We start from the raw sequence: 72,089 nt of genomic DNA on the forward strand, positions 1-72,089 counted from the left end.
TTATCTCCGTTATGCGCGCCGTGAAGGTTCTCTGTACATTTTCTAGGTCAGCAATTTCACCTGCCTTGAAAGGTGCTGTTAGTGTGCAGCAATATTCCAGCCTAGATAGAACAAGTGACCTGAAGAGTGTCATCATGGGCTTGGCCTCCCTAGTTTTGAAGGTTCTCATTATCCATCCTGTCATTTTTCTAGCAGATGCGATTGATACAGTGTTATGGTCCTTGAAGGTGAGATCCTCCGACATGATCACTCCCAGGTCTTTGACGTTGGTGTTTCGCTCTATTTTGTGGCCAGAATTTGTTTTGTACTCTGATGAAGATTTAATTTCCTCGTGTTTACCATATCTGAGTAATTGAAATTTCTCATCGTTGAACTTCATATTGTTTTCTGCAGCCCGCTGAAAGATTCGGTTGATGTCCGCCTGGAGCCTTGCAGTGTCTGCAATGGAAGACACTGTCATGCAGATTCGGGTGTCATCTGCAAAGGAAGACACGGTGCTGTGGCTGACATCCTTGTCTATGTCGGATATGAGGATGAGGAACAAGATGAGAGCGAGTACTGTGCCTTGTGGAACAGAGCTTTTCACCGTAGCTGCCTCGGACTTTACTCTGTTGACGACTACTCTCTGTGTTCTGTTAGTGAGGAAATTATAGATCCATCGACCGACTTTTCCTGTTATTCCTTTAGCACGCATTTTGTGCGCTATTACGCCATGGTCACACTTGTCGAAGGCTTTTGCAAAGTCTGTATATATTACATCTGCATTCTTTTTGTCTTCTAGTGCATTTAGGACCTTGTCGTAGTGATCCAATAGTTGAGACAGACAGGAGCAACCTGTTCTAAACCCATGTTGCCCTGGGTTGTGTAACTGATGGGTTTCTAGATGGGTGGTGATCTTGCTGCTTAGGACCCTTTCAAAGATTTTTATGATATGGGATGTTAGTGCTATTGGTCTGTAGTTCTTTGCTGTTGCTTTACTGCCCCCTTTGTGGAGTGGGGCTATGTCTGTTGTTTTTAATAACTGTGGGACGACCCCCGTGTCCATGCTCCCTCTCCATAGGATGGAAAAGGCTCGTGATAGGGGCTTCTTGCAGTTCTTGATGAACACGGAGTTCCATGAGTCTGGCCCTGGGGCAGAGTGCATGGGCATGTCATTTATCGTCTGTTCGAAGTCATTTGGCGTCAGGATAACATCGGATAGGCTTGTGTTAACCAAATTTTGTGGCTCTCTCATAAAAAATTCATTTTGATCTTCGACTCTCAGTCTGGTTAGCGGCTTGCTAAAAACTGAGTCATATTGGGACTTGAGTAGGGAGTGAGGGACAGTAGTGTGTCAAGACAGTAGTGAGTGAGGGGCAGTAGTGTGTCAAGACAGTAGTGAGTGAGGGACAGTAGTGTGTCAAGACAGTAGTGAGTGAGGGGCAGTAGTGTGTCAAGGCAGTAGTGAGTGAGGGGCAGTAGTGTGTCAAGGCAGTAGTGAGTGAGGGGCAGTAGTGTGTCAAGGCAGTAGTGAGTGAGGGGCAGTAGTGTGTCAAGGCAGTAGTGAGTGAGGGGCAGTAGTGTGTCAAGACAGTAGTGAGTGAGGGACAGTAGTGTGTCAAGGCAGTAGTGAGCGAGGGACAGTAGTGTGTCAAGGCAGTAGTGAGCGAGGGACAGTAGTGTGTCAAGACAGTAGTGAGTGAGGGACAGTAGTGTGTCAAGGCAGTAGTGAGTGAGGGACAGTAGTGTGTCAAGACAGTAGTGAGTGAGGGACAGTAGTGTGTCAAGACAGTAGTGTGTCAAGACAGTAGTGTGTCAAGGCAGTAGTGAGTGAGGGACAGTAGTGTGTCAAGACAGTAGTGAGTGAGGGACAGTAGTGTGTCAAGACAGTAGTGAGTGAGGGACAGTAGTGTGTCAAGACAGTAGTGTGTCAAGACAGTAGTGTGTCAAGACAGTAGTGAGTGAGGGGCAGTAGTGTGTCAAGGCAGTAGTGAGCGAGGGACAGTAGTGTGTCAAGACAGTAGTGAGTGAGGGACAGTAGTGTGTCAAAGCAGTAGTGAGCGAGGGACAGTAGTGTGTCAAGACAGTAGTGAGTGAGGGACAGTAGTGTGTCAAGGCAGTAGTGAGTGAGGGGCAGTAGTGTGTCAAGACAGTAGTGAGTGAGGGACAGTAGTGTGTCAAGGCAGTAGTGAGCGAGGGACAGTAGTGTGTCAAGACAGTAGTGAGTGAGGGACAGTAGTGTGTCAAGGCAGTAGTGAGTGAGGGGCAGTAGTGTGTCAAGACAGTAGTGAGTGAGGGACAGTAGTGTGTCAAGACAGTAGTGTGTCAAGACAGTAGTGTGTCAAGACAGTAGTGAGTGAGGGGCAGTAGTGTGTCAAGGCAGTAGTGAGCGAGGGACAGTAGTGTGTCAAGACAGTAGTGAGTGAGGGACAGTAGTGTGTCAAGACAGTAGTGAGTGAGGGGCAGTAGTGTGTCAAGACAGTAGTGTGTCAAGACAGTAGTGAGTGAGGGGCAGTAGTGTGTCAAGACAGTAGTGTGTCAAGACAGTAGTGAGTGAGGGGCAGTAGTGTGTCAAGACAGTAGTGAGTGAGGGGCAGTAGTGTGTCAAGACAGTAGTGTGTCAAGACAGTAGTGAGTGAGGGGCAGTAGTGTGTCAAGGCAGTAGTGAGCGAGGGACAGTAGTGTGTCAAGACAGTAGTGAGTGAGGGACAGTAGTGTGTCAAAGCAGTAGTGAGCGAGGGACAGTAGTGTGTCAAGACAGTAGTGAGTGAGGGTCAGTAGTGTGTCAAAGCAGTAGTGAGTGAGGGACAGTAGTGTGTCAAGACAGTAGTGAGTGAGGGTCAGTAGTGTGTCAAGACAGTAGTGAGTGAGGGACAGTAGTGTGTCAAGACAGTAGTGAGTGAGGGGCAGTAGTGTGTCAAAGCAGTAGTGAGTGAGGGACAGTAGTGTGTCAAGACAGTAGTGAGTGAGGGGCAGTAGTGTGTCAAGACAGTAGTGAGTGAGGGACAGTAGTGTGTCAAAGCAGTAGTGAGCGAGGGACAGTAGTGTGTCAAGACAGTAGTGAGTGAGGGACAGTAGTGTGTCAAGACAGTAGTGAGTGAGGGACAGTAGTGTGTCAAGACAGTAGTGAGTGAGGGTCAGTAGTGTGTCAAGACAGTAGTGAGTGAGGGACAGTAGTGTGTCAAGACAGTAGTGAGTGAGGGGCAGTAGTGTGTCAAGACAGTAGTGAGTGAGGGGCAGTAGTGTGTCAAGACAGTAGTGAGTGAGGGGCAGTAGTGTGTCAAGACAGTAGTGAGTGAGGGACAGTAGTGTGTCAAGACAGTAGTGAGTGAGGGACAGTAGTGTGTCAAGACAGTAGTGAGTGAGGGACAGTAGTGTGTCAAGACAGTAGTGAGTGAGGGACAGTAGTGTGTCAAGACAGTAGTGAGTGAGGGGCAGTAGTGTGTCAAGACAGTAGTGAGTGAGGGACAGTAGTGTGTCAAGACAGTAGTGAGGGACAGTAGTGTGTCAAGGCAGTAGTGTGTCAAGACAGTAGTGAGTGAGGGACAGTAGTGTGTCAAGACAGTAGTGAGTGAGGGACATTAGTGTGTCAAAGCAGGAATCAGGGGCAGTAGAGATTGCAAAAAGAAAATCTCCATCACAGTCCGTGTAATAAGCTATGAAGACAGAGTGTGAAAGGTGAACTTTCAGGAAGGAAGTCTGTCAGACTGCATTGTAATGGTGACACATGCAACACCAATGGACGGGAGTTGGGAGCTTCAGCCCCTATAAAATTCTTTCAGCCCCCGTAGCCCCCAAATTAAAATAGGAATAATGTTGGTTCAAAACAAGTCCTCTCACCCCCATTTTCAATTAGATAGCCGCCATAGACCCATAAGTATAGAAATTCATGGGATGGACTACGGTTCCTCTTCATGGTACTCTGCCATGTCCAAAGAAACTGAAAGATAGACTACAAATCAGCCAGAACAAAATGGTAAGATTCATCCTGGACCTGAGTCCAAGAGAACTTGTAGGCCTGGGTCCAAGAGAACATGTAGGCCTGGGTCCAAGAGAATATGTAGGCCTGGGTCCAAGAGAACATGTAGGCCAGGGTACAAGAGAACATATAGGCCTGGGTCCAAGAGAACATGTAGGCCAGGGTCCAAGATAACATGTAGGCCTGGGTCCAAGAGAATATGGAGGCCTGGGTCCAAGAGAACATGTAGGCCAGGGTACAAGAGTGGTGGCCCGGTGGCCTGGTGGCTAAAGCTCCCGCTTCACACACGGAGGGCCCGGGTTCGATTCCCGGTGGGTGGAAACATTTCGACACGTTTCCTTACACCTGTTGTCCTGTTCACCTATCAGCAAATAGGTACCTGGGTGTTAGTCGACTGGTGTGGGTGGCATCCTGGGGGACAAGATTAAGGACCCCAATGGAAATAAGTTAGACAGTCCTCGATGACGCACTGACTTTCTTGGGTTATCCTGGGTGGCTAACCCTCCGGGGTTAAAAATCCGAACGAAATCTTATCTTATCTTAAGAGAACATATAGGCCTGGGTCCTAGAGAACATGTATGCCAGGGTCCAAGAGAACATGTAGGCCTGGATCCAAGAGAACATGTAGACCTGGATACAAGAGAACATGTAGGCCTGGGTCCAAGATAACATGTAGGCCTGGGTCCAAGAGAACATGTAGGCCTGGGTCCAAGAGAACATGTAGGCCTGGGTCCAAGAGAACATGTAGGCCTGGGTCCAAGAGAACATGTAGGCCTGGGTCCAAGAGAACATGTAGGCCTGGGTCCAAGAGAACATGTAGGCCTGGGTCCAAGAGAACATGGAGGCCTGGGTACAAGAGAACATGTAGGCCTAGGTCCAAGAGAACATGTAGGCCAGGGTCCAAGAGAACATGTAGGCCTGGGTCCAAGAGAACATGTAGGCGTGGGTCCAAGAGAACATGTAGGCCTGGGTCCAAGAGAACATGTAGGCCTGGGTACAAGAGAACATGTAGGCCAGGGTCCAAGAGAACATGTAGGCCTGGGTCCAAGAGAACATGGAGGCCTGGGTACAAGAGAACATGTAGGCCTGGGTCCAAGAGAACATGTAGGCCTGGGTCCAAGAGAACATGTAGGCCTAGGTCCAAGAGAGCATGTAGGCCTAGGTCCAAGAGAACATGTAGGCCTGGGTCCAAGAGAACATGGAGGCCTGGGTACAAGAGAACATGTAGGCCTGGGTCCAAGAGAACATGTAGGCGTGGGTCCAAGAGAACATGTAGGCCTGGGTACAAGAGAACATGTAGGCCTGGGTCCAAGAGAACATGTAGGCCAGGGTCCAAGAGAACATGTAGGCGTGGGTCCAAGAGAACATGGAGGCCTGGGTCCAAGAGAAGATGTAGGCCTGGGTCCAAGAGAAAATGTAGGCCTGGGTACAAGAGAACATGTAGGCCTAGGTCCAAGAGAACATGTAGGCGTGGGTCCAAGAGAACATGTAGGCCTGGGTCCAAGAGAACATGTAGGCCTAGGTCCAAGAGAACATGTAGGCCTAGGTCCAAGAGAACATGTAGGCCTGGGTCCAAGAGAACATGTAGGCCAGGGTCCAAGAGAACATGTAGGCCTGGGTCCAAGAGAACATGTAGGCTTAGGTTCAAGAGAACATGTAGGCCTAGGTCCAAGAGAACATGTAGGTCAGGGTACAAGAGAACATGTAGGCCTGGGTCCAAGAGAACATGTAGGCCTGGGTCCAAGAGAACATGTAGGCCTAGGTCCAAGAGAACATGTAGGCCAGGGTCCAAGAGAACATGTTGGCCTGGGTCCAAGATAACAAGTAGGCCTAGGTCCAAGAGAACATGTAGGCCTGGGTCCAAGAGAACATGTAGGCCTAGGTCCAAGAGAACATGTAGGCCTGGGTCCAAGAGAACAAGTAGGCCTAGGTCCAAGAGAACATGTAGGCCTGGGTCCAAGAGAACATGTAGGCCTAGGTTCAGAGAACATGTAGGCCTGGATGAATTACGGCAACTGGATATACTAGGTCGGATGCTGTGCTCCTCCCTTAAGGGACGTGTCTGACCTCACTAGGTCAAGACATTGGCTTAAGCCGGTGGGGGAATTGGACCTGTCTCACATAGGCCAGTAGGCCTGTTGCAGTGTTCCTTCTTTCTTATTTTATGTTCTTATGAATGTTGAAGACAGAGTAAAACAACTGAAGTTAAATCTTGCTGCTAATTCTGTCAAGTGTGGGAACCAAATCAACTACATAACTAGGGGGAGAGAAGACAAGTTTGTGGTAGCCTCAGTCAGTGTCAAGTGTGGGAACCAAAGCAACTACATAACTAGGGGGAGAGAAGACAAGTTTGTGGTAGCCTCAGTCAGTGTCAAGGCTTCAAACACCTTTTATTGTACAGCAATAAAGGAATGGAACAGACTGCCTGCACATGTTAAACTCAGTCATAACATGAACCAGTTCAAGAAGACAACCGTAAGGTACCTAATGAATGTAGCCACAGAAAGGTACCTAATGAATGTAGCCACAGAAAGGTACCTAATGAATGTAGCCACAGAAAGGTACCTAATGAATGTGGCCACGGAAAGGTACCTGATGAATGTGGCCACAGAAAGGTACCTAATGAATGTAGCCACAGAAAGGTACCTAATGAATGTAGCCACAGAAAGGTACCTAATGAATGTAGCCACAGAAAGGTACCAAATGAATGTAGCCACAGACAGGCAGGAGAATGATTTTTTTTATATATTTAGCTAACACACATGTAAATATAAATAACTAATTCTATCTTATTCCTAGTATATCACCTTTATAGTATAATAATAAGGCATTAAAAGGACCCCAATGGAAATAAGTCACTGATTGTGTTTTCCCAGGTTGTCTACACATATACTGCTATGTATGATAATCTATGTATATATATATATCTATGTATACCTGAATAAACTTATTATAGATTCGCGCATTGTGATGTTCTATTCTTAGTTGCTTCAATATTTTTTCACTAGAATTTTTAAGCTGTAATACAGTGTATAAAACTTAATATTTTTGTCTCTGATTGTTTTCCTAGTACTAGTATTTATTGTAATAATTATTTTGAGTAGTAATAAGGTTTATTAAAATGAATTGAGCTACTGTTATCAAACTTTGTGAAGAGTTTGTGTACAGTGTTGGAATTTTGCCCCAATAAGTTGGCGGGAAAAACTGTAAACAAGATGTTGGTGAAGTCACTTTTGTACGTTTGAAGACGTTTCTTCTGGGAAACGTTTCGCCCCGAGTGATTTCTTCAGTCTAAACACGGAGATAACTAAGAAAACTAGTATATATAGCGGCAGGAGTGTCCCGTTAACCCAGAAAACCACAGCAATTATGGAAATAAACATAAGAACATAAGAACATAAGAATTTAGGAACACTGCAGAAGGCCTACTGGCCCATACGAGGCAGGTCCTTATGAAAACGATCTCTACCTAAAGCTACTCAAGAAACAACTCCCGCACCCCCCAACACCAATCAAACCCAGCCCCTCCCGCTCATATATTTGTCCAGTCTCTTCTTAAAGCTACCCAAGGTCCTAGCCTCTATCACCCCACTGGGAAGACTGTTCCACGCATCTACAACTCTGTTAGAAAACCAGTACTTACCTATGTCCTTTCTAAATCTAAATTTATCCAACTTAAATCCATTATTCCTGGTTCTTACCTGGTTCGACACCCTCAGTACTTTATTAATGTCTCCCTTGTTTATGCCCGTCATCCACTTATACACTTCAATGACTAGTGACTAATCCCCATTCAGATTTCACTCCATTAATGGTAACTCTCTGCTTTCTATTGTAAGGCATTTGATAGAGTTCCGCACCAAAGACTGTTGAAGAAAGTAGCAGCTCATGGCATTGGGGGAAGGGTGCTCTCGTGGATCGAGTCATGGCTCACAGACAGGAAGCAGAGAGTGTCCATAAATGGGGTTAAATCCGAGTGGGGATCAGTAACAAGTGGCGTTCCACAGGGATCAGTCTTGGGCCCGTTGTTGTTTATAATATATATCAATGATCTTGATGAAGGAATTACTAGTGATATGAGCAAATTCGCCGATGACACGAAGATAGGTAGGATAATTGATTCAAACGTAGATGTTAGGGAACTTCAGGAGGATTTAGACAAACTCTACTCTTGGTCAGAAAAGTGGCAGATGCAGTTCAATGTAGATAAATGCAAGGTTCTGAAGCTCGGGAGTGTCTATAACCCTAGCACTTATAAGTTAAATAATGTAGAACTTAGCCATACAGATTGCGAAAAGGACTTGGGGGTTATGGTAAGCAGCAACCTTAAACCAAGACAGCAATGCCTAAGCGTACGTAATAAGGCAAATAGATTACTGGGATTTATATCAAGAAGTGTAAGCAACAGAAGTCCAGAGGTCATACTGCAGCTTTATACATCATTAGTAAGGCCTCACCTAGATTATGCAGCTCAATTCTGGTCTCCATATTACAGAATGGACATAAATTCGTTAGAAAACATTCAGCGTAGGATGACTAAATTAATACATAGCATTAGAAATCTTCCTTATGAAGAAAGATTGAAGACTCTTAAGTTACATTCACTTGTTAGACGAAGAATGAGGGGAGACCTGATCGAAGTGTATAAGTGGAAGATAGGTATTAATAAAGGGGATATTAACAAGGTCTTGAGGATATCTCTCCAAGAGAGAACCCGCAGTAATGGATTTAAATTAGATAAGTTTAGATTTAGAAAGGACATAGGAAAGTATTGGTTTGGAAATAGGGTAGTTGATGAGTGGAACAGTCTACCTAGTTGGGTTATTGAGGCTAGGACTTTGGGTAGTTTCAAATTTAGGTTGGATAAATACATGAGTGGGAAGGGTTGGATTTGAGTGGGACTTGCACATCAGAGCTTATTTCTTGGGTAGCATTGAAAATTGGGTTGGTCAAATGTTTGTTAGTGGGATGAATTGTAAAGGACCTGCCTAGTATGGGCCAACAGGCCTGCTGCAGTGTTCCTCCTTTCTTATGTTCTTATGTTCTAAGCCATGCCTCAATCCATGCTAGAACTTTACCTCCTATACCATGAGCTGCCACTTTTCTTAAGAGTCTCTTGTGAGGTACTCTGTCGAAGGCTTTACTAAAATCCAAATAAACAATATCATATTCCTTATCACTGTCAACTGCCTCAAATGTTCTATTGAAGAACGTCAGTAAGTTTGTCAGGCAGGAACGACCTCTCGTGAATCCATGCTGAGATTCATTTATCAAGTTATGCTCTTCAAGGTGACTTCTGATAATGTCAGCTATAATTGATTCTAATAACTTGCCCACTATAGATGTCAGGCTTATTGGACGGTAATTTGAAGGAGTGGACTTATCCCCTGATTTGAATATAGGAACCACATTAGCCATCTTCCACATCTCTGGCACAACACTGGTAAGGATGGACGCATTGAATACACTCGTTAATGGCTGACTAAGCTCCATCTTGCATTCCTTAAGTACCCTTGAAAACAACTCATCGGGTCCCGGGGACTTATTTTGTTTCAGTTTGTCTATCTGTTTAATAACCATGTCCCTCGTGACAGTAATATTAGTTAACTTAAATTCATCAGGAACTAAATAATTGTTAATTACTGGAATCTCATTTACATCTTCCTGTGTAAAAACTGACAAAAAATAGTCATTAAATAAGGAACACATTTCCAGTTCATTATCCGTCAGCTGTCCATTCCCAGATTTCAGAGGTCCTACTTTTTCCTTCACCTTCGTCCTATACACTTGAAAGAACCCCTTTGGATTAGTCTTTGATTCATTAGCGACTCTAATTTCATAGTCACGTTTAGCCTTTCTAATCGCCTTTTTTACTTCTCTTTTAAGCTGAACATATTGGTCAGTAAGGTTAACCTCTCCTCTTCTGATGCGCCTATAAATTCCCCTTTTCTCCCCTAATAGATGCTTTAACCTCCTGTTAACCCATTTGGGATCGTTATTATTAGACCTAATTTCTCTCTGGGGAATGTATATACTCTGGGCACTGTGTACATTATTAAGAAAACAATCATAAAAGCAGATCCCTTCATATTCATAAGTATGATTATCGTCAATAAAATCATTAGCTAGATAACCCCAATCAAGATTAGACAGATGTTCCCTAAGTCCATTATAATCGGCAGAACGAAAATCGGGGATTTTTACTGTATTATCATTATTCTTGCATTCCCAATTAATGCTAAAGGTGATGGATTTGTGATCACTTGCGCCAAGCTCTTCAGTGATCTCCAGATTATTCACTAGTGTTTCCTTATTTGACAAGACTAGGTCTAGCAAATTATTACCCCTGGTAGGTTCAGTTACACTCTGTTTCAGAAAACAGTCCTGAACTGTTTCCATGAAGTCACTGGACTCTAGATTACCTGTCAAAGAATTCCAGTCAATTTGGCTAAAGTTAAAATCCCCTACTATGACTACGTTACTGTGTCCAGAAGCCCTAACAATTTCGTCCCAAAGAAGTCTCCCTCTATCGTGATCCAAGCCTGGAGGTCGGTATATTACACCTAGAATTAGTTTTTCTTGACCCTCCACGAACTCTACCCAAACAGACTCTGTTACTGCTCCATCTATTTTTATACCTTTTTTTATGCAACAATTAATATTTTCTCGAACATACAATGCAACTCCTCCCCCCTTCCCATTACATCTATCCACATTGAATAACTTAAATCCCTGAATATTACACTCAGCAGTCATATCCCGACTCTTTAAATCATACCACGTTTCAGTTAATGCAATGATATCAAAGTTCCCAGCACATGCTACCAAACGTAGTTCATTAATTTTATTTCTTGCACTTCTACTGTTAGCATAAAATACCATCATATGTTTTTTCTTCTGCACATTTTTCCTATTCATCTTTGTTTTTACACAATTTCTGAAATTATCATTACCCAGAGTTACTCCATGACAGTTACTATTAAGATTCTTAATATCAGAGCATAAGTCAATATATCCATACTCATTATTAATCATTTCTAAACCCATACCTCTAACTAATCCTAGTTTAAAGTCCTAACAACCCCCTCAACTGAGTTAGCAAGAAAACCCACACCTGCCCTGGATAAGTGAACCCCATCCCTGGCATACATGTCATTTCGGCCATAGAAGTTGTCCCAGTTGTCAATGAATGGTACTGCATTATCCTTACAGTGTTTATCCAGCCAACAATTAATACCAATTGCTCTGGACAACCATTCATTACCAACACCTCTTCTTGGCAAAATGCCACATATAACAGGGCGCCCCCCCTTCTTCCTAATCATGTCTATAGCTGTCCTGAACTTTCTAACTAAATCCTCACTTCTACGCTTGCCTACATCATTGCCTCCAGCACTGAGGCAAATAATAGGATTGATCCCATTACCGTTCATGATGTTGTCAAGCCGGCTAACAATGTCCTCCATCCCAGCCCCAGGAAAGCATACCCTTTGTCTCCTACTCCTGTCCTTCAAGCAGAATGCCCTATCCATGTATCTAACCTGGCTATCCCCAACAACAACAATATTCTTACCTTCCTTGTCGTTCGTCGTGACGATCCCAGTAGTAGACTCACATTCGTCGGGTAGCACCGAGAATGCGTTGGAGGTTTCCACGGGAGTTTCCACAGCAGTCTCTTTCTTCTTCATCGTTTCTGGCTTTCCATTCGTCTTCTTGATCGTCAACTTCGTCGTCCCCTGCTGTCCAGCCACTGACCACGATCCCTTCTTGACCTGAGGACTCGAAACAGGAGGACTACTACGAATCCTCTTGTTTTCCTCGGTCAATCGCCGTATCTCCATCTTCGCTGCCTTCAATTCTTCCTTAAGTTGCTGGTAAAGTTGCTCGATGGAGGGCATCTTGGTTCAGTCCACGGGAGCAAACAAGACACTTCTTCACAGAGTTAAGTACAGGTCAGCACTCAAAGTACAGGTCACCACTCAAGAGCGACAACTTAAACAACGCCTGTGTACAACACCGAAATTCCACCAATCATCTTATGAAATTCAGAGACGCCCAATTAGTGATAAAAGAAACTAATTTCCGCACACGCAAGTGCCTTGAATCAGCACTGATCGCTGTTTCGAATACAATTAAACAAAACAACGGCAGCTTCACCATCTCCGAAGTCTTAGCAAGAATCCTCCTGAAAACAGTAAACCCTGCCATCACATAGTCTCTCCTGTTATACTACACAAAGCACAGAGAGTGAACACTGAAACAACCTGCCTCATTCCAGTTTATATTTGTCCAACCTATTTTTATGTTACCCAAGTATTAGCTTTTATATCCTTTTACTCATGTACGAATTAATTGCTTTTGTCACTACCACTACTACTACTACTACTACTACCACTAGTGAACATCGAAATGGTACCTCACTAGTATTCACCTCACTCTGAGCCTTTATATACCCTCTGTGTCCATGTATTGTTTGTAATGGCTTGATAAAGCTCCTGGAGAGCGAAACGTTGCCACAATAAATGTCACATTAGTTGCACTTGTGTCCTTTTACTTTACAACCCAACTAGGTAGACTGTTCCACTCATCAACTACCCTATTTCCAAACCAATACTTTCCTATGTCCTTTCTAAATCTAAACTTATCTAATTTAAATCCATTACTGCGGGTTCTCTCTTGGAGAGATATCCTCAAGACCTTGTTAATATCCCCTTTATTAATACCTATCTTCCACTTATACACTTCGATCAGGTCTCCCCTCATTCTTCGTCTAACAAGTGAATGTAACTTAAGAGTCTTCAATCTTTCTTCATAAGGAAGATTTCTAATGCTATGTATTAATTTAGTCATCCTACGCTGAATGTTTTCTAACGAATTTAACGAATTTAGAAATTTAGAATTTAGAAAGGACATAGGAAAGTATTGGTTTGGAAATAGGGTAGTTGATGAGTGGAACAGTCTACCTAGTTGGGTTATTGAGGCTGGGACTTTGGGTAGTTTCAAATTTAGGTTGGATAAGTACATGAGTGGGAGGGGTTGGATTTGAGTGGGACTTGCACATCAGAGCTTATTTTTTGGGTAGAATTGAAAATTGGGTTGGTCAAATGCTTGTTAGTGGGATGAATTGTATAGGACCTGCCTAGTATGGGCCAACAGGCCTGGTGCAGTGTTCCTCTTTCTTATGTTCTTATGAACCCCATCCCTGGCATACATGTAATTTCTGCCATAGAAGAGGTCCCAGTTGTCAATGAATGTTGATAAATTAGACACATGTGCAACTCTTGGGTATCTTTATTGAGGAAACGTTTCGCCACACAGTGGCTTCATCAGTCCATACGTAGGAAAAACTTGAAGAATGAGGTAATCAGTCCCTCAACCTTGAGTCGATGTGTTCAGTCCATCAATCTTGATGGACAAGTTGTGAGTAGACCTTCTGTAGTAAGAACATAAGAAAATAAGAATGTAGGAACACTGCAGAAGGCCTACTGGCCCATACGAGGCAGGTCCTTATCAAAACGACATCTACCTAAAGCTAAAGTGTTCTATGTTCTTATGTGGGATAGCGATGAAGAAGTTTCTTGGCGAGTGGTTCAGTTCTTATGTTATAGAAGCCTATGTTATAGAAGCCATTGTTCTGGTTGAAATTGTTGGTTATAGAGATGATGATTCCACATAGTTCTACTGTCTTCAAGTTATGTTGAATTTGTATTGGATATAGAGATAAGCAGATGTTGATGATTCCACAGAAGGTCTACTCATAACTTGTCCAATACCCCTGCCAAGCTACCCAAGACTCTATAGCTCCACCCGGTAGATCATCAGATGCAGCATTCTCCACCTGACCTCAACATTCTGAACATGACTATAAATACTCCCGTACCTTCCACCCCAGGTAGATCTGTGTGTGACTTGAAAAAGCCCACTGTGTGGGTGAAACGTTGTCAATAAAAGATCACATTATACTGCATATGTGTTTATATTTCATACCGACAGCTTGTTAGGTAAGACACGTATGCAACAGTTAGGTATCTTTATTTCGAAACGTTTCGCCTACACAGTAGGCTTCTTCAGTCGAGTACAGAAAAGTTGATAGAAGCAGAAGAGACTTGAAGACGATGTAATCAGTCCATCACCCTTAAAGTCTCCTCTGCTTCTATCAACTTTTCTGTACTCGACTGAAGAAGCCTACTGTGTAGGCGAAACGTTTCGAAATAAAGATACCTAACTGTTGCATATGTGTCTTACCTAACATACCATTGTGTTGCGGTGTCTGACAGTGTCTTAGTTCAACTACTACTACTACTACTACTACTACTACTACTACTACTACTTTGTCTCGCCTCAAGTGATGGGGAGAGGATATATAAGGGCCTCATACTGAAACGATGTTAGATGCAATTTGTGGTCCTCTGGTGAAGATCGAAAATAAGCGGTGTATAAGATGGATACAGTGGATACTATGGATTCAGTAGATACTATGGATTTAGATACTATGGATTCAGTAGATACTATGGATTCAGTGTACTCACTACCTCCTTTTGTCCCAAGAATGCCGCGCTGGACGAGTGATGTAAGTAGACGATATTCTGATTTTTTTTAGTAACAGTGTGACAGCGAGATAGGATTATGATTATTTTTCTGGTTGTGTGGTTTGGATACGGACTTATGAGCTTCATAATCTATACAGACTAGTGAATAAGACATGTTTAACATCTGTATATCTTAAAATATCGTATACAAAAGTATGTTCGACATGATTCTCTTGGAGACTTAAAGAAACTTGCCACGCTAACCTTGTAAATAAGGTGTTTAAACTGCTTTTACGTGTCGGTTCTGTGAACCATTCATCTACAATCACGTCTTTTTTTTAAATGTTTAACCTCCCGAGAGCATAAACGGAAGCCAAGAATACAAGTTTATATAGTTAAAACAGAAGTATCGATATAGTTAAAACAGAACTCTTAGAAACAGATTCGTGTAGAATTCACTCAGATTTGTGAAGTGCGCTATTATCAATTTAGTAGGTTTATTCAGGTATACACAAATAGGTACACAGATTATCACATAGCAGCATATGTGTAGAGAACCTTGGATAACCCAAAAGGACGAGTGACTTATTTCCACTGGTTTACTAAAATAAAGAAATCTTATCTTTGTTGTATACTAACCTCTGTTTTGTTATTCCAGAGGTGCATCGACTTATTGCTGGAATTAGATGCTGAATACGAGCGAAAGTTACAGGAAGCCAAGGTATATATCACAGCCATTTATATATTATTCTAATGATGTATCCAAACTCATTAGTTTTGTTCTCTCTCTGGTAACAATTTGTTTGACCTGCATTGTAATTTCTCACGTTTTCTCTATTATCAGATCTCTTTCTTCGACTATTTATGCGATCCATTACCCCCCAAAATCCTCATATTTCTCGAAATTCACTTAACGTCACAACTCCACCTTTTATTCTGAATAACAACTCTTTAATATAAAAATATTCTTCTTGAAGGAGGCGACGCACCGACGCAAAGGAAAAGCTGAGAAGACCCACAAGCCTAGTCAGGAAAAGCACCCAACAGAAACCACTCCACTGCTGCAGTAGAGAACACCATTCCTCTCCGAGCTTTAACATGTATCTGGACAACAAACCAATGCAATCGCGTTTTATTTTTATCTGGTGACTTAAGGTTGTTTTTGAATTAAGGTATTGACATTCTATTTTTAGCAATAAAATTCTACAAGAACATGTATTATTTGTAATACCCCTATATAAAAAATCAGTACAGCTTATAACAAATTCCAGACATTGTGGCATTTTTGCAGCCTTTATCAGGCGAATATGCCTTTATATAAATGTAATAATATTACAGGTCATATTATTACGTATAAATAAATAAAACTTATGTGCTTTATATAATTATTGCCAAGTCTTGACCAATCTTCAATGAATGTCCAAGATTTGTTAGTCAGAATCATAATTATTCAAATAAACTGCTCATGATTTTCATCGTGATAGATTAGTGAAGTAAGGTTGTGTGTTAGTCTGGGATGTGTCATGTGTATGAGACGTCTGCCTTCACTTCTCTTCAGAAAACATCGATCCCAAGCAAGTGTGCTATTTGTATGTTTTCCCTTTTCCTCATCTGTCTGTAGTCTGTGGAGTTCCTGATCACGTCGTCTCCTTCTTTGTCTGCTGTGGTGTTTTGCTTGACAGGAATGGACTGAGGAAGTGGATCTACAACTGGTTATTAACATTTATTGGTATTAACATTTCCGAGCTTTAGTGCCCAAAATTAGGTCGAATGATGCCTAATGGATGAATAGGAAGTTGAAACATCTTTTAGGAGAGAAATTTATAGGTGCATCAAAAGAGTGGAAGATAACGTTGTTAACCAAATTCTCCATACTAAAATAGAGGAAAAGGATCAGAAAGGCTAAACGCGACTGTGAAGTTAAACTAGCTAGTGAATCAAAGGTTCTTTCAGGGACAGGTTCTTCCAACTTTTTTTGTATTATTTATCGTCCGATTTTTTTTGGTGTAGAAGCATTTTTTTTTTTTATTAATTTTTGACAGTTTCAGTAAGATCGGCCAACAAACAAGTTAGAAAAAAATATTTACTTGGCAGCAAGCCCCTCCGTAGTGGTACTGCGAGTGGCTCGGCTGGCACTCCCCATTGACAGAACAAGCCTTACTAGAACATGAAGTGTCGGGAAATAATATAATATACCTTGTCTTTATGCTGAAAAAAAATACATTTGGTACGCTTTTTGACATTCACTAAAAAAAATATTTGAGACATTTCAAGTGGCTTGACATTAGAAATTCCAACACCATGTGTTATGTCACCTGTGAAAATCATTACAATCTAATCCTATTGCTTGAAGCAATAGGCCAAAATCTTACTTTCGAGATATTGGGGTAAACCCGCGCACTCTTGATTACGTTAAAAAAAATAGCTAAAATAGCGCAGTTTTGGCTTTTTCTAAGCAATATATATGATTTCTTATTGTTTTCCCTATACACTATATCGTTTTCTTTAGTAACAGACAAGGGGAAAAGAGAGAAAACCTTTCCTTATAGTCAGGAACTTGAGTAAATCATTATACAGCGAGGACACCACCCGTCCGTTATAATATGCAAAATAATATTATTCTGGCCGTCTTTATTATGCTTTTATTTTATTTATCTTATGTCTGCTATCATTTCTGAGTAAATGGTATAAGCAGATGAAGTTTATTGACAGTTATTGCGTCACAATAAGAAAAATACTTGTCCCTGACTCTCCTCTTCACTCATCCTATGTTATATCTCCTCCGACACTGACTGCAGCGATACACAAATTAACCGCACACTTAGAAAAGAGGTTTTTGTAAATGGTCTAAGTCGGACCGAAACGTAGTCCTCTATGTGCGGGTTATTTGTCTATTGTAATGTACAGGATGGGTGTTGGAGTGTTCTAGGAGAGTACAGGATGGGTGTTGGAGTGTTCTAGGAGAGTACAGGATGGGTGTTGGAGTGTTCTAGGAGAGTACAGGATGGGTGTTGGAGTGTTCCTGGAGAGTACAGGATGGGTGTTGGAGTGTTCCTGGAGAGTACAGGATGGGTGTTGGAGTGTTCCTGGAGAGTACAGGATGGGTGTTGGAGTGTTCCTGGAGAGTACAGGATGGGTGTTGGAGTGTTCTTTGGGAGTACAGGATGGGTGTTGGAGTGTTCTATGGGAGTGCAGGATGGGTGTTGGAGTGTTCCAGGAGAGTACAGGATGTGTGTTGGAGTGTTCTAAGAGAGTACAGGATAGGTGTTGGAGTGTTCCCGGAGAGCACAGGATGGGTGTTGGAGTGTTCTATGGGAGTACAGGATGGGTGTTGGAGTGTTCTATGGGAGTACAGGATGGGTGTTGGAGTGTTCTATGGGAGTACAAGATGGGTGTTGGAGTGTTCTATGGGAGTACTGGATGGGTGTTGGAGTGTTCTATGGGAGTACAGGATGGGTGTTGGAGCGCTCTATGGGAGTACGGGATGGGTGTTGGAGTGTTCTATGGGAGTACAATATGGGTGTTGGAGTGTTCTGTGGGAGTACAGGATGGGTGTTGGAGTGTTCCAGGAGAGTACAGGGTGGGTGTTGGAGTGTTCCCGGAGAGTACAGGATGGGTGTTGGAGTGTTCCAGGAGAGTACAGGATGGGTGTTGGAGTGTTCTTTGGGAGTACAGGATGGGTGCTGGAGTGTTCTATGGGAGTCCAGGATGGGTGTTGGAGTGTTCCAGGAGAGTACAGGATGTGTGTTGGAGTGTTCTAAGAGAGTACAGGATAGGTGTTGTAGTGTTCCCGGAGAGCACAGGATGGGTGTTGGAGTGTTCTATGGGAGTACAGGATGGGTGTTGGGGTGTTCCAGGAGAGTACAGGATGGGTAAACTCAGCATTGTAATCCTTATAGAGAATAAACTTTGAATTTGAATTTGAATTTGAATTCTATGGGAGTACAGGATGGGTGTTGGAGTGTTCCCGTAGAGTACAGGATGGGTGTTGGAGTGTTCTGTGGGAGTACAGGATGGGTGTTGGAGTGTTCTATGGGAGTACATGATGGGTGTTGGAGTGTTCTATGGGAGTACTGGATGGGTGTTGGAGTGTTCTATGGGAGTACTGGATGGGTGTTGGAGTGTTCTATGGGAGTACAGGATGGGTGTTGGAGTGTTCTATGGGAGTACAGGATGGGTGTTGGAGTGTTCTAGGAGAGTACAGGATGGGTGTTGGAGTGTTCTATGGGAGTACAGGATGGGTGTTGGAGTGTTCTATGGGAGTGCAGGATGGGTGTTGGAGTGTTCCAGGAGAGTACAGGATGGGTGTTGGAGTGTTCCAGGAGAGTACAGGATGGGTGTTGGAGTGATCTATGGGAGTACAGGATGGGTGTTGGAGTGTTCTATGGGAGTACAGGATGGGTGTTGGAGTGTTCTCTGGGAGTACAGGATGGGTGTTGGAGTGTTCTATGGGAGTACAGGATGGATGTTGGAGTGATCCTGGAGAGTACAGGATGGGTGTTGGAGTGTTCTATGGGAGTACAGGATGGATGTTGGAGTGTTCCTGGAGAGTACAGGATGGGTGTTGGAGTGTTCTATGGGAGTACAGGATGGATGTTGGAGTGCTCCTGTAGAGTACAGGATGGGTGTTGGAGTGTTCTATGGGAGTACAGGATGGGTGTTGGAGTGTTCTATGCGAGTACAGGATGGGTGTTGGAGTGTTCTATGGGAGTACAGGATGGGTGTTGGAGTGTTCTATGGGAGTACAAGATGGGTGTTGGAGTGTTCGCGGAGAGTACAGGATGGGTGTTGGAGTGTTCTATGGGAGTACAGGATGGATGTTGGAGTGCTCCTGGAGAGTACAGGATGGGTGTTGGAGTGTTCTATGGGAGTACAGGATGGATGTTGGAGTGTTCCTGTAGAATACAGGATGGGTGTTGGAGTGTTCTGGGAGAGTACAGGATGGGTGTTGGAGTGTTCCTGGAGAGTACAGGATGGGTGTTGGAGTGTTCTATGGGAGTACAGGATGGGTGTTGGAGTGTTCTATGCGAGTACAGGATGGGTGTTGGAGTGTTCTATGGGAGTACAAGATGGGTGTTGGAGTGTTCTAGGAGAGTACAGGATGGGTGTTGGAGTGTTCTATGGGAGTACAGGATGGGTGTTGGAGTGTTCCAGGAGAGTACAGGATGGGTGTTGGAGTGTTCCAGGAGAGTACAGGATGGGTGTTGGAGTGTTCTAGGAGAGTACAGGATGGGTGTTGGGGTGTTCCTGGAGAGTACAGGATATGTGTTGGAGTGTTCTGGGAGAGTACAGGATGGGTGTTGGAGTGTTCTATGGGAGTACAGGATGGGTGTTGGAGTGTTCTATGGGAGTACAGGATGGGTGTTGGAGTGTTCTATGGGAGTACAAGATGGGTGTTGGAGTGTTCTAGGAGAGTACAGGATGGGTGTTGGAGTGTTCTATGGGAGTACAGGATGGGTGTTGGAGTGTTCCAGGAGAGTACAGGATGGGTGTTGGAGTGTTCCAGGAGAGTACAGGATGGGTGTTGGAGTGTTCTAGGAGAGTACAGGATGGGTGTTGGGGTGTTCCTGGAGAGTACAGGATATGTGTTGGAGTGTTCTGGGAGAGTACAGGATGGGTGTTGGAGTGTTCTATGGGAGTACAGGATGGGTGTTGGAGTGTTCTAGGAGAGTACAGGATGGGTGTTGGAGTGTTCTATGGGAGTACAGGATGGGTGTTGGAGTGTTCTATGGGAGTGCAGGATGGGTGTTGGAGTGTTCCAGGAGAGTACAGGATGGGTGTTGGAGTGTTCTAGGAGAGTACAGGATACGTGTTGGAGTGTTCCCGGAGAGCACAGGATGGGTGTTGGAGTGTTCCAGGAGAGTACAGGATGGGTGTTGGAGTGTTCCAGGAGAGTACAGGATGGGTGTTGGAGTGTTCCAGGAGAGTACATGCTGGGTGTTGGAGTGTTCCCGGAGAGCACAGGATGGGTGTTGGAGTGTTCCTGGAGAGTACAGGATGGGTGTTGGAGTGTTCCAGGAGAGTACAGGAAGGGTGTTGGAGTGTTCCAGGAGAGTACAGGATGGGTGTTGGAGTGTTCCCGGAGAGTACAGGATGGGTGTTGGAGTGTTCCCGGAGAGTACAGGATGGGTGTTGGAGTGTTCCAGGAGAGTACAGGATGGGTGTTGGAGTGTTCTATGTGAGTACAGGATGGATGTTGGAGTGTTCCTGGAGAGTACAGGATGGGTGTTGGAGTGTTCCAGGAGAGTACAGGATGGGTTTTGGAGTGTTCCCGGAGAGTACAGGATGGGTGTTGGAGTGTTCCAGGAGAGTACAGGATGGGTTTTGGAGTGTTCCTGGAGAGTACAGGATGGGTGTTGGAGTGTTCCAGGAGAGTACAGGATGGGTTTTGGAGTGTTCTATGGGAGTACAGGATGGGTGTTGGGGTGTTCTCTGGGAGTACAGGATGGGTGTTGGAGTGTTCTCTGGGAGTACAGGATGGATGTTGGAGTGTTCTCTGGGAGTACAGGATGGGTGTTGGAGTGTTCTGGGAGAGTACTGGATGGGTGTTGGAGTATTCTGGGAGAGTACTGGATGGGTGTTGGAGTGTTCCCGGAGAGTACAGGATGGGTGTTGGAGTGTTCCCGGAGAGTACAGGATGGGTGTTGCAGTGTTCCTGGCTCACAAAATCTTGGCGTGGGTACAGGTAACTCTGTACTATCGTTACCTGTACCCTGCCAAGATTTTGTGAGCCTTGTCGAACTTTGTGTTCGTTATAACTGCTTTAGGTTTGAGGACAAGAAGTACAAACAACTCTTCGGACTAGCCATGGGATCCCTCTAAGTGCAGTTCTTGCCAATTTATATATCGAGGACCTGAAATCCAGACGGATCCTCAGTAACATCCCTTGTTCAGTTACAAGATTGATGGACTGACAACATCGACTCAAGGTTGAGGGACTGATTACCTCATTCTCCTCCTGTTCTTAAAGATTTTCCTTTGTATGGACTGATGAAGCCACTGTGTGGCGAAACGTTTCCTCAATAAAGATACCCAAGAGTTGCACATGTGTCTAATTTATCAATATGTCGGTTCTCTGAACCATTCATCTACATAGATGGATGCGGTACGTTGATGATATTTTGGTCATTGTACCCAAAAATCTAGACGTACGTGGCATCCTCAACACCATCAACACTCTGGAACCTGTTAGGTAAGACACATATGCAACAGTTAGGTATCTTTATTTCGAAACGTTATTGCGAAACGTTTCGAAATAAAGATACCTAACTGTTGCATATGTGTCTTACCTAACAACCTGTCGGTATTTTATACCATTTTAATGTTCACTCTGGAACCTACTATTAAATTTACACTAGAGGAGGAAGACAACCAATTACCTTTTCTCGACGTTCTCCTACGCACAAGGGAAAACAGAATTTCTTTTAAAGTCTACCGGAAACCTACCTACAAGAACGATCTTCTACATTTCTTCTCTCACCATAACAGAAGAACTAAAAGAGGGGTAGTTATTGGCTTCTTTCTGAGAGCCTACAGGATTTCCAGTCCACAGTTCCTCGAAGAAGAATGCACATACATCACCAACTCTTTTAGTTCACTACACTTTCCCCTACACTTCATACGTGACTGCAGGAAACGTGCGACACGTATCCTCAGCAAGACCAACACCAGTCAAGTTGTAAAGTAAAAGGACACAAGTGCAACTAAGTCAAGTTGCAACCAGCAAGTTGAAGAAAAGCCTCCAAGTTTCATCGTTTTACCGGTCAGCAACGTTGCCACTAATGTTTAAAAAATGTTTGACAGAAAACTGGCTAAAATATCTACCAACTCTTCAATTACTATTAGGAACCTGATACAAAAACCCAAGCATGATTCTGGCACAAGTGCAGGAATTTACACTATACCATGTGGGGGGTGTGACAGATCTCTGGACATTAGGATCGCAGAACACAAAAATGCTTGCAGAAATGATGACCGCAAAAACGCATGTGTTCAACATAGGGACGATGTTGGACACCTCATGAAATTCAGTGAAGCTAAACTAGTGATTAAAGAAGACGACTTAAGACGGAGACAATGCATTGAAGCTGCACTAATCATCACTGTCAATAACACTATAAAGCAAAAATCCGGTAGTTACAGTATTTCAAAATTACTAATCAAGAGGATATTACCCATCCTGGGAACTGCTGTTACATGATGTCAGCAGGTCCCTCTCTGTGATGAAATTAAGACACATGTGCAACATCTCGGTATCTTTATTGTAGACATTTCGCCATCCAGTTGCTTTATCAATACAAATTCTAGGACATAACTTGAAGACAGTAGTACTATATACAGATTCTGAGGACATGTACATAACTTTCAGGACTACGACAACTACTACTACAACTAACCCATCTCTTCGGGAAGGACCTACTTCCACTGGGGAATCCCGCCTACCAGTGACTATGCCCTCGTCTGCTACACCTGACGTTACTATATAAGCGCCAGGCTCCTTGCGTCTGCTTCATGTATGACAGGACTCCGACCTGTCATACATGTTGATTCCACCTCTGCAATCAATGCCCTCTCCCATCCTCAACCACAGGATAATGTTCACCTCATCACATCGATCCTGAGCATAATGACAGCCTTAGAAGTTCAGAGTAATAGATCGACATTGAACTGGATCCCCAGCCATGCTGGCATCCGGAGAAATGAGGCGGCAGATGACGCAGCCAAGGCAGCAACAGACTATCCACATGTTGGGATTACTGTCCCAATCAGCCTACGACAGACCAAACTGGTGGCTGCCAGAGCCACGAAACTTATGGGGGAGGTCTTAGGTGATACCCCATCTCAACAATTGCCGAATTGCTTAACAACGTGAAAGTAACAACGAAGGAAATATGATCTTAGCGAAAGATCACTGAGATAGAAGAAAGAATTAAGCTGTCGTATCAGATAGAAGAAGCATAAAGGGAAGGAAAAGCCATCCAGGATATTGTAAAAAAAAAATATATATATATATATGTATATACTTACAGATCTTGTAGGTCTTAATATTACGGATTGCGAAAAAGATTTAGGAGTTCTGGTTAGCAGTAATCTGAAACCAAGACAACAGTGTATAAGTGTTCGCAATAAAGCTAATAGAATCCTTGATGAACATTGGCGAACATTATACATACATGCGTCTGCTTCAGAATCTCCACGACTACGGTGCTCTTCGCACCTACTCCAAGGTTGAGGGACTGATTACCTCATCTTCTGTATATAGTACTACTGTCTTCAAGCTATGTCCTAGAATTTGTATTGATAAAGCCACTGGATGGCGAAACGTCTACAATAAAGATACCCAGATGTTGCACATGTGTCTTAATTTCATCTTGTCGGTATTATATACCATTCTTGCACAGGTCCCTCTCTAGCCTAACCTCCTTAGTTCCACTACGACTACCACCTCTACCCACGCGTCACTTCACCTAACTCCTGCCACTATATATATGCGTTTTCTTCGTTTTCTCTGTATTAGGACTGAAGAAGCCACTCGTGGCGAAACGTTTCCTTTAATAAATGTCCTGAACTGTACATAAGTGTCTTTTTCCACATCTTGTCGGTATCACCATACCATTTCTTCTTATGTTCTATAAAACCTATTACTTGGGTAACATGAAAATAGGTTAGACAAATGTTTCTATTGGAGGTTGGATTAGAGAAGGTCTGTTTCAGTGTTCATCCTCTATAATGTGACTTGAATAAGCCCACTGAGTGGACGGAACATTGTCAATAAAGGATTATACTACTACTACTACTATTATTACTACTACTACTTGGTCTTCGTGTGATGTGTTGGGGAATATACTTATAGGGCCCTCATACTGAAGGAATGCTAGATGCGATTTATTGCTGGTGAAGATCAAGAATAGACAGTGGATACGATGGATGCAGTGAATATTGCGGATACGAAGAATACTGTGGATACAGCGGATACAGTAAATACTGTAGATACAGCGGATACAGTAAATACTGTAGATACAGCGGATACAGTAAATACTGTAGATAAAGTAGATTCATTACCTCCTTTTGTACCAAGAATACCGCGATGGACAAGTGATGTAAGTAGACGATATTCTGGTACAAACCTTGGAAATAGATACACAAATAACTCGCACATAGAGGAAAGAAACTTACGACGACGTTTCGGTCCGACTTGAACCATTTACAAAGTGAAAGTTAAGACGCATGTGCAACATCTGGATATCTTTATTGTAGTAGACGTTTCGCCATCCAGTGGCTTTATCAATACAGATTCTAGGACATAATAGGTAATCAGTCCCTCGGGACTGATTACCTCATCTTTTGTATATAGTTCTACTGTCTTCCTATTATGTCCTAGAATCTGTATTGATAAAGCCACTGGATGGCGAAACGTCTACTACAATAAAGATATCCAGATGTTGCACATGTGTCTTAACTTTCATATTGTCGGTATTTTATACCTTTCTTGCACATTTACAAAGTAGTCACACTAATGGATACCAACAAGTTATTTAATAGAAGAGGTCTTCTAATAAACATATCTAGTGTTTGGCCACGTCTTGCAAACGAGCTGGAATTATGATTATTTTTTTGGTTATGTGATATGGGTTCGATTTGATTACAGACGATTCTCTTGGGGAATCGTGCCTAAACTACTTTTGTGTGTTTTTTTTTTTTAGTTAGGTTAGAAGTATAGTTAAGTAACAGACACAAATGCAACTAATGTGACATATTATTCCGTTCAGTTAATACGGAACCTTCAGCATTGATTCCTTTGTTATCACTTTAATTCTTAAGTGTACTAAAATTAAGTATTCGTATTTGTTTTAGTAAACTAACAACTGTTTCATTATTGCAGAGGTGGAAATATAAACACATATGCAGTATAATGTGATCCTTTATTGACAACGTTTCACCCACACAGTGGGCTTTTTCAAGTCACACACGGATCTACCTGGGGTGGAAGGTACGGGAGTATTTATAGTCATGTTCAGAATGTTGAGGTCAAGTGGAGAATGCTGCATCTGATGATCATTCTGAACATGACTATAAATACTCCCGTACCTTCCACCCCAGGTAGATCCGTGTGTGACTTGAAAAAGCCCACTGTGTGGGTGAAACGTTGTCAATAAAGGATCACATTATACTGCATATGTGTTTATATTTCCATTGTGTCGGTATTTTATACCATTTATTTCCATTGCAGAGGTGCATCGACTTGTTGCTGGAATTTGACGCTGAGTACGAGCGCAAGTTGAAGGAAGCCAAGGTAGATATCACGGCCATTTATATAGTTCATACTCGTTCATACTCGTTCATACAGTCCACAACCCAATTCGCTAATAAACGAGTTGGGTTGTGGATTGTATGAACGACCCATTGGGCACCACAATGTACTTCCCATCTCTATTACGCGCCCCATTCCCCATTATCCTCGGAATTTATCGCCACTCCTATGTGCAGACACGTCACAAATCCAATTTTTATTATGAATAACAATTATTCAATATAAACCTTTGTACTTCATTTTTATTTTAAATTATTCATTTAACATTGTCACTAACCCTTTTTTGTGGACTGTTAGTGTTTTCATGTGACAGTACGCAGTATGTAACTAGAGTTTTCATGCTACATAACATAGGGCATGTAGCCATACTTCATTACTCACTGCAGGAGTCAGTGAGCACAGGAAGGTCCCGCAGGAAGAGGACCCGCAAAGCGGTGCCCAAAATAGAGACGCAGCCTCCCAGAGAGAGGGAACAATGGAGTAACCCCCGGGAGTTCCTGTTGTCTTGCATCGCCATGTCCGTGGGTCTTGGGAATGTTTGGAGGTTCCCGTTCGTGGCCCTGGAGAATGGCGGAGGAGCCTTCCTCGTCCTATATATATTTGTTCTTTTCTTCATCGGAAGGCCTCTCTACTACATGGAACTTTGTATGGGTCAGTTCTCCTCTCTTGGCTCCGCCAAGGTGTGGGAGATGTCACCAGCATTCCGAGGTAAGAGACAGCATCAATGATTATCTTTTTTCTCTTATGACATTTACAATATTTCATCTATTTTTTTAGTGTTTAATTTTTAATTTTAATGTTATATAAACGCATGATTATCTCTATCTTGCACCATCTTCATACTTTTATTACAGGAGTGGGCTACGGCCAGGCCATTGCTGCCATGGCGGTGGTGACATACTGCGTCTTCCTTATGGGTCTCACCGTTCACTACTTTTTCGCCTCCTTCGCTAGCGTTTTACCATGGGCTGAGTGTGGGAACTGGTCTGACAACTATTGCGTGGATGTCAACAATACGGAGGTCCAGCTGGGCATTAATTCCACCGACTTAACTTCCGTTGCTGAGGAATATTTCTCGTGAGTGTTTAACTCTCAGTTTTATGTTTATGGAGAAGTTCTAAACCTATATATTATTAATTTACCTTTAGATGAGTTTAAAATCGATGAGCTACGTTCTTTAACTTTTACAATGCCTCAAATCTACCTTGCTTTCACGAACTGATTAAAACATCTCAAAATAATTATAAAATGGTCCAAAATATTGACCATTTTATATTTCATAATGCAAATGATTCTATTTTATTTACATTTCTAGGTGTTTTAACCACAGTTTGTCATTAATTTAATCTTTAAATTCCATGTCAATCAACAGAAAGAAAGTGCTGAACTTAGATCCATTGGGTCTTAGTAATGGTCTGGGAAATCCCGAGTGGCGTCTCATGCTGTGTCTGCTCTTGTCTTGGGTGATACTCTTCATGGTATTGATCAAGGGCGTGCACAGCTCTGGCAAGGCTGCTTACTTCTTTGTCATCTTCCCGTACTTCGTGCTTATTGTCATGCTGGTTCGAGGAACCTTGTTGCAAGGAGCCCTGGAAGGTTTTCTCTTCTTCATTACGCCAAGATGGGAAAAACTCATGGAACCAGAGGTAAGATGGATTTACATTTTGATAAATTAGACATATGTGAAACACACCATTCAACATTGTTTATGTTGTAGTTTGATGTAAGATACAAATAAGATATTGTAATAAAGTTGGTAGAATTACCGACAATATGTAAAGTAAAAGGACACAAGTGCAACTAATGTGACATTTATTGTGGCAACGTTTCGCTCTCCAGGAGCTTTATCAAGCTTGATAAAGCTCCTGGAGAGCGAAACGTTGCCACAATAAATGTCACATTAGTTGCACTTGTGTCCTTTTACTTTACAAATAAGATATTAATGGACATGCTCTGGGTGCGTCACTAATAAAGTCTGTCTTTCAGGTGTTATACGCCGCTATACACCAGTCATTCTTCAGCCTCTCTGTTGGTTTCGGGTCAGTTATGATGTTTTCCTCATTCAACAAATTCCGCTACAACTTTTACCGGGACACCAATATCATCTGCATCGCCGACACTGTTACTTCACTCCTCGCTGGCATCACCACCTTCGTTATTTTAGGCCACCTAGCGGAGGAGCTCGGCGTCGATATTGAGCACGTTATTAAGAGTGGCGGAACTTCCCTTATGTTCGTTAGTTATCCTGACGTACTGTCCAGGTTCCAGTACGTCCCTCAGTTATTCTCCGTGATGTTTTTCCTCATGCTCTTCACCTTGGGCTTGGGCACTGCCTCTGCACTCATAAACTCCATTACAACAATAATTTGCGACGATTTTCCCCACTTAAAGAAGCAGATCGCAACAGTGAGTGTCTGTACCGCGGGATTTTACTTGGGTCTGTTCTACGCCACTCCTCAGGGCCAGTTCGTCCTTGAGCTTGTCAACCACTATGGCGGTGTAAGTATTTTTCTTACTAGCTTAAATCTGCCGAGATTCTTAGTTTATAGTTATGCACATATAATGTAATTTATCAAATAACTCTCAGTTAATTCTGGATCGGTTTACTGTAGCAAGCATTTGTTTTTCTACAGGGCTTCATCGTCTTTGTCTTGATGATTGTCGAGATTGTTGGTGTCCATTGGGTGTACGGTGTTAACAACTTCTGCCGCGACATTGATTTTATGTTGGGCAGGAAGACTGGCCTCTTCTGGAAAATCTCATGGGCCTTCCTCATCCCTCTGCTACTCTCTGTAGTCTTCATCTACGGCCAGATCACTGGCAAGCCACTGGCAGTCGGCTCATACGTCTTCGAACCTCTTGTTATAGGTGAGATTTTTAAACTATATTCAAGTTCAGTGATGAAGAATTAGACACAAATATAGACTAAACATGTTTCTAATATTAATTCTTCATCTTGTTGGTACTGTATACCGTATACTGTATACCTAGGAGAGCTACTACAGTGTGATGTTCATCTGTTACGTTCTTGTGTTCCTCAGGTGTGGGTATTTGCCTGGCCGTCCTGGCATGTCTGATGGTGCCAGACTTCGTGGTGAAGGTGCCACGTCGGAGTGACGAAGATACCTCAGTGTGGCAAGCTGTGGTGAAGACCTTCAAGACCAGTGATGACTGGTGTCCCAGAGACCCTGACTTTCGTCAGGGATACAGCTTCTTCACTTCGGCAGCAGAGAACACCACTCCTGTTTGAGACTTGAATGCATCTGACAAACAGAGAAATCCAGTCACATTTTAATATTCTTAAGGTTAATTTTAGCAATAAAATTCTACAAGAAATTCGTGTATTATTCGTAAATTTTCTATAAAAACAACATATCCTTTCTTATGCCCTACTAGATATTTCAGCCTATTATTCATCCATTTTGGGTCATTTCTATTTGATCTAATTTCTTTATAAGGGATAAACGTTCTTTGAGCGGCATGTATAGTGTTCAGAAAACTGTCATATTGATATCTCTCTTCCTTACCCCAGTCAACAGATAATAAGTGTTCTCTAAGCGAAAATCTGGGACTGTTACTGAGTTATCCCTACTATCATACTTTCATTCAATGCTAAATGTAATTGATTTGTGGTCGCTAGCACCCAGTTCCTCTGAAACTTCTAAATTATTAACAAGGGATTCATTGTTTGCCAGAACTAAGTCAAGCAGGTTATTACCCCTTGTAGGTTCTGTCACAAACTGCTTCAAAAACCAATCCTGAACTACTTCTAAGAAGTCGTATGATTCTAAATTCCCAGTCAAGAAATTCCAATTAATATGACTAAAGTTAAAGTCTCCTAGAATTACTACATTATCGTGCCTTGTGGCCTTAACAATTTCCTCCCATAGTAGTCTCCCTTGGTCCCTATCTAAGTTTGGGGGACGGTATGTCACACCTAAAATTAATTTTTCATGCCCCTCTGAAAATTCTATCCAAACAGACTCTCTTGCGCAGGAAAATTAACGATTCACTTGATCTTCCTATTCCAGCCAGCGATTTCATCTACCTTGTTGAACTTTTATCTACATTGACTTGTTAATAATTTAGAAGTTTCAGAGGAACTGGGTGCTAGCGACCACAAATCAATTACATTTAGCATTGAATGGAAGTACGATAGTAGCGATAAGTCAGTAACAGTCCCAGATTTTCGCTTAGCAGATTATGATGGGCTTAGAGAACACTTATCATCTGTTGACTGGAGTAACGAAGAGAGCTATCAACATGACAGTTTTCTGAACACTATACATGCTGTGGAAAGACACTTATGTACAGTTCAGGACATTTATTAAAGGAAACGTTTCGCCACGAATGGCTTCTTCAGTCCTAATACAGAGAAAACTAAGAAAACATTTATATATATAGTGGCAGGAGTCAGGTGAGGTGACGCGTGGGTAGAGGTGGTAGTAGTAGTAGTAGTTTTGTAGATGAATGGTTCAGAGAACCGACATGTTGATAAATTAGACACATGTGCAACTCTTGGGTATCTTTATTGAGGAAACGTTTCCTCAATAAAGATACCCAAGAGTTGCACATGTGTCTAATTTATCATCAGTAGTAGTAGTAATGGAACTAAGGAGGTAAGGCAAGAGAGGGACCTGCTGGCATCAAGTAACACCAGTTCCCAGGATGGGTAATATCCTCTTGCTTAGTAATTTTGAAATACTGTAACTACCGGATTTTTGCTTTATAGTGTTACTGACAGAAATTAGTGCAGCTTCAATGCATTTTCTCCGTCTTAAGTCGTCTTCTTTAATAACTAGTTTAGCTTCATTGAATTTCATGAGGTGTCCAACATCGTCTCTATGTTGAACACATGCGTTTTTGCGGTCATCATTTCTGCAAGCATTTTTGTGTTCTGCTATTCTAATGTCCAGAGTTCTGGCTGTTTCCCCTACATATACTTTGTCAAACCCCCACATGGTATAGTGTAGATTCCTGCACTTGTGCCAGAATCATGCTTGGGTTTTTGTAACAGGTTCCTAATAGTATCAGGGATCTCGACATGAGTGATAAGAAGCTTGCAAGTTTTGACGTGACTGCCTTATTCACCAATGTCCCAGTTGATCAAGCCATTGAACTTCTTCAAAGAGTGATTAAAGATGATACAGAGTTACCTGTACCCCGCCAAGATTTTGTGAGCCTTGTCGAACTTTGTGTTCGTTATAACTGTTTTAGGTTTGAGGACAAGAAGTACAAACAACTCTTCGGACTAGCCATGGGATCCCCCCTTAGTGCAGTTCTTGCCAATTTATATATGGAGGACCTGGAATCAAGAAGGATCCTCAGTAACATCCCTCGCTCAGTTACATGGATGCGGTACGTAGATGATATTTTGGTCATTGTACCCAAAAATCTTGACGTACGGGACATCCTCAACACCATCAACACTCTGGAACCTACTGTTAAATTTACACTAGAGGAGGAGAAGGACAACCAATTACCTTTTCTCGACGTTCTCTTACGCACAGGGGAAAACAAACTTTCTTTTAAAGTCTACCGGAAGCCTACCTACAAGAACGATCTTCTACATTTCTTCTCTCACCATGACACAAGAACTAAAAGAGGGGTAGTTATTGGCTTCTTTCTGAGAGCCTACAGAATTTCCAGTCCACAGTTCCTCGAAGAAGAATGTACATACATCACCAACTCTTTTAGTTCACTGCACTTTCCCCTACACTTCATACGTGACTGCAGGAAACGTGCCCGGCGAATACTCGCCGGGCACTTGCTATGAGTAACATCAACGTTTCCACCATAAACACATCATCTATCAAAGACATCACTACGAAACGCAGCCCCACACCTCTAACTTCTACAGCAGGCGTCTACACTATCCCCTGTGGGTTCTGTCCCAAGAAATATGTAGGCGAGACAGGCAGAGATCTTGCAGTCCGCCTGAATGAGCATCGAAATGCCTCTAACAGAGACGATGTAAGGTACGCCTGTGTCCTCCACAGAGACTCCACGGGGCATTTGATGAACTGGAATGAGGCACAACTCGTTCTCACCGAACCAGACCTCAGACGCCGGCGGTGCCTAGAAGCCTCACTAATCGCCGTCACCGACACTATAGAACGCAACACTGGAAACTACAAAATTTCAAAAACATTGGCATACATGATACTTAAGCAGCACCAACCCAACAACACAGGAGTCACATGATTTCATCGTCTACCCGTCCTCATCATAGGTAGAGGTTGTGCAAGAAAGGTATAAAATACCGACAATATGAAAGTTAAGACACATGTACAACATCTGGAAATCTTTATTGTAGACGTTTCGCCATCCAGTGGCTTTATCAATACAGATTCTAGGACATAATAAGAAGACAGTAGAACTATGTGGTGACGTGTACTTAGCTCAGTGGTGACGTGTACTTAGCTCAGTGGTGACGTGTACTTAGCTCAGTGGTGACGTGTACTTAGCTCAGTGGTGACGTGTATTTAGCTCAGTGGTGACGTGTACTTAGCTCTGTGAAGACCTGTTTGTGTGCTCTCTGTGAATCTGAACCAGGATGCCCTCTCTTGAGCAGCTTTACCAGCAGCTGAGAGAAGAGCTCAGAGTTGCTAAACTGGAGATACGGCGATTAACGGAGGAGAACAAGAGGATTCGTAGTAATCCTCCAGTTGTGAGTCCCCAGGTTAAGAGGGGAGCTTGGTCAGTGGCCGGGCAACATGGAACCAAGCTGAAGATTAAGAAAACGGTTGGAGAGGCAGAAACAACGAGAAACCAGAAGACTGCCGTGGAAACTTCCAACTCATTCACGGTGCTACCTGACGAATGTGAGTGTTCTACTGGGAATGCCACAACGAGCACCAAGGAAGCATTGGCAGACGTGAGTGAGACATCCCTAGAAACCCCAACGAAGACAATCGAGAACGTCATGACGAATTCTACAAGTGGTGTAATGCTACCTGGCGAATGTGAGTCGACTACTCGGAGCATCACTACGGACGACGCCAAGGAAGGTAAAAACATTGTTGTTGTTGGGGATAGCCAGATTAGGTACATGGATAGGACATTCTGTTTGAAGGATAGGAGTAGGAGGCAGAGAGTGTGTTTTCCTGGGGCTGGGATGAAGGATATTGTTAGCCGTCTGGATGACATCATGAGAGGTAATGGGAGCAATCCTATTATCTGTCTCAGTGCTGGAGGCAACGATGTTGGCAGACGTAGGAGTGAGGACCTGATTAGCAGGTATAGGTCAGCAATAGAGATAATTAGGAAGAAGGGTGGGAAACCTGTCATATGTGGCATTTTGCCAAGGAGAGGAGTTGGAAATGAATGGTTGTCCAGAGCAATTGGTGTCAATTGCTGGCTGGACAAATACTGTAAGGAAAATGCGGTAACATTCATTGACAACTGGGACCTCTTCTATGGCAGAAATGACATGTATGCCAGGGATGGGGTTCACTTGTCTAGGTGTGGGGTGGGAGCACTGGCCAACGCAGTGGAGGGAGCTGTTAGGTCTTTAAACTAGGAATAGTTAGTGGTATGGGTTTTGGCGGGAAAACTGTGAAGTCGCAGGGTAGTAACATGAGTACTAGGAGAACTAGTAATAGGCAAAATGAGGAGGATATTGGAAAGCCAGTGGCACTAATTGACAATGACAGTAATAGGTTTAGTGGAATAACAGAAAGGAGCAGGAAGGGTAAAGAGAGAGGAGGGTCATTAAATATTTATTACACAAATAGTCGCAGTGCTAGGAATAAGATGGACGAGTTGAGACTAGTTGCTAGTGCAGGTAACATAGATGTATTTGCCATTACTGAGACGTGGTTTAATTCAAAAAGTCGGGACATGCCTGCAGAATGTCACATTCAGGGTTTTAAATTGTTCCAAGTAGATAGAAGTATCGGGAAGGGGGGTGGGGTGGCATTGTATGTCCGAGATCGCTTGAACTGTTGCATAAAAACGGGTATTAAGTCTGAAGTAACACATACAGAGTCTGTTTGGATAGAATTTTCAGAGGGGCATGAAAAATTAATTTTAGGTGTGATATACCGTCCCCCAAATTTAGATAGGGACCAGGGGAGACTACTATGGGAGGAAATTGTTAGGGCCACAAGGCACGATAATGTAGTAATCCTAGGAGACTTTAACTTTAGTCATATTGATTGGAATTTCTTGACTGGGAATTTAGAATCATACGATTTCTTAGAAGTAGTTCAGGATTGTTTTTTGAAGCAGTTTGTGACAGAACCTACAAGGGGTAATAACCTGCTTGACTTAGTTCTGGCAAACAATGAATCCCTTGTTAATAATTTAGAAGTTTCAGAGGAACTGGGTGCTAGCGACCACAAATCAATTACATTTAGAATTGAATGGAAGTATGATAGTAGGGATAACTCAGTAACAGTCCCAGATTTTCGCTTAGCAGATTACGATGGGCTTAGAGAACACTTATCATCTGTTGACTGGGGTAACGAAGAGAGCTATCAATATGACAGTTTTCTGAACACAATACATGCTGCTCAAAGAACGTTTATCCCTTATAAGGAAATTAGATCAAATAGAAATGACCCAAAATGGATGAATAATAGGCTGAAATATCTACTAGGGCATAAGAAAGGAATTTATAGGCGTATCAAAAGAGGCGAGGGTCATCTTATGAATCAGTATATTGACATTAAGAGGGACATTAAAAAGGGGATAAGAAAAGCTAAAAGGGACTATGAAATTAAAGTTGCTAGGGATTCTAAAACTAACCCAAAAAGTTTTTTCCAGGTCTATAGAACAAAAGTCAGAGATAAGATAGGTCCCCTTAAAAATAACTATGGGCATCTTACTGACAAAGAGAATGAAATGTGCTCGATTTTAAATAATTATTTTCTCTCGGTTTTTACACAGGAAGACACTAATAATATTCCGGTAATTAATTTTTATAGTGGATCAGAAGAAGATAAATTATGTAACATCACAGTCACTAGTGAAATGGTTGTGAAGCAGATAGACAGACTGAACATAAGAACATAAGAAAGGAGGAACACTGCAGCAGGCCTGTTGGCCCATACTAGGCAGGTCCTTTACAATTCATCCCACTAACAAACATTTGACCAACCCAATTTTCAATGCTACCCAAGAAATAAGCTCTGATGTGCAAGTCCCACTCAAATCCAACCCCTCCCACTCATGTACTTATCCAACCTAAATTTGAAACTACCCAAAGTCCTAGCCTCAATAACCCAACTAGGTAGACTGTTCCACTCATCAACTACCCTATTTCCAAACCAATACTTTCCTATGTCCTTCCTAAATCTAAACTTATCTAATTTAAATCCATTACTGCGGGTTCTCTCTTGGAGAGATATCCTCAAGACCTTGTTAATATCCCCTTTATCTTCCACTTATACACTTCGATCAGGTCTCCCCTCATTCTTCGTCTAACAAGTGAATGTAACTTAAGAGTCTTCAATCTTTCTTCATAAGGAAGATTTCTAATGCTATGTATTAATTTAGTCATCCTACGCTGAATGTTTTCTAACGAATTTATGTCCATTCTGTAATATGGAGACCAGAATTGAGCTGCATAATCTAGGTGAGGCCTTACTAATGATGTATAAAGCTGTTAGGTAAGACACATATGCAACAGTTAGACAACTTTATTCTGAAACGTTTCACCTGACTATGGAACTGTACTTCTCCAGGCCGAGGGACTGACAACCTCAAATTCTACGACTTTAAGGGTGATGGACTGATTACATCGTCTTCACATCTCTACTGTTCCTGCCTACTTTCTGTATTCGACTGAAGAAGCCTACTGTGTAGGCGAAACGTTTCGGAATAAAGTTGTCTAACTGTTGCATATGTGTCTTACCTAACAACCTGTCGGTATTGTATACCATTTTGATGTTCATGTATAAAGCTGCAGTATGACCTCTGGACTTCTGTTGCTTACACTTCTTGATATAAATCCCAGTAATCTATTTGCCTTATTACGTACGCTTAGGCATTGCTGTCTTGGTTTAAGGTTGCTGCTTACCATAACCCCCAAGTCCTTTTCGCAATCTGTATGGCTAAGTTCTACATTATTTAACTTATAAGTGCTAGGGTTATGGACACTTCCGAGCTTCAGAACCTTGCATTTATCTACATTGAACTGCATCTGCCACTTTTCTGACCAAGAGTAGAGTTTGTCTAAATCCTCCTGAAGTTCCCTAACATCTACGTTTGAATCAATTATCCTTCCTATCTTCGTGTCATCGGCGAATTTGCTCATATCACTAGTAATTCCTTCACCAAGATCATTGATATATATTATAAACAACAACGGGCCCAAGACTGATCCCTGTGGAACGCCACTTGTTACTGATCCCCACTCGGATTTAACCCCATTTATGGACACTCTCTGCTTCCTGTCTGTGAGCCATGATTCGATCCACGAAAGCACTCTTCCCCCAATGCCATGAGCTGCTACTTTCTTCAACAGTCTTTGGTGCGGAACTCTATCAAATGCCTTACTAAAATCTAAGTAAATAATATCAAATTCTTTATCGTGGTTAAAATTCTTTAGTCACCGGGTCCTGATGAGGTTTTTTTCAAGGGTTCTAAAGGAATGCAAAATGGAAGTATGTGAACCATTAACTAATATTTTTAATTTATCTCTTCAAACAGGTGTAGTGTCTGATATGTGGAAGATGGCTAATGTAATTCCTATTTTTAAAACAGGGGACAAGTCGTTACCGTCAAATTACCGCCCAATAAGCCTGACCTCAATTGTAGGCAAATTACTAGAGTCAATTATAGCTGAGATTATAAGAAGCCATCTCGATAAGCATAGCTTGGTTAATGATACTCAGCATGGATTCACAAGAGGCCGGTCTTGTCTAACTAATTTATTAACTTTCTTCAGTAAAGCTTTTGAGGCTGTTGACCACGATAAAGAATTTGATATTATTTACTTAGATTTTAGTAAGGCATTTGATAGAGTTCCGCACCAAAGACTGTTGAAGAAAGTAGCAGCTCATGGCATTGGGGGAAGGGTGCTCTCGTGGATCGAATCATGGCTCACAGACAGGAAGCAAAGAGTGTCCATAAATGGGGTTAAATCCGAGTGGGGATCAGTAACAAGTGGCGTTCCACAGGGATCAGTCTTGGGCCCGTTGTTGTTTATAATATATATCAATGATCTTGATGAAGGAATTACTAGTGATATGAGCAAATTCGCCGATGACACGAAGATAGGTAGGATAATTGATTCAAACGTAGATGTTAGGGAACTTCAGGAGGATTTAGACAAACTCTACTCTTGGTCAGAAAAGTGGCATATGCAGTTCAATGTAGATAAATGCAAGGTTCTGAAGCTCGGGAGTGTCCATAACCCTAGCACTTATAAGTTAAATAATGTAGAACTTAACCATGTTGTTAGGTAAGACACATATGCAACAGTTAGACAACTTTATTCCGAAACGTTTCGCCTACACAGTAGGCTTCTTCAGTCGAATACAGAAAGTAGGCAGGAACAGTAGAGATGTGAAGACGATGTAATCAGTCCATCACCCTTAAAGTCGTAGAATTTGAGGTTGTCAGTCCCTCGGCCTGGAGAAGTTCAGTTCCATAGTCAGGAACTATCTGATAGATAGTGACGTGAGTAAGTTTGCTGATGATACAAAGATAGGCCGTATAATTCACTCTGAGGAGGATATCAATGAACTCCAGGACGATTTGAACAAATTAATGTCTTGGTCTGAGAAATGGCAGATGAAGTTTAATGTGGATAAGTGTAAGGTACTTGCCCTTGGTAATGAAAATAACCCTCGAAGCTATAATCTAGGTGAAGTAGAGCTTGGTCATACAGAATGTGAAGGGGACTTGGGAGTCGTGGTAAGCGGAGGTCTGGAGCCAAGACAGCAGTGCCTCAGTGTGCGCAACAGGGCCAACGGATTGCTTGGATTTGTCTCAAGAAGTGTGAGTAACAGAAGTCCAAAAGTTATTTTACAGCTCTATACATCACTAGTGGGGCCTCATTTAGATTGTGCTGCTCAGTTTTGGTCCCCTTACTACAGGATGGACATAGACTCATTAGAGAACATACAGAGAGGAATGACTGAAGTGATTCACTGTGTAGGGAGCCTCCCGTATGAAGATAGACTTGGAGCCTTGAATCTCAACTCTCTGGAGAGGCGTGGAATGAGGGGAGATATCATTGAGGTGTATAAGTGGATGACGGGCGTAGGCAGGGGAGACATTGATGGAGTACTGATGGTGTCGAACCAGGTAGGAACCAGGAATAGTGGATTTAAGTTGGATAAATTTAGATTTAGAAAGGACATAGGTAAGTGCTGGAACTGAACTTCTCCAGGCCGAGGGACTGACAACCTCAAATTCTACGACTTTAAGGGTGATGGACTGATTACATCGTCTTCACATCTCTACTGTTCCTGCCTACTTTCTGTATTCGACTGAAGAAGCCTACTGTGTAGGCGAAACGTTTCGGAATAAAGTTGTCTAACTGTTGCATATGTGTCTTACCTAACAACCTGTCGGTATTGTATACCATTTTGATGTTCAGAACTTAACCATACAGATTGCGAAAAGGACTTGGGGGTTATGGTAAGCAGCAACCTTAAACCAAGACAGCAATGCCTAAGCGTACGTAATAAGGCAAATAGATTACTGGGATTTATATCAAGAAGTGTAAGCAACAGAAGTCCAGAGGTCATACTGCAGCTTTATACATCATTAGTAAGGCCTCACCTAGATTATGCAGCTCAATTCTGGTCTCCATATTACAGAATGGACATAAATTCGTTAGAAAACATTCAGCGTAGGATGACTAAATTAATACATAGCATTAGAAATCTTCCTTATGAAGAAAGATTGAAGACTCTTAAGTTACATTCACTTGTTAGACGAAGAATGAGGGGAGACCTGATCGAAGTGTATAAGTGGATGAGATTAAGACACATGTGCAACATCTGGGTATCTGGGTATCACGACTATGGTGCTCTTTGCACCTACTCCTAGGTTGAGGGACTGATTACCTCATCTTCTGTACATAGTTCTACTGTCTTCAAGTTATGTCCTAGAATTTGTATTGATAAAGCCACTGGATGGCGAAACGTCTACAATAAAGATACCCAGATGTTGCACATGTGTCTTAATCTCATCTTGTCGGTATTATATACCATTTGTATAAGTGGAAGATAGGTATTAATAAAGGGGATATTAACAAGGTCTTGAGGATATCTCTCCAAGAGAGAACCCGCAGTAATGGATTTAAATTAGATAAGTTTAGATTTAGAAAGAACATAGGAAAGTATTGGTTTGGAAATAGGGTAGTTGATGAGTGGAACAGTCTACCTAGTTGGGTTATTGAGGCTAGGACTTTGGGTAGTTTCAAATTTAGGTTGGATAAGTACATGAGTGGGAGGGGTTGGATTTGAGTGGGACTTGCACATCAGAGCTTATTTCTTGGGAAGCATTGAAAATTGGGTTGGTCAATGTTTGTTAGTGGGATGAATTGTAAAGGACCTGCCTAGTATGGGCCAACGGGCCTGCTGCAGTGTTCCTCCTTTCTTATGTTCTTATGTTCTTATATCTCTCCAAGAGACAACCCGCAGTAATGGATTTAAATTAGATAAGTTTAGATTTAGAAAGGACACAGGAAAGTATTGGTTTGGAAATAGGGTAGTTGATGAGTGGAACAGTCTACCTAGTTGGGTTATTGAGGCTAGGGCTTTGGGTAGTTTAAAATTTAGGTTGGATAAATACATGAGTGGATGTGGGTGGGTGTGAGTTGGACCTGATAGCTTGTGCTACCAGGTCGGTTGCCGTTTTCCTCCCTTAAGTCAATGTGACCTGACCTGACTAGGTTATGTTCAGGGATTTAAGTTATTCAATGTGGATAGATGTAATGGGAAGGGGGGAGGAGTTGCATTGTATGTTCGAGAAAATATTAATTGTTGCATAAAAAAAGGTATAAAAATAGATGGAGCAGTAACAGAGTCTGTTTGGGTAGAGTTCGTGGAGGGTCAAGAAAAACTAATTCTAGGTGTAATATACCGACCTCCAGGCTTGGATCACGATAGAGGGAGACTTCTTTGGGACGAAATTGTTAGGGCTTCTGGACACAGTAACGTAGTCATAGTAGGGGACTTTAACTTTAGCCAAATTGACTGGAATTCTTTGACAGGTAATCTAGAGTCCAGTGACTTCATGGAAACAGTTCAGGACTGTTTTCTGAAACAGAGTGTAACTGAACCTACCAGGGGTAATAATTTGCTAGACCTAGTCTTGTCAAATAAGGAAACACTCGTGAATAATCTGGAGATCACTGAAGAGCTTGGCGCAAGTGATCACAAATCCATCACCTTTAGCATTAATTGGGAATGCAAGAATAATGATAATACAGTAAAAATCCCCGATTTTCGTTCTGCCGATTATAATGGACTTAGGGAACATCTGTCTAATCTTGATTGGGGTTATCTAGCTAATGATTTTATTGACGATAATCATACTTATGAATATGAAGGGATCTGCTTTTATGATTGTTTTCTTAATAATGTACACAGTGCCCAGAGTATATACATTCCCCAGAGAGAAATTAGGTCTAATAATAACGATCCCAAATGGGTTAACAGGAGGCTAAAGCATCTATTAGGGGAGAAAAGGGGAATTTATAGGCGCATCAGAAGAGGAGAGGTTAACCTTACTGACCAATATGTTCAGCTTAAAAGAGAAGTAAAAAAGGCGATTAGAAAGGCTAAACGTGACTATGAAATTAGAGTTGCTAATGAATCAAAGACTAATCCAAAGGGGTTCTTTCAAGTGTATAGGACGAAGGTGAAGGAAAAAGTAGGACCTCTGAAATCTGGGAATGGACAGCTGACGGATAATGAACTGGAAATGTGTTCCTTATTTAATGACTATTTTTTGTCAGTTTTTACACAGGAAGATGTAAATGAGATTCCAGTAATTAACAATTATTTAGTTCCTGATGAATTTAAGTTAACTAATATTACTGTCACGAGGGACATGGTTATTAAACAGATAGACAAACTGAAACAAAATAAGTCCCCGGGACCCGATGAGTTGTTTTCAAGGGTACTTAAGGAATGCAAGATGGAGCTTAGTCAGCCATTAACGAGTGTATTCAATGCGTCCATCCTTACCAGTGTTGTGCCAGAGATGTGGAAGATGGCTAATGTGGTTCCTATATTCAAATCAGGGGATAAGTCCACTCCTTCAAATTACCGTCCAATAAGCCTGACATCTATAGTGGGCAAGTTATTAGAATCAATTATAGCTGACATTATCAGAAGTCACCTTGAAGAGCATAACTTGATAAATGAATCTCAGCATGGATTCACGAGAGGTCGTTCCTGCCTGACAAACTTACTGACGTTCTTCAATAGAACATTTGAGGCAGTTGACAGTGATAAGGAATATGATATTGCCTTTTATTTGGAGCTCATTTAAGAACATAAGATGGCTTACATAAGAACATAAGAACATAAGAAAGGAGGAACACTGCAGAAGGCCTGTTGGCCCATACTAGGCAGGTCCTTTACAATTCATCCCACTAAAAAAACATTTGCCCAACCCAATTTTCAATGCCACCCAAGAAACAAGCTCCGATGTGCAAGTCCCACTCAAATCCAACCCCTCCCACTCATGTACTTATCCAACCTAAATTTGAAACTACCCAAAGTCCTAGCCTCAATAACCCAACTAGGTAGACTGTTCCACTCATCAACTACCCTATTTCCAAACCAATACTTTCCTATGTCCTTTCTAAATCTAAACTTATCTAATTTAAATCCATTACTGCGGGTTCTCTCTTGGAGAGATATCCTCAAGACCTTGTTAATATCCCCTTTATTAATACCTATCTTCCACTTATACACTTCGATCAGGTCTCCCCTCATTCTTCGTCTAACAAGTGAATGTAACTTAAGAGTCTTCAATCTTTCTTCATAAGGAAGATTTCTAATGCTATGTATTAATTTAGTCATCCTACGCTGAATGTTTTCTAACGAATTTATGTCCATTCTGTAATATGGAGACCAGAATTGAGCTGCATAATCTAGGTGAGGCCTTACTAATGATGTATAAAGCTGCAGTATGACCTCTGGACTTCTGTTGCTTACACTTCTTGATATAAATCCCAGTAATCTATTTGCCTTATTACGTACGCTTAGGCATTGCTGTCTTGGTTTAAGGTTGCTGCTTACCATAACCCCCAAGTCCTTTTCGCAATCTGTATGGCTAAGTTCTACATTATTTAACTTATAAGTGCTAGGGTTATGGACACTCCCGAGCTTCAGAACCTTGCATTTATCTACATTGAACTGCATCTGCCACTTTTCTGACCAAGAGTAGAGTTTGTCTAAATCCTCCTGAAGTTCCCTAACATCTACGTTTGAATCAATTATCCTACCTATCTTCGTGTCATCGGCGAATTTGCTCATATCACTAGCAATTCCTTCATCAAGATCATTGATATATATTATAAACAACAACGGGCCCAAGACTGATCCCTGTGGAACGCCACTTGTTACTGATCCCCACTCGGATTTAACCCCATTTATGGACACTCTCTGCTTCCTGTCTGTGAGCCATGACTCGATCCACGAGAGCACCCTTCCCCCAATGCCATGAGCTGCTACTTTCTTCAACAGTCTTTGGTGCGGAACTCTATCAAATGCCTTACTAAAATCTAAGTAAACAATATCAAATTCTTTATCGTGGTCAACAGCCTCAAAAGCTTTACTGAAGAAAGTTAATAAATTAGTTAGACAAGACCGGCCTCTTGTGAATCCATGCTGAGTATCATTAATCAAGCTATGCTTATCGAGATGGCTTCTTATAATCTCAGCTATAATTGACTCTAGCAACTTGCCTACAATTGAGGTCAGGCTTATTGGGCGGTAATTTGACGGTAACGACTTGTCCCCTGTTTTAAAAATAGGAATTACATTAGCCATCTTCCACATATCAGACACTACACCTGTTTGAAGAGATAAATTAAAAATATTAGTTAATGGTTCACAGACTTCCATTTTGCATTCCTTAAGAACCCTTGAAAAAACCTCATCAGGACCCGGTGACTTATTTTGCTTCAGTCGGTCTATCTGCTTCACAACCATTTCACTAGTGACTATGATGTTACATAATTTATCTTCTTCTGATCCACTATAAAAATTAATTACCGGAATATTATTAGTGTCTTCCTGTGTAAAAACCGAGAGAAAATAATTATTTAAAATCGAGCACATTTCATTCTCTTTGTCAGTAAGATGCCCATAGTTATTTTTAAGGGGACCTATCTTATCTCTGACTTTTGTTCTATATACCTGGAAAAAACTTTTTGGATTAGTTTTAGAATCCCTAGCAACTTTAATTTCATAGTCCCTTTTAGCTTTTCTTATCCCCTTTTTAATGTCCCTCTTAATGTCAATATACTGATTCATAAGATGACCCTCGCCTCTTTTGATACGCCTATAAATTCCTTTCTTATGCCCTAGTAGATATTTCAGCCTATTATTCATCCATTTTGGGTCATTTCTATTTGATCTAATTTCCTTATAAGGGATAAACGTTCTTTGAGCAGCATGTATTGTGTTCAGAAAACTGTCATATTGATAGCTCTCTTCGTTACCCCAGTCAACAGATGATAAGTGTTCTCTAAGCCCATCGTAATCTGCTAAGCGAAAATCTGGGACTGTTACTGAGTTATCCCTACTATCATACTTCCATTCAATTCTAAATGTAATTGATTTGTGGTCGCTAGCACCCAGTTCCTCTGAAACTTCTAAATTATTAACAAGGGATTCATTGTTTGCCAGAACTAAGTCAAGCAGGTTATTTCCCCTTGTAGGTTCTGTCACAAACTGCTTCAAAAAACAATCCTGAACTACTTCTAAGAAATCGTATGATTCTAAATTCCCAGTCAAGAAATTCCAATCAATATGACTAAAGTTAAAGTCTCCTAGAATTACTACATTATCGTGCCTTGTGGCCCTAACAATTTCCTCCCATAGTAGTCTCCCTTGGTCCCTATCTAAGTTTGGGGGACGGTATATCACACCTAAAATTAATTTTTCATGCCCCTCTGAAAATTCTATCCAAACAGACTCTGTATGTGTTACTTCAGACTTAATACCCGTTTTTATGCAACAGTTCAAGCGATCTCGGACATACAATGCCACCCCACCCCCCTTCCCGATACTTCTATCTACTTGGAACAATTTAAAACCCTGAATGTGACATTCTGCAGGCATGTCCCGACTTTTTGAATTAAACCACGTCTCAGTAATGGCAAATACATCTATGTCACCTGCACTAGCAACTAGTCTCAACTCGTCCATCTTATTCCTAGCACTGCGACTATTTGTGTAATAAACTTTTAATGACCCTCCTCTCTCTTTACCCTTCCTGCTTTTTTCTATTATTCCACTAAACCTATTACTGTCCTTGTCAATTAGTGCCACTGGCTTTCCAATATCCACCTCATTTTGCCTATTACTAGTTCTCCTAGTACTCATATTACTACCCTGCGACTTCACAGTTTTCCTGCAAAAACCCATACCACTAACTAATCCTAGTTTAAAGTCCTAACAGCCCCCTCCACTGCGTTAGCCAGAAAACCCACACCCACCCTAGATAAGTGAACCCCATCCCTGGCATACATGTCATTTCTGCCATAGAAGTTGTCCCAGTTGTCAATGAATGGTACTGCATTATCCTTACAGTGTTTATCCAGCCAACAATTAATACCAATTGCTCTGGACAACCATTCATTACCAACACCTCTTCTTGGCAAAATGCCACATATGACAGGTTTCCCACCCTTCTTCCTAATTATCTCTATTGCTGACCTATACCTGCTAATCAGGTCCTCACTCCTACGTCTGCCAACATCATTGCCTCCAGCACTGAGGCAGATAATAGGATTGCTCCCATTACCTCTCATGATGTCATCCAGACGGCTAACAATATCCTTCATCCCAGCCCCAGGAAATGAGGGGAGATATCATTGAAGTGTATAAGTGGATGACGGGCATAAACAAGGGAGACATTAATAAAGTACTGAGGGTGTCGAACCAGGTAAGAACCAGGAATAATGGATTTAAGTTGGATAAATTTAGATTTAGAAAGGACATAGGTAAGTACTGGTTTTCTAACAGAGTTGTAGATGCGTGGAACAGTCTTCCCAGTGGGGTGATAGAGGCTAGGACCTTGGGTAGCTTTAAGAAGAGACTGGACAAATATATGAGTGGGAGGGGCTGGGTTTGATTGGTGTTGGGGGGTGCGGGAGTTGTTTCTTGAGTAGCTTTAGGTAGATGTCGTTTTGATAAGGACCTGCCTCGTATGGGCCAGTAGGCCTTCTGCAGTGTTCCTACATTCTTATGTTCTTATGTGCATTGGCTTAAGCCGGTAGGAGACTTGGACCTGCCTCGCATGGGCCAGTTGGCCTTCTGCAGTGTTCCTTCGCTGTTATGTTCTTATGTTCTTAAGTACATGAGTGGGAGGGGTTGGATTTGAGTGGGACTTGGTAATAAATACCGACAAGCTGGTTTAGAAAGACACGTAAGCAAACACTATAACATATTTATTAGAAAACGTTTCGGTCCTGGGACCTTGATCACGGTCCCAGGACCGAAACGTTTTCTAATAAATATGTTATAGTGTTTGCTTACGTGTCTTTCTAAACCAATATGTAAAGTAAAAGGACACAAGTGCAACTAATGTGACATTTTATTGTGGCAACGTTTCGCTCTCCAGGAGCTTTGTGAAGTCGTAACGGCTTCGCTCTCCAGGAGTATTTGATAAGTTGTGAGCAGACCTTCTGCAGTGTTCTATGTTCTTATGTGGGATAAGAAAGGAGGAACACTGCAGCAGGCCTGTTGGCCCATACTAGGCAGGTCCTTTACAATTCATCCCCAACCCAATTTTCAATGCTACCCAAGAAATAAGCTCTGATGTGCAAGTCCCACTCAAATCCAACCCCTTAAAGCCTTAAATCTCCACTCTCTGGAGAGGCGTAGAATGAGGGGAGATATCATTGAAGTGTATAAGTGGATGACGGGTATAAACAAGGGAGACATTAATAAAGTACTGAGGGTGTCGAACCAGGTAAGAACCAGGAATAATGGATTTAAGTTGGATAAATTTAGATCTAGAAAGGACATAGGTAAGTACTGGTTTTCTAACAGAGTTGTAGATGCGTGGAACAGTCTTCCCAGTGGGCTGATAGAGGTTAGGACCTGGACAAATATATGAGTGGGAGGGGCTGGGTTTGATTGGTGTCAATGGGTACGGGAGTTATTTCTTGAGTAGCTTTAGGTAGATGTCGTTTTGATAAGGACCTGCCTCGTATGGGCCAGTAGGCCTTCTGCAGTGTTCCTACATTCTTATGTTCTTATGTTCCACCCCAGGTAGATCTGTTTGTGACTTGAAAAAAGCCCACTATGTGGGCGAAACGTTGTCAGTAAACGCTCACATTAAACTGCATATGTTTTTATGCTTCCATTGTGTCGGTATTTTATACCATTTATTTACGTAAGAACATAAGAAAGGAGGAACGCTGCAGCAGGCCTGTTGGTCCATACTAGGCAGGTCCTTCACAATCCATTTTCACCTGACCACTTTTACTATTCGGTGATATATATAACCCGGCATCACCCGGTGCTAGTGACTTCTTACGGTGGAAGCAGAGAGTGCGGGTGTTTGTAAGATATTGCTCAGTAGGGAAGAAAATATAAGACATAATGCTTTCAACACTCATGAAATTGGTTTCCAGAAATAAGGTATGTGTAATTTAACCCATTTAAAAAAAAAATTTAATGTTTCTTTATACAAATACTGGAAGGATTTGCATGTGATTTAACTATATTGTACATTGCCCTTTTCTAAATTATTATTATTATAATCAAGGGGGAAGCGCTAAACCCGGAGGATTATACAGCCCTTTTCTAAATCCTTTTCACTTTCATGACTTTCATCGTATTTATTTTATGACTTTTAGAAAGCATTACAACTCGTCTCACTTTTCTTGGTAAGTAGTTACGCTTTCTGTATTATTTATCACAACTTTCTGGTTACTTGGGAAAGTATCTCACTTCATTTCCTAGTTATTGCTAAATAATACCATCAACATCACTACTACTGAACCATTCATCTACAAATCACTACTACTGTTGTAACATTCGGGTACCCAAAAAGTTGCACGTGTCTCAGTCATCAACTTGTCGGTTCTCCGAGCAATTAATCTACAATGTGTATCCTATTATCTTATTATCGTACTGTTTAGAAGAAAAATCAACTTCTGTTTCATTCCTACAGGGAAAGGATGAGGAGTCTGTCGAGGATGGTGACGCTGGCAGCGTTGAGGACACTGTGAGAGCGAGTGTACACCAGGTAAGTTCTCCACCGATAATGTACATAATATCGATAAGATGATAATTTGTTGCATGTGTCTTGCTTATCAATGTATTTCAGCACTTTTTTATAGCTTTCACTAGAAAAGTGCATTGTATTAGCTCTTCTTGAGTTAGTGTTTAACTAGGTCTAATTCATAGCTTGAAAACTATGGAAAAATTCACTAAACTCCAGCACTAATTAAGAGAGGAACCTTGTGGAGACGTTTCGTCCCATCTTGCACCATTGTCCGGTCGAAATGAGTCAAAGGGACTGAAACGTTGTTTCGTATAGTCAACTACGTAAAAATGAACTTTGTTTTGCAATAAGCATAATAAACATATTAATATGCATATAATGCAGTGTGCTGATCTTTTGAATCAAAGATAGTCACTAATAAAGATACCCGAGTCTTGTACATGTGTCTTGCTACATTATATACATTTTATATCATTGATACATGAAATAAAAACGGTAGACTCCTACTTTTCTAGGAGCCAGAGACGGAGAAGTGGTACAGCTCCCGGGAGTTCCTTCTGTCCAGCATCGCTATGTCCGTGGGTCTTGGAAATGTGTGGAGGTTCCCGTTCGTGGCCCTGGAGAACGGCGGAGGAGCCTTCCTTATCCTGTACATTCTCGTGATTATCTTTATCGGGAGGCCTCTCTATTACATGGAACTGTGTATGGGTCAGTTCTCTTCTTCCGGCTCCATCAAGGTGTGGGACCTCTCACCGGCATTCAGAGGTGAGAGATGACATTCTGTTCAACATTCCGTGTAACATTCTGTTGTGCATGGTATACAATACCGATGAGTGATTATCAAATGGTATACAATACCGACAGGTTGGTAGATAAGACACGTAGGCAACATTTAGGCAACAATACCGATAAAACAATCAGATACATGCAACGTCTGGATATTTTTATGTGTAGATATTTTGCCATCCAGAGGCAAATTCAAGGACATAATGGGAAGACTGTAGAGCTATATAGAAAATACGAGGTAATTTATATTGATAAAGCCACTGGATGACAAAACGTCTACAAATAGATACGCAGATGTTGCACATTTTCTTTGTTTGACCATGTACGTATTGTACTTAATGTCGAGTAGAACGGGTTATTAGGGCTACTAAATCCAAAATCTTGCGTAGTTTTAAAGCTACACTAAATAAATTTATGGGTGATATGGGTTGAATTTGAGAAGAATCTGTTAAATATGGGTCAATAGGCCTGCTGCAGCATTCCTCTATTAGGCTTTATTAAGTGTCACAATAATAAAATACTCGTTGTTTCCCGCAGGTTTGGGATACAGTCAGGCATTGGCTACCTGGGCTGTAGTAACCTACTACGTCTCCTTGATGGCCCTCACCATCTACTACTTCTTTGCCTCCTTCTCCAGCGTCTTGCCGTGGTCGCTGTGTGGAAGCTGGTCATCAGAGACATGTGTGGACTTGAATACCAACGCACATGATCTTGCGGCGACACTAGGCATCAGCGTCACCAACTTGACCTCCGCTGCTGAGGAATATTTCTCGTAAGTTATTAGTTACAATTGTAGAACTTTCGTCTTCACAATATAAAACTGTGGTATATATGTATAAAGAAAATATAACAGATATATAAGGTTCTGAGAAAGAACTCGAAACAACGAATTCAAATTGATTAACTTTAGATTTAGAAAGGATATAGGAAAGTTAGATAAATACTCGTGTATTTATCTAAGCCAATAGGCCTGCTACAGTATTATTCCTTTCTTATCTTCTCTTGATACATTTTACATCTTTACCAACAGGAAGGAGGTCCTGAAAATAGATCCCATGGGAGTTGAGAACGGACTGGATGCTCCCGAGTGGCATCTCACACTGTGTTTACTCTTCTCCTGGATGGTCCTCTTCGCGGTGTTGATCAATGGTATACACTGCTCCAGCAAAACAGCCTACTTCACTGCCATCTTTCCCTACGCTGTGCTTCTCATCATGCTCGTCCGCGGTGTCATGCTGCAAGGCTCTTTAAACGGTGTCATCTTCTTCGTTACACCTAGATGGGAAAAACTTGTGGATCCCTCGGTAAGACAACATTACTTTCTAGTAGTAACAGACACAGTAGTGTAGTCTTATCCGTTCCTTTATTGACAACGTTCGTAGCTTGATAAATCCATGTGTGAGCGAAACGCTCTAAGTAAATAGTGTCATTTTACTGCATTTGTGTCTTTTCCAATTGTGTCGGTATTTCATACCGTTTCTCTCCATTACTCTCTAGTCACAACATTCTCACACTTATGCGGAGGAAGTTAAGATGTTCCGGTTCGTCTTTTGACGGATTTACTCTGTGGTATATCTGTCACTACCCACACAGAACGAATGTCTGTTTTTTTAATATTTTCTTGGATGAATTGCTAATGGATTATCATTTCCAGGTGTGGTACGCTGCTATAGACCAGTCATTCTTCAGCCTCTCCGTTGGTTTCGGCACCATCGTCATGTTCTCCTCGTATAACAAATTCCGCCACGATCTGTACCGCGACGCCAGTGTCATTTGCCTCACTGATACTCTTACTTCACTCCTGGCTGGCTTCATCACCTTCGCCATCTTAGGGCACCTGGCTGAGGAACTGGGCGTCGAGGTGAAAGACGTCGTCAAGGGTGGCGGTACGTCGCTAGCCTTCGTTAGTTTCCCTGACGTATTGTCCACGTTCCCCTACGTCCCACAGCTATTTTCCATGTTATTCTTCCTGATGTTGTTTATTCTGGGTTTGAGTACCGCCTCTGCGCTCACCAGCACCATCACCAGTGTAACATGTCATGTTTTCCCTTGCTTCAAGAAATCGATTGTGACGCTTATAGTGTGCATTTTAGGCTTCCTCCTAGGTCTGATTTACGTCACCCCTCAGGGCCACTATCTCCTAGAGCTCATCAATTACTATGGTGGGGTAAGCATGGCATTTTTTCTTATTGAATATTGTTTATATAAATGGTTTTGCCGTATTTAACATACGGCAGTTCTCAGAGTATTTTATTTTTCAAAAAGTCTACCTAGTAGTCATAGACTCTAAAATCTTGGCTGGCTTCAAATATAAGAGTAAGAGGGGTTGGATTTAAGTGGGCCTTGAACTTGAGTTAACATTGATAACATTCATAACATTGATAACGGGTAACATTGATAACGGGTTGGGCGAATATTTTTCTTAAGAGGGTTTGGATTTAACAAGGACCCTAAGGAATTGGAGTTATTAAATTTAATTAAGAACATAAGAATGGACAGGTCAGGTCACAGAAGGCCTGCTGCAGTCTATCCTCATGATCTAAATGAGGCCTAACCAAGGATGTATAGAGTTGAAGAACAACCTGAGGACTCCTATTATTTATGCTTCTTGATATGAAGCCAAGGATTCTATTAGCTTTATTGCGAACACTTATGCACTGTTGTCTTGGTTTCAGATTACTGCTAACCAGAACTCCTAAATCTTTTTCGCAATCCGTAATATTAAGATCTACATTATTTAGTTTATATGTGGCATGGTTATTGTCCTGTCCAACATTTAGAACTTTGCATTTGTCTATATTAAACTGCATCTGCCACTTCTCCGACCACTGCATCAGTCTATTCAAATCTTCCTGGAGTGCTCGAATGTCCTCGTCAGAATGAATTCGACGGCCTATTTTGGTGTCATCGGCAAACTTGCCGATGTCGCTCTTTATGCCCTCATCTATGTCGTTTATGTAGATTGTGAACAGCAGGGGGCCCAACACTCGCATTTCTTAGTGTTCTTCTATTATCTTCGCAGGGCTTCATCGTCTTCGTCTTGGTGGTGTTCGAGATAGTGGCTGTGCACTGGGTGTACGGCGTCAACAACTTCTGCCGCGACATTGAGTTCATGCTGGGCAGGAAGACTGACTTGTTCTGCAAGACCTCCTGGGTCTTCCTCATCCCCGTGCTGCTCTCCATCACATTCATGCACACCTTGATCACTGCCAAGCCTCTGGCAGTCGGCTCCTACGTCTTTTCGTCTACCATGATAGGTGAGATTTTGACCGCTCTGCCCTAAGGAATTGGAGTTATTAAATTTAATTACCTCCCTTCCCCCTTACAAGCGCATTGTAACCCTTGCAGATTTGGCGCTTCCCATGAATATAATACCAATGAAAATAAAATACATGAGCAATTAAAAACATTTATTGAGCAAGACGTTTTGCCATCAGTGGCGATACGTCTCCTTCAATAAATGTCTTGTTAGGTAAGACACATGTGCAACAGTTAGGTATCTTTATTTCGAAACGTTTCGCCTACACAGCAGGCTTCTTCAGTCGAGTACAGGGTGATGGACTGATTACATCGTCTTCAAGTCTCTTCTGCTTCTATCAACTTTTCTGTACTCGACTGAAGAAGCCTACTGTGTAGGCGAAACGTTTCGAAATAAAGATACCTAACTGTTGCACATGTGTCTTACCCAACAACCTGTCGGTATTTTATACCATTTTAATAAATGTCTTGATTATGCATGTCTTATTCCCACAATCTGTAGTAACAATGATACCAATAATAATAATAATTGGCTGCTTATTGAGTGTACTGCATTCTAGAGTTATTTGTGATTAATTATTGTACTAATCTGTTTATGCTTCGTGTTCCTCAGACTTTGGCATCTGCTTGGCTGCCCTTCCGTTCACCATGGTGCCAATCCTGTTCTTGGTAGAGGTGGCGCGTCGACTAGTCGGAGATGCCTCACTCTGGGAAGCCCTGGTCAAGAGCTTGAAGGCCAGTGATGAGTGGTGCCCCAAGGATCCCGTCCTTCGCCAGGAATACAGGAACTTCATCTCCGGCACTCAATCGCCGTGAATATTCTTTTTTTACCTTCTGCAATATGGGACTGATAATCCTTAACTGAGGGTAGAAACTTTTTGTTGTATTCGTAAACATTATCACCGCATCTTTCGCCTCAACATCCTCATTATTTCATATAAGAATCACGGTGCCCCGTGGCCTGATCGCTAAAGCTCCCGCTTTACACGGCGAGAGTCTGTGTTCGATTCCCAGCGCGGGTAGAAACATTGGGCGTGTTTCTTTACACAGGTTGTATATGTTCGCCCATCTGCTGCCAGGGTGATACATTTCGGTATTAAAAGTGTTGTATGATTGCTCGCCTCAAAATTCCCTCTCAGTTTCTTCCTCCGTGTTCAACTGCCTCACAAAAAAGGAATTGATAAATAGATGACATTACCCAAGTCCTAACGATGTGTGCGCAATTGTAAGACACCCTCGTGGAAAATTTATTTACCCTGAGTGAGGAAAATTCCGAGTTACAGTAATACCAACTCCAGCTCTGGAATCAGCTGGATTCCAGGTTCTATAACATAGCTGAATTCCTTGTCAAGAAACTTCATTATTATCCTTCGTAACAACATACACACTCACCCGTCCAGTGCAGGTCCGTCTCAGATCAAAACTTCCTCGGCGGTCACTCGCAAGTCCGTCTAAAATCCAACTTTACCCAGCATTCTCCACCAGACTCTCCGCCTTATATATACTCGTGTAGATCTGTTCGTGACTTGATAAAGCCCACTGTGTGGGCGAAACGTAATCAATAAAGGATCGCATTATACTGTATTTGTGTTGATTTTTTCCATCGTGTTGGTATTTTATACCATTTATCTCCAACTCCAATTCTGCTGGAACGAAACCTCCGAAGCTCCCGTAGCTGCTGAGTCCTTAACGAAACACTTGGGAAAATCCTCACTGCCTTACTGGGAAACAGCTCTCGTTCTCTCATTGTCGATGCATCCTATTTTGCTAATGAAAAATCTCTTACGGATGTGAAGTAGGGATGAGTGAGGATTGGGGCGAGGTAAAGAGGAGCGGAAGAGAGGCAGGGATGATTAAGAACAGAGGCGAGGAAGGAGAAGAGTGAGAAGTGACAGAAGAGAACATGACGAGCAACAGTGACTGACAATAATAATATTTATTCCCGTGGTAAACACTGACAGCTTCCCCCTCGCCCATCACACACACACACACACACACACACACCTCCTCCTCCCTATTCTCTAACGTTCACGTCTAGTAGCCACCTCAGATACTTCACGTCGGACTGACTCGTTCACTTGCCTATGAGGCGCACCAGATGTAGTCTCCAGAACAGTGCTTGGGCAGCACATGCTCTTTCGGGAGCCACAGACAGGTCATTACAAGATTAAGACCCGTGCGAGGACCACGGTCTTGGCCAACATTAGCAACAGTACCAGCGTAAGAAGCAACAGTAGCAGCGTAAGGGGAAGCAACAGTAGCAGAGTGAGGAGAATTATTATTATTATAATCAAGGGGGAAGCGCTAAACCTGGAGGATTATACAGCGCCTGTGGGGGGGGATGTGGAAGGCATTCAGGCTTAATTCGGGGAACTGGAGCACAGATCCAATTCCCTAAATCAAGAGCCCCTCACCAACATCAAGGAACCTTCCTTGAGGGGCGAGTGAGGAGAAGCAACATGAAGGAACCCTCATACACCTGCTGCTGCCTTGGACTCACGCCAGAAGGAGCAGCAGACGATTAAACTCCACGGGTGTAAATTGTGGAGGCAAGTTTTTATTTCAGGTGACGTTTCGACAAAGAATGAGCGAAATGTAACCGTCTTTCTCATCACTGTCATTATACAAGCTTGTCGGCTTATAGCACCAGTCAGTAAGTCTGTGTGACTTATTTCTTGTCGCAGTATTTTACACGTGAAACAAACCATACCAATGGTGGGGTTTGAACCCGTGATCAGTCACAAAACTCCAGACCGTCCCGTTAACCACTGGACCAGCTAGGTAGCTAGCTGATCCAGTGGCTAACGCAACGGTCTGGAGTTATGTGACTCACGGGTTCAAACCCCACCCGTGGTATGGTTTGTTTGCAATCCAATCGTGTCATACGATTGGTATCCCGTAGCTTTGTTGGTAACGTACTCAGCTCACACAGATCCGTGACTTTCTATACAGTATGTCACTGATGTCAGCTATGGTCTGTATAAGTTGTATCATGTAAAAATGAAGATTATTATTATATATTATAAAGAAGTGTTCGTAGTGCTCCAAGAAGAGAATCATCAGAGGGAAGTATCCGCTAGTATTTTGTTTCTCAGAATGAACACGAGAACGTCTTCCGAGAGTCGAACTTTTGGTCTTTGAATCGACGCCTTCCACTAACCAAGAAATAGCTCGATGTAATGGGTTTAAACTGGATAAGATTAGATTAGGACGCCTCAAGCTCACGTCTTCACTTCTACCTAAACTAAGAGACCATGAACATCACCAGAGGCATGTTAAACAGAAAAAAATGAAGGGGGAATCGACCGGAGGTACAGTGTGTGTGGCATGCCCAATGTTGCACCACTGAGCCACGGTGGTGGTGGTTTCAACATGAAAGTTTAACCACTGTGACAGCTAAGTTATTCACTGATCGTGGTTACACTACAGTACAGCATAGAGAAACTAACTACACATAGTGAAACGTCGTCTTAATAAAGGATCGAAAAGTTGTCCCAATAAAAGCTTGTATTTTTTTATTGGAGACGGAAATGAGCGAGAAAATGGCGAGGTAATAATCAAGACTCAAGAACTGAGTTATTTTGCCATTTTTGTTACGCGTTCCTGCATCAGATTTAAAGTAATTACCTATTATGTAAACATGTGTGGATAAGGATTAGTTCTCTAGATTAAAATTTTTGTGTCTATATTTGTAAGTAATACTAGTTAGGCACGTGCTAGAAGGCAACAGCGAAAGTATAGTCTTGTGGAATGTATGTTACGTTTTGGTAAGTTTGTATGTGGCGTGTTAGATGTTATAAGGAGTTTGGAGTTGTTAAGTTACTAAAATCATGATGAACCTTTTGGATAATACTTATTCATGTTCTAGTCTTGGGTTGAACATTAAAATGGTATAAAATACCGACAGGTTGTTAGGTAAGACACATATGTTGCATATGTGTCTTACCTAATAGTCTTGGGTTCTTTAAATTATTTACATAGCCTAGTATTGTACCGCTAATGCAGCATGTGCTGTATTATCATGTATTTTGAGCGTGAACTTCACGATATGCAATGTTTTGAAAGTTTGTAATTCATGGTTAACATTAATATTTGATATTATATTAGTGGTGTATATTCTTCTACTTATTACAGTGTATGTGTATAGGAATGTAATGTTTCATAACTGTTTTAGTCTGTAAATTTATGTTTTTGTGTCTTGTTCATGCACTACCAACTCTTAGGTAAATACTCATTAAGGTTTTGATGAGGTCAGTGTATGACCATTAATTAGGATAATTAATGTATGTTATTTAGAACGGTGACTACATACGGGGAGGGGGGGGGTAGAAGTGTCAGCTGTGTCAGCACTGGCAATAATGATTATTGTAAAAGGAGGGTTTGTAGGTTATGTATATGGTTGTGGGTTATGTATATGGTTGTGGGTTATGTATATGGTTGTGGGTTATGTATATGGTTGTGGGTTATGTATATGGTTGTGGGTTATGTATATGGTTGTGGGTTATGTATATGGTTGTGGGTTATGTATATGGTTGTGGGTTATGTATATGGTTGTAGGTTATGTATATGGTTGTGGGTTATGTATATGGTTGTGGGTTATGTATATGGTTGTGGGTTATGTATATGGTTGTAGGTTATGTATATGGTTGTGGGTTATGTATATGGTTGTGGGTTATGTATATGGTTGTGGGTTATGTATATGGTTGTGGGTTATGTATATGGTTGTAATATGGCCACTATCTATGTTCTTAAAATGTACCGGGATTGTGTACTAGAGGTTTTGTAATATCTAGTATGGTTTTTAATTTTATACTCTTATACATTATTGTATTTGTTCTATGTTTTAAATAAAAATATAAAAAAAATAATCAAGACTCGCAGTGAAAAGTACTTGATAAAGGTGAAGTTGTATAATAATAATAATAATAATAATAATAATAATAATAATAATAATAATAATAATAATAATAATACAATAATAATAATAATAATAATAATAATAATAATAACAATAATAATAATAATAATAATAATAATAAAAATAACAATAATAATGCAAACAATAATAATAATAATAATAATAATAATAATAATAATAATAAGTTTACCAAGTTGTGAATGTATTGATGGTTTGGCGAGACCAGTAACCTCCACACCACAGTGAGGCTGAGGCTTCCTGTGACAACTTCCAGCTCCTGATGCAAGGAGGTATAATGCCCGTCATTGTAGTGGGGTTTATACAGATAAATTGTTTGGCATAGCAGCCAGTTCACTGTGTTTATATATAGCACTGTTGGAAGGCATATATGTGTTAATGTGAGCTTTATTCTCTCGACTGTAGAGCTTAAAAAACAAGAAAAATACGAGTATTTGTTATTGTTGTTGTTTTATTTTTAGTGGTAATAATAATAATAATAATAATAATATAATAATGCTACTGTTAATAATAGTAATATTGTTTTATTATTATTATTATTATTATTATTATTATTATTATTATTATTATTATTATTATTATTATTATTATTATGATGATGATGTTTACTGTTCAGATCAGTGTTCTCTGATGGGTATTAGTGGTAGGTTTAATTCCTTGGATCAAGAGCTTTTCCCCGGCATCAAGAAAATATCAGAAGTTGTTAGCTATCATTCTAGAGACATGGAGGACTTAGCTAAGTTAGCTAATAGGAGACGTACAATATAGCTAATTCTGGCGATTCAAAACGCTATTAGCTGCCAGTGTGAAAACTCGGGAGTTACCTCCATTTTAACTCAGATGTTGGCTAACATTTGGCAAGTGTGCGCACACATATTTGCATTAGAACAACGGAAACAGATGAAAATGTACAAAAATGTCTTGACAAGTATGTGCGTTGTCGCAGGTGTTTAATGTGTTTAATAAGCGGTCTCTTAGAGAAGCACATACCAACGTCAGGAAAATATATAACAATATGTAAAGCGTGAGTGTTTGAGTGTTTACACATATGACCTTAATATGTAAAGTGGGAATATATGTCACATCATATGTAGTCTGTGAAGCATGAAAGTCACAACAATGAGTCAGGTGCGATTCACAGTTTAACCCCTCGCTCTGGAGACGGAAACCGAGACGTTTCGGTCTCGTCTTGGACAACTGTGATTTGATGGTGTAAGACTTTCTACAAGTGTGGATTATCTGTCTTTCCCCCTATTACGAACAGCAACAGTCGGGGAAATGCAAGCAAATCACACGAAATAAACAAGAAAGTGGAAAAAAAGCAAGAAATACTATAGGAGTAATAAGGTTTATTAATGGTGAGAACATCATTGCCTCTCCGGAACCTTCCTAAGCTCCAAACAATAATACTGACCTCCCTGACAGTGATAAAGAAGAGCCTTTAATCATTAAAAAATGCAAATGTGTGTTAGGACTTTCAGTCAAACACAACAGAGGGCTTCATAGATTTAAGGCACCGACACAAATGCTCTATTAAACCTCCAATCTGAACCTCACCAAATCTGCAAATGTGTGCCGAGCAAAGATAATTAGTCCACTATTTTTTGGTGAATCTTTCTGTGCTTAAAGAAAACTAGATGAAGGGATGAAGGAATCGCAAACACCGTTGTCAATATCTTCCGCCATTTTTGTAGATGAATGGTTCAGAGAATCGACATGTTGATAAATTAGACACATGTGCAACTCTTGGGTATCTTTATTGATACCCAAGAGTTGCACATGTGTCTAATTTATCTTCCGCCATCTTATTGCCATGGCTGCTGAAAGAATTGCGGATCACGAAACAGCCAAAATTAACACAGCTTGAGTTAGGGATTCCACAAAGCTGCGAGGCAGCAGGTCATGCAGCACAGGCATAGTTTGCCAACCTAGCAAATAAAAAAAATACTTTAATCTTATAATAAAAAAACACTTTAATCTTAGAAGGGATGCTGTATTCTAGGCCATCCATCGATTCTCCTCTTTATTCATTCAATAGTATTACAGTTGCAGCTCGGAACTTTTCCTTAGTGTACACGAATTTAACTTACATGTACGAGTCCAGCAGGGTGACACATCAACCCCACCCACTTCTTCTATCTAGTCATTCCTGTATGTTCGAACTCTAGCTGGCACTGCTGAGCCTCTGCTAGAGGAGATCTTAAGAGAATAAAAGAGCACTGACCAATCATGGTTGCCCTGCCAGGAGCGTGTGTTTCTGGCAAGGCTCCAACAATATCAGCCTGATTCTAAAAAAAAAAAAAAAAAAAAAAAAAAAAGCTGACCTCGAGAAGCTAGAAGAGTGACACACGATGCCCTCTATTGCATCATTGGATGTCTATTCCTCCCGAAGCTTACATATATAAGTGAGATGTGTTAGATTTTAGTGGGTTTTGCGCTTGAGTTAATAGGGTTATCAAAGCTTATTCCTCAGGTAACACTGACAATGGCTTAGGCGAATATTTTGGGTTTGACAAAAACCTGCCACGAATGGACCAGTAGGCCTGCTACAGTATTCCTCCTTTCTTATGTTCTTCCCAACCATCAACCACCGCAAACCATGCTTTAAAAGTTCACGTTAGAAAAGGTTCTGAACTTTGCTTTTGACAACAAACACGGGATGCAAGCCAGACTGCCAAACAATGAATCTTATGCTTCTCCACGACATCCAGTGTACTAGTAAAGCGACTTTACCGGACCATGAGTGATATAGCGTGACCTCAGCTTTACTAAAGTCGCTACTGATTAAAAGATTCTTACAGCATCAGCACAAAAACAGCTTTGATGTTGCTGGCCTATAAACAGTCGAGGTGGGAGAGCCCCACTGCAGGAAAGTTTTATGAATATATATATTTACACAAGACTGCATCGTTCAATATAGAAATTGAATGGCTCATAGATGCGAGTGCGCATCACTCAGCTCACACAGTGAAGGGTCCAGAATCGATCCACGGCACGGGTGAAACATTGGGTACGTTTCCTCATACCTGCTGTCCCTGTTCACCTAGCAGTAAGAAGATACTTAGGTGTTAGCCGATAGTTGTAGGTCGCATCCTAGGGAACAAGATTAGCTTATGTTGCTAGAAATGCTCTGCATAACCAGGGGCTTTCAATATAGTATATTAGTGGTGTCAGCTATGGTCTGTAGAAGTTGTATCCTGTACTTGTAGAAATAAACGTTTATTATTAGCCTTATTATTATTAGCTTTATTATTAGCATGGTGGCTAAAGCTCTCGCTTCAGACGGTGAGTGTCTGGGTTCGATTCCCGGCGAGGGTAGAAACATTGGGCTTATTTCTTTACAGGTTGCCAATGTTTCCCATCAATCAAATGGAAACCTGGGTGTTAGGCGACTGGTGTGGATCACATCCTGGGACAAAACTGACCTAATTTGCCCGAAATGCTCAGCATAACAAGCGACTTTCTGTACAGTAGTATGTCACTGAAATCAGCTATGGTCTGTATACCTTGTACATATACTTGTAGTAAATAAAGATATTATTATTATTATTATTATTATTATTATTATTATTATTATTATTATTATTATTATTATTATTATTATTATTATTATTATTATTATTATTATTATTATTTCTCGACCCACAGACTAACTATAATGCAATCGAGCTCTTCCATGCTGAGTCTAGTTACCCAGAATATGACTACATTTATGGCAGGATAGAATCTCATCGGTACGGTTTGCACCAAGGTTTGGCGTGGACGACGCAGCAAGGTCAACAGCCTACTTAATTAAAAGGAACCTTAATACAGCTATATACCTGGTGAGAAATAACTCTGGCAAGCCTGGTGATCTTCCTAATTGACCTGATGGAATGACAACTTTCCAGGAAAGAGTAGCAGACTTCTCGTGTAAGACTGTGTATTTGCTTTGTGTGTAATATTGGTCAAAAAGAAAGAGAAGGTGTTTGAAAACATGCAACAAGCTTTTCTCAGCGAAGTGGGTTCCGCGGTCATTGACACTACGAAACATTGACACACTCTGAAACATTACTGTTTCAGAGTGTCAACGTGGCTATCCAGAGGAGGAATGCCTGTTGCCCTTTTGTTTTTGTTGTTGTTCCCGTCTGGCTTCTGGGAAGCTGGAGAAGATACATAAGGTAAAATTGTAAGGTCATGTTAGTGCCAATATGATAAACCATTACTGCCAGAAAACTAAAATAGCCTCACAAAAGAAGAGAAATATTCAAACAGCTATTTTATTTACTCTTTCATAGAACAACTAGAGGTGGATCCTATTTGAATTTACAGTATATAGAGGATGGTAGGAGAAAATAGTCAGCACCAGGGAGATACCTACAAAGGTTTCCCTAAGGTACGTTTATTCTCTTCTCTGAGGCTTTGGGTCCCCAACCTCAAGGTGAAGAGAGTGCGTGGAGGGTGACAAGAGAATATGAAGCAGTTTTAATAAAAGTATCAGACACAAGTAGCAGTAAGAGGAGTATGGGAGGTGATAGTAAGGTGAAGATACTAGAATGCAGCGGCGGGAGAAACACATTAGTTATCCACCGCCCTGAGGAACCAACCCTTGAGTGAGGATACTATTTGTGTCAGCATACTGTATGTGTGTGTTCTTGGGAAGGGTGGTGGGTGCAGGTGTGGAGGAATATGTGACTTGCTAGATCATGCTCAGCACTGTGACCTGACAGATCACTCAGCAAAATTAGGTAACGAAAAAAGGTACCAAGTAGGCGGCATCAAGGTCCCCTTGATCACTGGGTAACATCAGGGAAGCCTCCAGCTGGGACCTTAGTGCTATATAGAACGAAAGCTGACATTTGCTGTTGTCCAACACAGCCATAACTACCCATCAAATTATTTTTATCATTACATTCTACTATGTATATGTATGTGTATATAGCACCCTTGTATGAGACTAATCGTTAGTTGAATTGTATGCATACACATTAATATAAAATACAGGACAATGCTTTTGCAATCTCATACTTCACGAGGATAACTTTTTTGTTATATTTATCAACATTGATGTTGTTTACAAACACGGCAGCACATGTCAGATATTTCTGAGTATTAATATTAACACAGAAGACAAATATATGAATTGCAAAGTCTTGCCATCGCAATTTATTTATACGTTAATGAAAAGGTTTAATCATACATACTAGGTTGTGACTTTCAAATTAGTCGAAGTGCCCAGAAAGCTAATTTATTTTTCCGAAAAAAAAACTCAATATGCATTGAAAGATATATTTTAGTGAAGCGAAGTTATATATTAGTTTTTAATGCTGTACCAAAACTAGAATATACACTAATTTAATCTTAAAAATTAACGTATTTTTTATATTTAGATAAAACCTACTCAGTCGACTTTAGGTCATCTAAAATTTTATTTATCTTTAACATCAATGAAATTATAGTTTAGTGATTTACAGTTATTTTTGCTGATTTATTACATCGTTGTTTAGCAAAACGATCGTTGCTTTAGTTACCAAGACAAGATTGCAAACTCCGCCTCAAACTCACTTAGGTAAGATTTGTCAGGAAACAGGACAAGTGTTTCCTGACGCGGGTCTTAGTCATATGACCCACAACTGGAGCTTTTGGTCGGTCATCTGACCGAGGTTTTCCTCTGGCTTGCCGGTCCACAACTTTAACATTAAGGTAGATCATTATATATGTAATACTCACAGCGAGTAGCCTCTCGTGTTATAAATTTCTCAGAGGTTAAGAGGTGCTTGAGAGAGTGAACTAGGGAGAAATCACAGTATTTATGTATATGTATACTCTGACATAATATACTTTAATATACTTGCAGATAGCATCATATACATCAACTGTCTACATTCATGGTCCTTGATAATATGAGAAATCACGAAAGCACTTGGAATCTCACTGTTTTTTTCACAGTGGTTGTTTTGCATATTGTGGTACCACCAGTTTACTGCGATCTTATTGCATCACATTCAAGGTAGAAATAGATGGCGTTAGATTTTTAAGCAGTACTAGCTGTAGTTACATTATAGCTAATCCTTCAAAGCAGATAGCCTCATTATGGGCCGTAAGGTTCCCTGCTTTCTGCTTTCCTCATATACAGCAGGGTGTTTCTGGGTTGTTGGGGTGTGTATCAAGATCAAACCACTGGAGAAAGTGTCAGTGGGGTGGAGGGACGGGGTGTGAAGCAGATGTTTTCCATACACAAACCTAAGATTTAATTCTCGTAGCTGGCAAACCGTAACTATTATTGTGGCCACAATCAACCATATTTACTTGATGAAACGACTGCACTGCTGCTTGCACAAATTTTTACCACATTTCTTCTCGTTGATACACTGACAGTATAGTGTGATAATCGTGAATTATAGATGGATGAAATATAGGGTGATAATCGTGAACTATAGGTAAATCCGTAGATACGCCATAATTCTCTTCTAAGGTTATGAGTTAATTAGAGATGTTTTGCTTGAAGGGTGAGACTCGGTGTCCGTATATACTTCTGTGTACTATGCCAAGTAGTTCAACCAGGCCGCACTTAAATCGACACAACACCCGCCTACTCCCACACCAACGCCCTACTTATCCACACCAACGCCCACCCAAAACCACTACACCAAGGTCACACCCACCACATCAGCTCCTAAGCCACAGCCGCCACTCAGGAGATTTATCAGTCTCAAAGGTAATATTCTCAGATCACAGCTTCGCTGAGGTGCTGACAGGCGTATATACACTCAGAGAGGTCACGAGAAACATCCATCGTGAAGGGTTGGTCAGCAAGTTTAACATAAAAATTCAGAGAACCGATTGGTATCTAATTAATAAAGAACTATTAGATGTTTCCTGGGAAAATTGAGTAAAATAAACCCCAACCAGTGCATGAGGAAGCTGAATTCAGCAGTTAATGCAAAGTAAGAGGGGGGAATATTGGAAGACAACCAGCGCTGTATAGCCCTTGTGGCTTAGCGCTTCTTTTTGATTATAATAATAATTGGAAGACAACACATTGTCTTTGTAAAACACGTTCCGCTGAAAAAGCCTGACTGGAGATCAATCACTGAAAGAAGGTAAAAGAATGTACAGGAGAAAAAAAAATATAGGGAACTGCTTAAAAACGAAAATGTCATAAAGAAGAAGACCAAAACATTGATACCAGACGGAAGAAGTCGTTCGATAATCAGCAAAAAGACAAATATTTCTACACATATGCAAAGTCCAAATTAAAAATTACCTCTACAACTGACCCGCAACTAACAGGAGGTTTATACATTGACGACGAAGTGAGTGAAATCTTGAACGACCGGTATGAATTAATGTTCAGCAATTCACTGAACAACAGGCGAGTCGAGAATTCAAGTAGCTTTTTTCTTTCATTGTTTCTGCCCACTCTAGAAATAAGATCTCTTACGTAAACACAAATCCCTCAGAAATAGAAACATGACCGCAGATGCAACACCTGGGCTCGAATCATGGAACTCTCTAGTTATAAAAAAAAGTGCAAAATACAACTATTACATGTTCTTATTTCATGAACTGAAGAGGCTTGAACCATGGCAAGTAAGGCCTAAAACTCACAAGCCACGCTGGTGTGGGATTCGTCTGTAAAATCCTGCATTTGTGACCACAGTGGTGGCCCATGCTAACCTCCCTATGGTATATAGAAATATACATAGTTGGATGATTCTTAATAAAGCCAGCTGGTCGAGTTGTTAACGCACTGGCCTGTGAGTTTTAAGACTCATTCACCAAGGGTTCAAAACCACACCCGTTCCCTGATTTGTTTGCAATCGTGTTATAATGATTTTGTGAATTACTTGCTCTCAGTATACTTAAAAAAAAGAGCTTAAATCTAGGTGAAATCCCGGAGGTCTTAAAAAGTGCAGAAAGTTCCTCTGTACAAAGGAAGTAATAAAATCCTGGAAAAAAATAAAGGCCAGTGGCACTAATATATCATAAAAATCTTCAAAAAAGTGGTGAGATGTCAGATTACAATTTTTGCAGAAAAAAGCATGACTTGCACAACTCCAGTCAACACGAATTTAGAGCAGGAATATCATGCACGCCAAAACTACTGGATCATTAAAACAAAATTACGAAGGTCTTGGAAAATCCAAAAATGGCGTCTCTTAGTATTTACCATTGATCTAATGATTCATTACACCTGTTGCCCCTATTCACATAGCAGAAAAAAGGCACCTGAATGTTAGTAGACTGTTGTGAGGCCACATCTCGAGGAAAGAGTAACATCGCTAAAGCACAGACAAATACGATAATGGGGTGATAGTACATAAAGTCAATGGATATAATAGGAAAAGTAGGCAAACAGATTATCAGTTCTTTTATTAACAGAAGACAAAAAAAAAGTAGAAGTCAGCGAAGAAAATTTAACCTTAGGAAAGTAACAAGTTCAGTACCCCATGAACAAAAAGTTACAATACCGTGACTGGAACAATAGATAAATAACCCGCGCATAAGAGAGAGAAGCTTACGACGATTTTTCGGTCCGACTTGGACCTATGTGCGGGTTATGTGTGTTTTAGTACCCCAAGGTTCTTCCTGTTTCTCATCCTCATCGCAGAGAAAATACAGCTTCTATCATTCTTTTTTGGATAATACAGAAAGGTTACATGAAAGTCACCTCGGCACAAGACACTGAAAAAGTGCCATAGAGAGCCGCCAGTAGCACCAGCCTAGTTGACCATGTAATTAGCAGGGAGGCCTGTCCCACATGCCGAGCCGAGGGAAAACTCACGAAACTCACCATGGGTAAACCACCCACCCCACCCACAACCACCGCTACAGCGTCCCAGCCACCCACGCCCCATCGCCTCCCACACCAGCGCCCTGCCTACCACCTTCCTCCCTGGCCAACCCACTCACCCCACCTTCCCCGCCCATGCCAACGCACCACCCACAACCTCCTCAGAGACATTCCTGCTATTCTTTAACCTCTACAGTTAGTTACTTTTTGGTATTTTTTTGTCCCGTGAAAACGATATATTACTGTGAGTTGATGCGGGTAGTTGTGTTGATTTGTTACAGCCTTTATAATATATAGGAAAAACTTGAGATTTTGGCTTAAATAGCAACGCTCTTCTTGCCGAATAAGGCAAGTGAAAATTTGCGTATGCAGTAATTTCGCAAAAATCATTCTGAACCTAACTAAAAAATATAATTCATTGTGCTTGTTTATTATTAAATGATTGTAAGCTTATCTAAAATATATTTAGTTGGATTAGGCTAAATTAAATTGAGCTTATTATAATAAGGTTAGGTAAGTTTTTTAAGGTTCTTTTGGTACAAAATTATTAATTTTTACATAAACATAATTGAAAAAATATATCTTTAAACGTATAAAGATAAAATTTTAGAAAGTATTTAATTTTAAATGAGTTCTTGCTAACTGACCAATTTCATCTATTTGGCAGAGAGAAAGATTGCAGTCAGCAGGACTCGATACTGCTACTGAGACGGTCAAGATTCCCAGGCAGCGCTCTTATCCATTCGGCCACAAGTGCTGCGATCTTTCTCTGTATATACCCGCTTGTTCCTGCGTGGTGCATTGGTATAAAAATAGCTTAAGAGGTCAGAACATAAAGGAGGAGGTTGAAATAGCTTGAATCCATGCTTGAGGCTGACTGACGTGCCCAGGCTGGGAAAGAAACATGGCTTGTGAATCAGGCTGCTCAGCTTATGTGGCATTTGTGGCTGAATGGATAAGAGCGCTGCTTGGGAATCTTGTTCCTCTCAGTAGCAGTATCGAATCCTGCTGACTGCGATCTTTCCCTGTATATATCCGCTTGTTTCTGCGTGGTGCATCGATATATATATACAATAAAAAATTACAGTACTGTGGCTGGAACAATACGCAAACAAAAATAACTAACTTTGGAGAGAGAACGTAACAACGACGTTTCGGTCCGACTTGGACCATTAAGTAGTCACACTAAAGCAAGAAAGGTTGATGATATATTCGTCAGGAACGAAATCCTGACAAATACCTTTGCCAGATGGTAATCCGTCACTGGCTTCTCAAGGAGTGTAGGAATTTGTACAAGTGAGGTACCGTTCATAGCCCTATGGCGCGGGCAGCCCTGTCACAAGGGCACAGCGAGTCTTCTTCAGCACAAGTGGTGTAACAGTTATTTACAATCGTCGCCAATAAAAAGTAGGGGCGCCATTGGTACACTAAGAGAAAACACCATAAGTGTCCGGGGCCCAAAACTGTTCAACAGCCTCCCATCAAGCATTAGGGGAATTGCCAATAAACCCCTGGCTGCCTTCAAGAGAGAGCTGGACAGATACCTAAAGTCGGTGCCGGATCAGCCGGGCTGTGGCTCGTACGTCGGACTGCGTGCGGCCAGCAGTAACAGCCTAGTTGATCAGGCCCTGATCCATCGGGAGGCCTGGTCATGGACCGGGCCGCGGGGGCGTTGATCCCCGGAATAACCTCCAGGTAACCTCCAGGTACGCCCTGTAGCTGCGACACAACACATCTTCGGTACAAGTAGTGTCTTCATGATGATACGAGTCATCGTCAACTGCCTCTCCACTCACACAAGAGCTCGTAGGGAGAAGCAGAGATGCTGGCTCAGGAGTTAGGATAAATCTCTGTTATCTCAGGGCCGGTATTCTCGCTGGCTTAAATCTCTGGTATGTCAGGGCCGGTGTTCTCGCTGGCTTAAATCTCTGGTATCTCAGGGCCGATGTTCTCGCTGGCTTAAATCTCTGGTATCTCAGGGCCGATGTTCTCGCTGGCTTAAATCTCTGGTATCTCAGGGCCGGTGTTCTCGCTGGCTTAAATCTCTGTTATCTCAGGGCCGGTGTTCTCGCTGGCTTAAATCTCTGTTATCTCAGGGCCGGTGTTCTCGCTGGCTTAAATCTCTGTTATCTCAGGGCCGGTGTTCTCGCTGGCTTAAATCTTATCTCAGGGCCGATGTTCTCGCTGCTTAAATCTCTGTATCTCAGGGCCGGTGTTCTCGCTGGCTTAAATCTCTGGTATCTCAGGGCCGATGTTCTCGCTGGCTTAAATCTCTGGTATCTCAGGGCCGATGTTCTCACTGGCTTAAATCTCTGGTATCTCAGGGACGATGTTCTCGCTGGCTTAAATCTCTGGTATCTCAGGGCCGGTGTTCTCGCTGGCTTAAATCTCTGTTATCTCAGGGCCGGTGTTCTCGCTGGCTTAAATCTCTGTTATCTCAGGGCCGGTGTTCTCGCTGGCTTAAATCTCTGTTATCTCAGGGCAGGTGTTCTCGCTGGCTTAAATCTCTGTTATCTCAGGGCCGGTGTTCTCGCTGGCTTAAATCTCTGTTATCTCAGGGCCGGTGTTCTCGCTGGCTTAAATCTCTGGTATCTCAGGGCCGGTGTTCTCGCTGGCTTAAATCTCTGGTATCTCAGGGCCGATGTTCTCCCTGGCTTAAATCTCTGGTATCTCAGGGCCGATGTTCTTGCTGGCTTAAATCTCTGGTATCTCAGGGTCGGTGTTCTCGCTGGCTTAAATCTCTGTTATCTCAGGGCCGGTGTTCTCGCTGGCTTAAATCTCTGTTATCTCAGGGCCGGTGTTCTCGCAGGCTTAAATCTCTGTTATCTCAGGGCCGGTGTTCTCGCTGGCTTAAATCTCTGTTATCTCAGGGCCGGTGTTCTCGCTGGCTTAAATCTCTGGTATCTCAGGGCCGGTGTTCTCGCTGGCTTAAATCTCTGTTATCTCAGGGCCGGTGTTCTCGCTGGCTTAAATCTCTGGTATCTCAGGGCCGATGTTCTCGCTGGCTTAAATCTCTGTTATCTCAGTGCCGGTGTTCTCGCTGGCTTAAATCTCTGTTATCTCAGGGACGGTGTTCTCGCTGGCTTAAATCTCTGTTATCTCAGGGCCGGTGTTCTCTCTGGCTTAAATCTCTGTTATCTCAGGGCCGGTGTTCTCGCTGGCTTAAATCACTGTTATCTCAGGGCCGGTGTTCTCGCTGGCTTAAATCTCTGGTATCTCAGGGCCGGTGTTCTCGCTGGCTTAAATCTCTGGTATCTCTGGGCAGGTGTTCTCGCTGGCTTAAATCTCTGGTACCTCAGGGCCGATGTTTTCGCTGGCTTAAATCTCTGGTATCTCAGGGCCGATGTTCTCGCTGGCTTAAATCTCTGGTACCTTAGGGCCGATGTTCTCACTGGTATAAGATTCTCAACTCTCTCAAAAACTGTTCCATCGTGTCTTGGGCTTCTCAGATAGTGCTCACTGCCGATCTTTCCAATCCTGGTTGGGATGAGCAGATCCTGACCCGTTCCTATCTCATTCTTCTCACTGGTCTGGTTGGTTTCACTTATCTCGCTGTCCGATAAGTTCACGGAGTGAATGTGGTCTCGCTATTTCTTCGCCAGAATCGCAAACGGACAACCATGGTAAGCAAATATTCTGTAGGGAATGTAAACAGAGCTTGAAGGCTTTCGGTTTCTGAATTAGACCTTTGTCAGAAGCTAAGATGTCAGGGGATTGGGTTGAAATGGATGTGCTAATTATAATTATTATTATAAGTATAATGATCGTGAGTCTCTCAAGAAACTTATGAATTATAAATTAGTTATTAAAAATTATTTTTTTGAATAACTTGTGCATAAGTGTATTACGTAAACAACATGAATACATAAGTACAATGACTTATTTAATAAAAACAATAAATCTTTTCTGAAGCCATGGGAGTCAAGAGTTCTTCATATATTTTTTGACAAGGTGAACTGTCCAGATTATTTACACCACCTCCAAGGTGGCTGGGTGAGCACGGGGGTGTTATGAATGACCGTAGGTTGATCAGGGCCTGATCCATCGGGAGGCCTGGTCATGGACCGGGCCGCGGGGGCGTTGATCCCCGGAATAACCTCCAGGTAACCTCCAGGTAGGTTAAGCAGTTATACTGAGCAGCCTGAGAGTTGCTCACCGTGTATGTATTATCTGCGTCTGGACGAAATATCTATATGGGACCACCATATAGGTATAATGATCACCATAGCTTCTCTACTGTTTAATATGGTCCCTAAGAGTTTAGTGCACTCCAGGGAATATACTACTATTACTACTGCTGCTGCTGCTACTACCACTGGTAATAATAATAATAATAATAATAATAATAATAATAATAAATCATAATAATAATAATAATAATAATAATAATAATAATAATAATAACAACAAAAATAATAATAATAATAATCGTCAGAGCAGTCAAGGTGTTGGCATAACTGATAGGCAGAGCATCAACATCATTGCATGGCTCTCTGAGTCCATCGAGTGTGCAAGATATATTAGAGAGGCGGCGCCACTAATGAGATCGTCAGATGCTTCACTTACCTGCCAACTCTTCCCTATATAAATCATTAGCTCAAAATTTATGATGGACTCGGCTTATAAGAGTGACTTCCTAGAGCAAGGCCAGTGGTTGCCTCTCGCTGCCTCCAGTCATAGAGCCAAGGGAAGAACCGAGTGCTACAGGGAGAACGACGCAACTGAACGCCGTAGGGACGACTGGACTGAACGCCATAGAGCCAAATGGACGACCAGGATATAAAACAGACAAAGGGGCTTAAACAAAGCTTAAGGCCATTGTTTACTAAATGAGATGGTACAGATGAGACGGTACAGATGAAACGGTACAGATGAGACGGTACAGATGAAAGGTACAACTGAACGGTAAAACTGACGGATCATCATATAATACGGAACAGTGTTCATTGACGTATCCATGAACCACATCTGTTTATGATGTCTGAGCTCTACTGACATCATTAATGTTGACTTTTTTTTTTTGTCCATTTAAACATGAAGAGCCAGAAGCCTATTTTAATCTCTCCTCTTCGTGTAAAGTCAAGGTACTTTTATTTTCATAAAAAAAATCGAAATACGTTTATCTCCAGGTTCTTTTCGAGTGATTTTATGAACTTAGGATTATGGGAACATTGTATTAGGATTCCTAGCCCATACTAGGCACGCTCAACTAACATTGCAACATTTCAGCATTACTACACACACACAGACAGACACATACACAGCTTTAAGATGAGGTATGATAAAACTCATGGAGCAAGGGGAGAGAGGACCTAGTAGCGTTCAGTGAAGAGGCGGGGCCAGTAGCTGAGTCTCGACCCCTGCAACCACAATTAGGTGAGTAGGTGAACACACACACACACACACACACACACACACACACACACACACACACACACACACACACACACACACACACACACACACGCACACACACACACACACACACACACACACACACACACACACACAACAGGCCTAGTGTCTAATCGACATGTGCCTAGGACAAAATGGTAACTAACACACACACACACACACACACACACACACACACACACACACACGCTACAAAGCGTGATACCACTACATCTTACTTCCGCTTTGCTGTTCCTTACCAGCCGGTGGTTGAGACAAGACGCCTTCTTTATGACGGGTTGCGCGCAGGTTTGCCTATTATCACCACTAAGGGAGAAACCTGGCCCTCACAGCCACCACCATACGCCACCACCCGCCCTACTCACTAATATGCTACCAATCGTTGTAAAAATAGACATAGAAGGTGTACAGAATATGAAGCTATCAGCGTGTTCCTTCTTCCCTGGGCTATAAGTGGGTTTCTTCCCACTGGGTTATAAGTAGGTTTCTTTCTTCCTGGGTTATAAGTGATTCTTTCCTCCTGGGCTGTAAGTGTTTCTTTCCTCCTGGGATATAAGTGTATTTCTTCCCTCTGGGTTTAAGTTTGTTTTTTTCCTGGGATTTGAGTTTCTTCCTTCTCCCGTGCCAATTATTCCAGGAAGGTTTACATTAGTTGACCAATCAGGAACTAGGTTCGAGCACTGGACAGTGACGCAGTAATCTCAGCCAGCCGGACTGCGATATTTCCTCGAAGGTTAAACCTAACTCGAAATACATCCTATATAATTAAGGAAATAGAGCACGGATGGCTCTCCACTCGTTATATTCGTTGGTAGACGCTGGATCGTCAATGAGCTTAATATAAAAGGGACGTTGTTAAACCAGAGCGAGTTAGCGTACGACAGTTTTCCTCTCCTTGTGACCCCCCTGAGGGTGGTATATGGTGTTGGGTGGGTAGGGCCAGGTTGCAGCTGCTTTTAAAAGAGGGGAAGAACGAAGCAGTTATTTCAGTAGTGACGTGAGCTGTCAGAAGAAAGATTGGAGTGCTTCACCCAGCTCCCCCGAGTAGCGCAGACGTCTTGCGGAGCCCATCGAGGCTGGTGATCCCATCCTTTCTTCTCCACTACTCAAGTTCATAGGAACCTACTGCCGCCGCCACCATGAATGAAAGCATTATCGTGAGTACTCATGCCTGGACTTCTTTCTGTGAGGAAATCTTCGCTACACAGCCAGCGAGGATTAAGAGATGCTCTGTGAGCTTTGAGTCTCCTTGACATGCGAGATGTGTGGACAGGTCTCCGTACCTCTTCTTCATTCTTGCTGTAGGTGTTTCAACTTCGAGGTTATTAGCACAAGTCTGCGTACTAATGTTGCCTTCATTCAAGCTTGCACTAGACACATACCTGGGTGTTACCTAGAGTATACCTGGAGAGAGCTTCGGGGATCAACGTCCGAGAAAACAAGACATAAAAGGATCTCAAGTAAGGCACACTGCTTGTCATTCTTGAATAACAAAAAAGGCACAATACCGTGACCGGAACAATACACAAATAACCCGCACATAGAAGAAAGGAGCTTACAACAACGTTTCGGTCCGACACGGACCATTCTTGTCCTGAAATCCCCGGGTTAATATTAAGAAAAAAAATCTTACATTTTCACTGCAAGACCTGTGCCTGTCTTGAGAGATGCTCTGTAAATCTTCTCAGCGATTTTGTTTTGCCTTTCTCTTTCCTAAGGCTGTATAGAGTTTGTCG

The 72,089-nt window shown here is 41.8% G+C and overlaps 2 protein-coding genes across 4 annotated transcripts in view; both read left to right on the forward strand.

The window, feature by feature from the left end:
- Positions 1-24,410: 24,410 nt before the first annotated feature.
- On the forward strand, positions 24,411-29,048 carry LOC128700428 (sodium-dependent nutrient amino acid transporter 1-like). Its single transcript, XM_053793648.2, has 8 exons — positions 24,411-24,587; positions 25,718-25,780; positions 26,185-26,506; positions 26,653-26,875; positions 27,171-27,444; positions 27,785-28,297; positions 28,432-28,666; positions 28,840-29,048. The coding sequence occupies exons 1-8, from the start codon at positions 24,411-24,413 to the stop codon at positions 29,046-29,048; spliced, it is 2,016 nt and encodes a 671-aa protein (XP_053649623.2).
- Positions 29,049-71,284: 42,236 nt separating this feature from the next.
- Positions 71,285-72,089, forward strand: part of LOC128700327 (troponin C, isotype gamma) — a 67,637-nt gene continuing 66,832 nt past the window's right edge. Inside the window, exon 1 of one of the 3 annotated variants that reach the window (XM_053793433.2) lies at positions 71,285-71,510. In XM_053793433.2, the coding sequence (XP_053649408.1) occupies positions 71,493-71,510 (18 nt within the window). In that variant the 5' untranslated portion in view covers positions 71,285-71,492. The remainder of the gene's footprint in view (positions 71,511-72,089) is intronic. The other 2 variants (XM_053793436.2, XM_053793434.2) reach the window with 2 other exon arrangements.

The sequence above is a fragment of the Cherax quadricarinatus genome, chromosome 71, assembly GCF_038502225.1.
Source record: "Cherax quadricarinatus isolate ZL_2023a chromosome 71, ASM3850222v1, whole genome shotgun sequence".
Taxonomy (NCBI): Eukaryota; Metazoa; Arthropoda; class Malacostraca; order Decapoda; family Parastacidae; genus Cherax; species Cherax quadricarinatus.

Excerpts from the sequence above, each read along its gene's own strand:
- LOC128700428 (XM_053793648.2), top strand. The coding sequence starts at position 24,411 with ATGGATGCAGTGAATATTGCGGATACGAAGAATACTGTGGATACAGCG. Across the intron at positions 26,876-27,170 it reads GTTGCTGAGGAATATTTCTC|AAAGAAAGTGCTGAACTTAG; the intron begins GTGAGTGTTTAA and ends GTCAATCAACAG. Across the intron at positions 28,298-28,431 it reads TTGTCAACCACTATGGCGGT|GGCTTCATCGTCTTTGTCTT; the intron begins GTAAGTATTTTT and ends GTTTTTCTACAG.